Here is a 72,089-nt window from a genome sequence, read left to right as displayed (position 1 = left end):
ATGGCATTCACATAATTAGAAGATACTAGATGTTATAAGGTAATCAAATAGGATATATCCGAAGATAATTGAACATATGACGCACATATAAGATAAGATAAGATAAGAAAAGAAAAGAAATTCATTTACTATAGTGACATGTGTAAAAGCAATATATGATACATGTGAATTCAGATTAACTGTATTTACGTCCAGTCCAATGGACCTATAAGGCACCCAGACACCTTAAATTGGCAAATATTAGGTGAGTCTTCATTAGTTTATGACAAATTGTTTGCATTATTACTGCGCAAATGGAATGTTAGTTATTGTAAATATATATTATATTATTCTATACGAGTTTATATCTTGAGGAATAAATTCAGATCAATATTGGTCTTGCTTTCTTACGTTTCCAGGCCATTTGATTAGTATAAATATGGTATTAAATTGGCATTATAATTCGTTTTAATTGGCGTTAGTACGCCTTTTGGTTCGCGTTACAACGCCTTTATTCGCGTTAGTACGCCTTTTGATTTGCGTTATTACGCCTTTCATTTCGCGTTATAACGCCTTTATTTGCGTTATTACGCCTTTTGATTCGCGTTATTACGCCTTTATTCTCGTTATTACGCCTTTTGATTCGCGTTATTATGCCTTTTGATTCGCGTTATAACGCCTTTTTTCGCGTTGCTACGCCTTTATTTGCGTTGCTACGCTTTTTTCGCGTTATTACGCCTTTTGATTTGCGTAATTACGCCTTTTGATTCGCGTTATAACGCCTTTATTCGCGTTATTACGCCTTTTGATTCGCGTAATAACGCCTTTATTCGCGTAATAACGCCTTTGTATTTTTATTTTTTATTTCATTTGACACTATTAGGCTTTCGTACTCTCATAATTTCTCGTTTTTTTTTTTAATTGTTCATTTCTATCGTAATCCATCTGCTTTTTCCAAATAATTTCCGGTAGAACTAATAATCCTTGGGCTCAGGCATTATTTCAGTTAATACTTTTCTCTTTGAGCAAATAATATTTATTATTCCAATAAAAGCATGCACCATATCTGAACCCATCTCCGAAACTTGAGAAGTCTATAACCCTTTCACCTTGCTGACGGCCATAAAATGTCGTAAATATACACAAAAATATATCCACGAATATGGAAGGGATTATCCGCCAGTTCACCTATTATGCTTTATGACATTCCAATTTCCGTTTTTACTTATGCGATAGTGAATTGATGTTAGATTTTGGTTATTTTCAAGACTTAGTGTATTTCGTATTTTATAATTATAAGGGTATTTTAAATATATCTTTTTTATACGTTAATTTTATTTTTATACACGTGTTTCATTCTGAAAATTGGTATGATTTCTCATAATATATATTTAATACATTTTAATTCAAAATCACACATTAAAATCAACATTAGGTATTCAGTGTATGGACGCTACCGAATATGTGTTAATTCATTTGTAAAAAAAATGTTCAACATTTAATCAAAACAATAAAACATCATTTGCAGTATAAAATGCTGTTTAACATTGACTCATTCAAACAAAATCGTCTTCATAACAATGTTGACGTTATCAAAAAAAAAAACGAATCGGGGAACCAATTTTTGTAGTGCGTTTTCTTACGACAGATGTCGCTTCTTAATACTTACTGATCCCTTTCGATGCGGGCGTAAAAATCACCTCATGGAAAAGATCCGATCAAACATCGTGATGGTCAGAAACTCACATTGATTTTTTCATTATAAAAATTAGTCCCTAATCCTACCTGAAAATTGAGTTTTCATGCTAAAGAGGTGATTTTCCTAGCAGAATGAAATGTCTGACACATAAAATGTTCCTGTTATATAGGGGTATCCGACCATTTTTTGCAAAATGACTTCAAAGAGGATTACCCCCCCCCCCCCCATTTTATTGAAATTTTCTGCTGATCACAGGACTGGCCTACACTTTACATAAATGTAAATATCCAAGTCAAAAGTATCATAGAGACTCATGAAATATTTTATGTTCTTCAGAAAACAATGTAGTGTTACTTATACTTAAAATACCCCATTTTCATCCAATCACCTCATGTATAAATTGAATCATACGGTTTTCCCTGCATTTTTTCAGCCAATCGCTGGCCATGTTACGATGCGATACCCTGACCATATACCATGCCTTGAAAAAAGCTATTACTATCTCTATATACAACAACAACGAACATTTTCTCTCTTGCATAATGCGCAACATATCATTTTTATTCTTTAAATCAACTCATTTTTGAAGATCTTTCAGAAAAGGTTTGCATGTGGCATACTGTATGCGGCGGATTTTGAGATATTTTGCCTCAAACTTGGCCTTTTTACTATACGTTATATCTGGGGAAATATTTGGTAGTCATTTACCTCCACATGATAGGATTAGGTTCGGTAGTATCAGATTTGTGAACACAGGTCAGGGAGCGATTTTTTTTTCATTTTTACCAGTTATTCCCTTTTGATTAAAAGGGCCAATTCTAGCGCAAAAACCTAATTACACCCCCGCACAACAAAGTTGTAAGGGGGGTATACTGGAATCAGCTTGTCCGTCCGTCCGGCTGTCCGGCCGTCCGGCCGTCCGTCGGTTTTTTCTTGTCCGCCCAATAACTTAAGATTCCTTTGAGCCTTAGTCTTCATATTTGGCATGGAGGTTAGTCATGATTAGTAGATGACCCCTATTGATTTTGAGGTCACTAGGTCAAAGGTCAAGGTTACAGGGGACTTGACTTCAAAAAGCTTGTCCGCCCAATAACTTAAGATTCCTTTGACCTACAGTCGTCATATTTGGCATGCAGGTTAGTCATGATTAGAAAATGACCCCTTTTGATTTTGAGGTCACCAGGTCAAAGGTCAAGGTCATAGGGGCCTTGACTTCAAAAAGCTTGTCCGCCCAATGACTTAAGATTCCTTTGACCCACAATCTTCATATATCGCATGGAGGTAAGACGTGATTAGTAGATGACCCTTATTGATTTTGAGGTCACCAGGTCAAAGGTCAAGGTCACAGGGGCCTTGACTTCAAAAAGCTTGTCCGCCCAATTACTTAAGATTCCTTTGACCTACATTCTTCATATTTGGCATTGAGGTAAGTCGTGATTAGTAGATGACTCCTATTGATTTTGAGGTCACCAGGTCAAAGGTCAAGGTCACAGGGGCCTTGACTTTAAAAAACTTGTCCGCCCAATAACTTAAGATTCCTTTGACCCATAGTCTTCATATTTGGCGTTGAGGTTAGTCGTAATTAGAAGATGATCCCTGTTGATTTTTAGGTCACCAGGTCAAAGGTCAAGGTCACAGGGGCCTTGACTTCAAAAAGCTTGTCCGCCCAATAACTTAAGATTCCTTTGACCCACAGTCTTCATATTTGGGATGGAGCTTAGTCATGATTAGAAGATGACCCCTATTGACTTTGAGGTCACCAGATCAAAGGTCAAGGTCACAGGGGCCTTGACTTCAAAATCTTGTCCGCCCTACAACTTAAGATTCCTTTGACCCACAGTCTTCATATTTGGCATGGAGGTTAGTCATGACTAGAAGATAACCCTTATAGATTTTGAGGTCACCAGGTCAAAGGTCAAGGTCACAGGGGCCTTGACTTCAAAAAGCTTGTCCGCCCAATAACTTAAGATTCCTTTGACCCACAGTCTTCATATTTGGCATGGAGTTAAGTCGTGATTAGTAGATGACCCCTATTGATTTTGAGGTCACCAGGTAAAAGGTCAAGGTCACAGGGGCCTTGTCTTCAAAAAGCTTGTCGGCCAAATAACTTAAGATTCCTTTGACCCACAGTCTTCATATTTGGCATGGAGGTTAGTCATGATTAGAAAATGATCCCTTTTGATTTTGAGGTCACCAGGTCAAAGGTCAAGGTCACAGGGGCCTTGTCTTCAAAAAGCTTGTCGGCCAAATAACTTAAGATTCCTTTGACCCACAGTCTTCATATTTGGCATGGAGGTTAGTCATGATTAGAAAATGACCCCTTTTGATTTTGAGGTCACCAAATCAAAGGTCATGGTCATAGGGGCCTTGTCTTCAAAAAGCTTGTCAGCCAAATAACTTAAGATTCCTTTGACCCTTAGTCTTCATATTTGGCATTGAGGTTAGTCATGATTAGTAGATGACCCCTATTGACTTTGAGGCCACCAGGTCAAAGGTAAAGGTCACAGGGGCCTTGACTTCAAAAAGGTTGTCCGCTTAATAACTTAAGATTCCTTTGACCCACAGTCTTCATATTTGGCATGGAGGTTTGTCATGATTAGTAGATGACCCCTATTGATTTTGAGGTCACCAGGTCAAAGGTCAAGGTCACAGGGGCCTTAACTTCAAAACGCTTGCCCGCGCAATAACTTAAGATTCCTATGACCCACAGTCTTCATATTTGGAATGGAGGTTAGTCATGATTAGTAGATGACCCTTTTTGATTTTGAGGTCACTGGATCAAAGGTCAAGGTCATAGGGACTTTGACTTCAAAAAGTTTGTCCACCATTAACTTAAGATTCTTTTGACCCACAGTCTTCATATTTGGCATGGATGTTGATCATGACTATAAGGTGACCCCTATTGATTTTGAAGTCACTGGGTCAAAGGTCAAGGTCACAGGGACCTTGACAAAAAAAGCTTTTCTTCTCAATTGCTAAAGAATGTCCTGTCCGCAATGTATTGATTTTGACATTTTCGCATTTGAAGCATGTAGAATACATAACTTAAAAATGCATTAGCTTAGTAACCTCAGATTTGGCAGGGAGGATGTCTTTGTGCTCTAAATGGCCACTGTGGATTCTGACAAAGTGGTATGCGGGGGTATTCACGCCATGATAGTGGCAGTTCTAGTTAATTTTGAATAATTCTTCGAAACTCTTAGTGTGTTATGTTAACTTCTGTTTCGAATATGTAATACACAATGTCAGCATGGGACTAAAAATACCATGATTCTTGTAATATAAATATTGAAACACTGTAAGAATAAAATGTGTCAATTTTAGAAAGCAAATTCAAATAAAGGAAAAATATTTGAAAGCCAGCAAATTAAATATCTAATTATAGTTTACATGTTTACAGCCTTAGAACTGAAATGTAAATTGAATGTTCGCATATTTCAATAAGAACTCTAGTTACGTCAGCAAGTACAACATCTTAATATTGCATAATGATTACAACGTTTTAATAATAATGTCTTCACATTAATAACAATGGTTTCATAATAATAATAATAATGTCTTGCTATCAATAAGAATGTTTTCAAAATAATAAGAATGTCTTCAAAATAATAATAAGAATGACTTCATATTAATTACAATGTATTCATATTAATTAGAGTGGCGGATAATCCCTTCCATACTATTCCCCATCTTGAATTATGTCAAAAATACCGGCAAAGTAAAATTTAGGGGATTTCAATTGTTATACATACTAGGTTCTGTTGTGCGGCTTGTTCAAGAAACTTCTGCGCTTTTGTTCTATATCGCCTTGATCTGAAAAAAGAAATCGAAAGTTAAGTTGTGACAATGAAAAAAAAAAAAAATTCAACGAAGATGTCGACAAATAAAGAAGTTTTATAAACATTTACCAGACGATGTGGTCTTTTCCAAAATAGTTATTAAATCCATTATGCATCGGATATTGGTACTGACTGATTGGCAAATGTCCAAAATCAAAATCTTACACTTTATTTAAGTTTTTCCGGCTTTCCCTTTCCGTGCAAGGTGAACTCCATGTGGGAATGCGCAATAATTCACTGAAAGGCCGGCGGTGCATTGGAGAAAATCTTTACAGACGTTTATTTTCATTGGTTTAAAAGTGGAAAAATGACTAATAGTGATTCAGTTTAAACCAATCATTCGCGCGGTTAGAAAACCTTGACTATTTTTATATTATTGTCAAATTAGGAGCTAAATCGACATTTTCATGTTTCATAATTATGTAAGAAGCATAAATTTATTTAAAAAGATGTTTGAAAAAGAATTAATACGTAGAAATATAAAAATACACTCTTTATGTGAATTAATATTGAGAACTATTTTTTGCCTGAAATTATGTTATTAAATAGCGCTCATTTCCCGCGAAAATCACTGTTAAATAAGTAAAAATATTGCTGCAATGCAGCAATTGAGAAGCTCCGCGCAAAAAAACATTGCGCTCATTTCATATACCTTATCTAATCATTCCTTCGCACAAGTCATGTTCTATCGTATATTATTCCGGATATTTTGTATATCATTGTTTGCATAATTATACTTTTCGTGAGCACTGTCCATGAGAGCACGGATTTATATAAAGTGTTGTAATATAAATCCGTGATGAGAGAGGTGCCAGATATTAATTTAAAAAAATGCTTTCACTGATGCCTACCTCATAAAGAAATTATATCCTTTGATTACAAACAAGACAAGACTTGTTAATGTAACGTGACGTGATAGTAGTGTTTGAGTCAACTAGACGTCTACTGTAGTGTAGTTAATGCTTAATGAGGGTCCATCAGCCCTTTCGGGCACAAAATAAAGCTTTCGCTGTCGAGTACGGACCCCGGACATGTCACCAGTCATGCCCTTAAAGTGTTAATTTTGAAGCACAAATAACGTGGTGATAATTTACCTCCATACAATTTCCACGGAGTATTAGCCATTTGAGATATAAATTTTGACCCGAAACCGTCACTGTACGGCGGTCAATGAGTACCTATATGAACAGTAACCTGTGACAATATGAAAGGTTTGCCCTGAAAATGGCTTACAAGCCGTCTATCTGTACTAGGGGCTCACGCACCCTAGCACACCATCCTTGTCGTCTCAACCTACTTTCTAAGGCCACTCCCCTCGGCATTAGTCAGGACACCGGCAGCTGGTCCGTAGTTTTTGAGGAAGTAGCGATCCCGTTGTTACAGCCTACGGGGGGCTTCTATTTAGTTGAGTTGTGTTTGCTACCAGCCAAGCTGTAAATCTTCTGCCGGTGCCCTGTGCCTTCTCAGCGACATGCACGCTCCGAGGGGATGTGAGAAGGGTGACTGTAGTCAGTAATAAATATCATGGAGATAAATATAAGATGGAGAAGAACCAGTGACGTCACACAGTTAAAATCAGTATCGGCGGAATTGTGTTCCTGCAAGTTATCATATGTCGCGAGATTGTGCGTGATTTGATGCATCCTGGGTAAAAGTAGCCAAAATACCGCTATATTGAATTCCCGGTGGTACATCATCAAAAAAGACTTAATTTTTAACTAATATAAGAAGCAATAGTTATTTATTCTAAAACGTACAAAACACACTTTTCCACACAAATATTTCTCCGATGAAAATCCATGTCGGCAATGTAAGCAATAATCCATGTTTATATATCTGTGGTAATATAAGATGATAAAAATATCAAAAAAGTAAACAAAATGAACAAAGTCTGTGTTTTTTTATCATTATAATTGTAACAAATATACAGAAGGTAACAAAAGGGACTAATATAGTAATATTACATTCATTTTTTTCATGTAAAATTGAGAAAATAATGGTTTCTATTAATACATGGGATTTACGATAGATCTACAGTAGTTATTGGATATAAGATACTAGTTATATTTTGATCAAACCCCAGATAAATACTGAAAGAAGAACTCACACTTGAAGTAAAAAGAAAATAGGATAAATTTCAAAAAAAAAAAAAATCAGGAATTTTGTTTGTAATACACGTTATATGGTAAAACATTATTTACCAATATAATGGAAGACTGTTAGACCTACCTGAATTTTAGACAGGTATGAGGAAATTCAGTAACATCATCTTCGTGCGAGTCAAAGATAGAAAAGCTACTTGACATTGGTAACATATAAAGAGCTATTGTCGACTGTTATTATTTAATGTCACAGTATTCGGCAAATCAACATTCCACTCAAACCAACTTCAAACAACAAAAAAATCAACTTCTTGCAGAATTATTTCGAGAAATCAGGGTCGATTTAAGTAATCACGGTAAAGGATGTCAGAAGTGCAATAATTCAGGGCTGTAAAAGAATAAGAGCTATATCTACAGTACAGGAATGAACCTAAGGAAAAGACAATTTCCAAATTACTATGATAAAACAATTCGTAAAAAATGGCCTACTAAACTACTAAAATGTTTTGCGATAAATTTATAAGAATGTAATTTATTGTTGAATATGTTTGAACTTCATTTCCTGCTACATTCAGTTCGTTATCAATTACCATAGCGCGACACGAATGACCGTTCCGTTTAAACTAAAACTTTTGCTATAAAAAGATTTTCGGACTTTCACAATGTTTTAAGGTCATCTAGCTATTTATAGCTTTTGAATTCATGTACATACATAACCCACTGTGAACTACAAAATAAAAATTTTTTTTAATGTTGAAGATACAAATGTAAGAAATAAATTACCGAATTTTAGTTTATTTATTATTTTGTCTTTTATGGTTAAGGCGTGAAATTTATTCCCGTTCTCATTCATTAATATGACATACTGCGAATCACCGAAGGGAAAACCAATATATGACTTTACATATATTGAATCGGTAGGAGTTTTTGATTTGGAATTTATTTTTTGCTGTAAATCGAAGGGATTAATTGATAAAAATAGGGCTATGTGTAACCAAGTGCTATTTTTAAGGTTTTTGCTATTTTCCAAGAAAGGTAACTCTGACGGCCTTGTTTGATTTTAATCTTAACTTTTGTTTGATTATGTCCCCTTGACCACATTTGCAACCTGCTCATCCATAACGTTTCATTCCTAATGTTAGGGTCACTTGAGGTCATTCATTGTGTTAAAGAAGTTTTTGGTCATTGTGACAAGTAGATGTGTTGATTTTGCTTACTATAAAAGAATAAGATTATTAATAAGGATTTGGATTAAGGAATTGGTATTTGTATTTTTTATTCATTTGTTCTTAAAAGTTCTAATGTCAATTAAATGAAGACTTTTAGTAATTAAATACAGTTGTGGATTTGATAAAAGTTATATTGATAAATGAGTGGTAGAATTCAAGATGGCAGCATATGTTCTTATCTTATATAGTTATTCCTAGAAATCACAGTTTCTATTTGTTATGCACTGATGTTTGTAATTTACAGATATTGCAGTACAGAGCTTATATCACAGTGTGAGTGACAGAGGTGTAGTTAAAGAGTCTGATCCACAATTGGTATGCTATATTATATTTACATGTATATGTCATTGTTTATATATTTTTGGAGCTACATGTATATTTTTAAGTTGAGCATATATTGTATATTGTTTTATAAGTAAATGATTAAGTGGTCACTTGATGCAGGAACAATATGATGTAATATATTTAAAGATGTATTCTATGTGTACATGATTTATTTAAATGAGATATAATGAATGGACTATTCCTATAGACTGTTCTGTTGATAGCATATTAAAATATGTATATTTAAGGTTCTGTAATGTAAACAAATGTATAAAACTATATATTTCATGATAGTAGGGAATGTTGAATATTTATACTTTCAGGGGTTGATGTGATGTGATATGATATTGATGTGATGTGATGTGATATGATGTGATGTGATGTGATATGATGTATGATATATGCCGTTTGATGTTGAGATGTACTGTGTATCCTGTTGTGTTGGAATTATATATAGTTCCCACTACATATTAAATCGACAAACCAGTAACCCTCCGTTTTGTTCTTTATTTATACAAGGCAAAAAGACATCGGGGTCACACATGGACAAAAAGAAAAAGTCAACACAAAGAAGTTCTATAGTATGCTGCTGTCAGTTATGATAAGCCCCGCATCCTATGTATAATGCATGCATGCTCTGCCTCTCTGATACTTGTGGTTAGTTCTTATAATACATTTGTACAGTAAACATTAAAAGCTAGAAACTATCATTCGGGTCTGTGTTATCAAACAATCACTTTTAGGGCCTGGTTCTATTTAGAACATTACAAGTTCTACTAAGTATATTTGTATATCTATAGGTCTGGGGCATACATGTTTATCCTGACCTTAATTGATACTTAAGGTACGACTTTAGTGCCGTTAAAGAGGCTCTCGGCTATTTAAACATGACCCTTCATTCTGGTTCAGTTGAAGCTATTCAGTAATAGACTTAGATCTAAGGAATCAAGGGTTGACCAGTTAATCGAAACTGGATGGGAACAGTTTCTAAATATTACTGATCGGCTTAAAAGAATATAATTAGTACTAGTAACACATTTTGGCAATAAATGTTTAGTTTGGCGTATTTGAAAGTATTTATTAGGGCAGTAACGAAAAAAATGGGAGAAACGTCCTTTTGTCATTTTGCGCATTTTCCTTAAGGTATCCGACCCACTTTACTCAATTAAGGCAAGAAGATAAATATAGTTACTCTCTCATCAGCATGTGTCTAGTTTAATTTGTACGTTTGCAAATATTCATCACGGACTTCAGGGTTAAACAGTTCTCTAAACTTGGGAACAATTCCTGTCTGCTTCACTCAAAAAGTTAATAAGTTACATCTTAATTTACCTTCCTATATAAGAATAGTTTGATTAGTGACACTATTTCAATCATAGATAAGAAAACGGTAATAAGTTACACCTTAATTTACACTCCTATATAAGAATAGTTTGATTAGTGACACTATTTCAGTCATAGATAAGAAAAAGGTAATAAGTTACACCTTAATTTACACTCCTATATAAGAGACACCTTTTCAATCATAGATAAGTAAAAGGTAATAAGTTACACCTTTTCACTCATATTCAAGAATAATTTGATGAGTTAGACCATTTTAATCATGGACAAGGAAAGGTTAATAAGTAAGTATACTGTAACGAAAACTTGGAAAATGTTGTTTTTTTTGCGCGTTCGACCTTATTCAGTGGCACAGTACTAAAGATTGGCCAAACGTTCAAAACTTTTGAGGAACGATTTTTTCTCCGGTTATGATCCCGAGATGCTATATCTTTAAATACATAAAAGAAAGACAATTATTTATACATTTTCCGCAGTAAATTATTATTTCCAGGTAAGTGCCAACATATATGTTCATACGTGGGATTAAATAAGTGAACGAAACGCGAACATAGAGGAAAAGTTGCACATGTTTTGGGAAAAATGTTCAGTTTTGTGCACTCGTCAATATCCTTTGTATGTTTAAGGGCTTTTAAGGGTAAACGAAAAGGTGAAAAATAATCTAATTTAAGAGTTCACATTCCAGTTATCTTCAATTTTAACATATGGAAATGACAACCAGTTATTTTTCTCAGCATGAAAAGTTTCTGTTTTGCACACTTGAAAGCGGACGACAGTACGGCGTGAAGGGTTTATGAATTGCTCAAATCTTGATGGTAACATTTTTTTCACATAACATTTTCGATTTGCTTCAATTAAAGCTTTACTATGCCCATCCTTGAGTAAAATAATTCAATCACAGAAATTTATTGAAATCTATAAAAACAAGTTACTGAATATATGTCTAATTTGAATACAAGAATGAACTATATGTATGGGAAATTGCGTTCCCTATTACAGGTGAAGAAAAAATGTTCATTTCTTTAAATAACACTATATATTATATTCATATTGTGTTGAACTTTTAACATAACAGGGGCGTCCGTGGCCGAGTGGTTAAGGTCGTTGACTTCAATTCACTTGTCCCTCACCGCTTTGGGTTCGAATCCCGACAGGGACTTTCGATTCTTTCATGTGAGGAAGCTATCCAGCTAGCTTACGGAACGTCGGTGGTTCTACTAAGGTGCCCGTTCGTGCCTGAAATAATGCACGGAAGGGCACCTGAGATCTTCCTCCACCCGTAAAGCTGGAACGTCGCGATATGACCTATACTGTGTCGATGTGACGTAAAACCCAAAACAAACAAACAAAACAAATTAACATAACAGTAGTATAGCGGTCTCTTTTGCCTCACGTTCTGTGCATGCGTCGTGGATAAAAGTCACTTCAGGCGGTCATATTTATCAGAAGGTAAGCGGCGCAAAAAAATTGAAAACGTGAGCGGCAGCCCTCTTGGACTTTAATTTTAACGAATAACATCGAATATTTCATAATGTGAACTCTTTAACATGACATATTATATTACAATATATGAAACAGCCTTGATTGTAGTTGTCAAATGTCAGGCTTGATTAAATAGTTTCTCTGTATAATTTGTAAAACAAAATCTGATCACATTATTTTGTGGCTAGTTGTCGTTATATATAGTGGTCTAAAAGCCCAGACTGGAGTTCGAATTTGAGAGTCAACTAGAGTAGACGTTTGTACACTTGTAGTATTAAAATCTAAAAGTTCAAGTTTTGCATCTTTAATCCACTATATCACAATTGATACAAAAATGAATATTCTTTTTTTTTAAACTGAAACATTAAACAATGTATTTTACCTGAAAATGGTACTTTTGTTGACAATGTTCCCTGCTATACATCCAGAGATAAAATGACTTCAATCATAAATGTTATTGTACTTATTACGCATGTTCGTACCTGTTTTTACAAACGACATCATAAGTTATATTTAGATCAGGTCACGAGTGCATCGAACGTAATCATAGTCTCAGTGTCTAGCGTTTATTTATTAAAGAGCGGATGACGGACAATAAAAGTTAACCTCCTGCGTATGTTTATTAAAGAACAGACGGTTTAACAATAGCCTACTCAACTGTCAATGTTAATCCTTTCTAAGTCGCCGCAATGTCTGGTGTGTGCTTCTTTAGGGACATATACACAAACAATGGTCTATTGAAATGTCAAAGTTAATCCTTTTAAAGTCGCCACAATGGCTGGTGTGTGTACTTCACAACAGCTGGTGTCAAGTGCTGTGTTGCAGCTGTAAAAAAATGCCCTGTACTTCACTTCAGTGTTGTTATATTTTTCTGGCCCTTCGGTATCATTGATGCCAGCACTATTAAATGTTGAGAATTGAGTACCGCTTAAGCCGGTGCTAGGGGCGTGAGGGATGTTGCACGTATTCATTATCCCTCATGTACAGACTCAATCAAACCGAGTCTGCAATGCTCTTGTAATTTTGTTGTGATTAATGCTTCCGAGGGATTTCTTTGTTTCCAGATTTTTATACATGTACTTCACAACAGCAGGTGTCAAGTGCTGTGTGGCAGCTGTAAAAAGTTGCCCCGTTCTTCACTTCAGTGTTGTTATATTTTTCTGTTCCTTCGGGATCATTGATGCCAGCACTATTAAGTGTAGAGATTCGAGTACCGCTTTACTAATTGACTGTTGTCACATACTGTCTTTTGAGTTAAATACTTTTATTATTTCTAGCAAACTACAAGGAAATTAAGCTACAAACTGGTTTTTCTCGATTTGGACAATCTTTTTCGATATAATTTTCCTATTTTTTTACATCCAATGATAGAGTTTATAGAATCCTTTAAAATAAACCTTAGGTTCTCGATTCGATTTTAAGCTGTTCTCGCCCCTTTAGCCATTGTTAAACACATTTTTTAAAGTCCATAAAACGCTTAGGTTCATATACCTTTGGAAAGATCTCGGTCAGTAGAGTCAGGGTCTCACATTATTTGTAACTGAGATATTACAAATATACACGTAGTGCATTTTTTACAATGATACTAAGTTAAAGCGTTATTGCACTTATTTGCTTTGAAATATTCAAAGAATCTGGTGTCGTTATTTATAGTTCAATTTTATACACTTTAGTATCAAGGTATTCAAGATAACTTTCAGATGCTGTCGATACTAAAGTTCATACAGGAAGTAAACATCTCTCATGCGTAAAAATATATTTTTATATTGAAACCATCATAATTCACTCATTTATGAATCGATTTCACTGATATTTTATTCATAGGTCATGGAGTCGTGAGCGAAAAAATAACTTGCAATCAAATCCAAGAAGAAACTGTCCAATTAGGAGAGAACTTGATGTATTTAAGACAGTGAGACACAAACTATGGTCTGATACTCGACCAAGTAACATGGCTAGCTACAGATGCAAGTTCAGTATCGGTTATCAGAGATATGTACAAGTCAATGAATTGAAAGGCGAGCAGAGAGTATATATCAGAGAATTACTTAGGACCAAAAGCAGGCCACCCAAACACAATATCAAACATTACAGGTTCAAGTTAGGTCAGACAGTACGAGTATCGCACGTGAAAAGTGTGTTTGACAGGGAGTTCTCTCAGAAGGGTAAAACTAAAATATGCAACGGAGATGACTAAAATACGCAATGGACATTTTGGGCAACAGAGTAACGGGGGGAAATGTCTATTGATTTTTCTCAACACTCTAAACTATCATGCTTATATAACTTGAGTATTACGAGGAAAAATTGTATAAAAGCGATTCAAAGTAGCAATTTTGATGTCTTGAAAAAATAAACGCCAGCTAAACGAACATTTTAGACAAAACGGAGAGATGTACATGTATATTTTTTTGAAGATATTGAAAAGCTTCAATTTTGATATTTTGAAGAATTGGATGAAGACGAACATTGTGCATCGGTGATATTAATACTTTAACGAGCACAATGTAATCACAATAATAAATGCATTTTACTTTTTCTATTACATTTTTAAATCGAATACAGTTAATGACATTCCATCCTGTAAGAAATGATGAATTTAAAAGCATGTCTCATTTCATTTGATTTTCTGTTTTGTGGGTGGGGGTTTACGTTGCACAAAAACAGTGTAGGTCATTATGGCGACTCTTCAGCTTTACTGGTGGAGAAAGAACTCAGGTATCCCACTTTGCAAAATTGTTTCTGGTACAAACGGGCATCTGAGTGCAATAAATGACGTTTCGTAGGCTATTTTGATAGGACCGTAGATACACGTTCAAACACACTCATTTCTGAACATTACATCAAGTTCAAGTGTACATCTGTCATTATGTATGTTATGTAATAGAAAGAGCATCGAAACACGAGACTATCTGATTTGTATGAGGTGGCGTAGCCCCAATCGTCCACCCGAGTAATAATTATATTACCGAGTTTTTTGATGTTCTTTTTCTTTCATTAAATACACGTTCCCTGTTGTAACAATATAAAACCCTAGAAACCCCAGAAACCCGTTTGGTTACGGTATATTCAATATAACCGAAATACTTACGAATTAATAGTAATGCCTGTAGCTGTGAAATTTTTCGTTCATGTATTTAAAATACTAAAGAAAATAGCTCTATAAATGTTCAAAACGATATCCAGTTTTTCCGAAACAATTTACAAAGGCTTTTAATACACTATATCACACATCTTCGTATTAGGAGTACCACCCACCTTATCTCCAGAACAAACATATGAAAAAGAAGATCAACAAGGAATGGTAGCATTCAACGAACGTAACACCCACACAACCAAGCAACAAAGTGTCACAGCTAAGTTTTCAAGAAAAAAATACTTTCAGGCTTTCAAATGGCAAATAACAAGACAAAACAAAAGAAAAACAGAAAAAAGAGAAAAAGGAGATAAAAGTAGGGTTAAAAAAAGACAGGAAAAGAATGATTTCAGAGCTATAAAGCAGGAAAAGTAGGGTTCTCTTCCTAACTTATTTATGCAATCAAATGCACCAGATCAATATTTATCCATTGTATTTGTTTTTGAAACCAGTCACTCGTGTCTTAACAAGATAGTCGGGAAATGAACCTGAACTTTGAAGTTTTTTTATCAAATCAAAATATTTACAAAACTATTACCAATGAGTATGTCATGATAAAACAGGCTATTGGGAGTAAAAACTCAGGTAAAGATATGCACAGCCACTTTTCCAAGTTTGTATACAGTCTAGGAGTTGGAAGTGTTTTAAAACATAGTGTAAGCAATGGTTGTTGTATTAAATGATGTTAATATCTTACTAAATTCTTAAAGTTACTTTTACTGACCTGCCCTTCACTTAAGTTTTGTCTTGCAAGTATCATGAATTTGTTTGTTCGTTTCATTGGAAAGAAAGTTTGGGTCTAAAGAACAAAAACTATATGATCAGTTTTAAGTTTATTTCAATAGTCACGACAATAAACCTGCTGAAGTAGCTCGAGTGTGTCGTGGGCTGAGTCCTGTGAACGTTGTCGTTGCCGTGTTGATCTTTATTCCTGTCTTCTTTTGTTTACTTTTATCCCGCTTTCAATTTCTTTTCCATCGGAAATCTTCAATATATCGATAACATTAAAGCAGAGATCAATTGACCCATCATTTATACAGAAATTTATCAAGATATCTGCTTAAGCATACAATCAATACTGATAATAATAATATTAATAGAGCCAGGGTGTAACTCTTTTCCGACCTTCTTGATAATGTTAACCATGTGCTAGTTGCATGGAAAAGGTATTTATTTCCTATAATTTTGAATGTCCTGATCAAAAACGTAATCTTCTTATCAACAATAAAATGTAAAATGATAAAAATACAATTTCAGATCTATCTAGCAAAGGACATTGATTTTTTTCTTGTAGAATATTAAGTATATACACTAGACACACATAAACATAAAGTTGATGTCTAAATGTCCCATTATGTGTCCCGATTCATTCCCTATGTAGCCAGTGCTTTCAGTGCTTTGATCCGAGTTAAAGAGAAAACAAACGAAATCGTTTTCTTTGTATTGTGTAAGTGTGTGCGTGAAATCGTTTTCTTTGTATTGTGTAAGTGTGTGCGTGTGATTTTTGAAGCTAGTAATACTCAAGGTCTTGTTCGTTGTATAAAAGTGTTGCGGTGTTTTTTTCTGAACGTGTGTCAGATAAACCAAGGTGACCAATGAAATAGGACCCATCACACTGTCTTGATAATAGAAATTTTCTTAGCCTAGATATCTAGATATTTCAACCATAACAAAGTTAAAACATGATATTTATTAATTACACGGTCGCACTTAATTAAACATAGAATATTTGTAAAGTTTGTGTATGTCAGTTTCCATCTCCGTACGTTTAGCCAACTTCGGCATTGTAACTGTGTGAAAATACATGATTACACCAATATAATGCTTTAAATGTATTAAAATTGCTTTTGCAAAAACATATGTGCACAACAAGAAATTTAACAAACAAATCCATGATTTGCTCTTAAATTTATGCAATGTTGGTATATTCCACTTTCGCACTCTGTTGCTGCCGATACACAAACAATACTCCGTTTCGCTTTTTAGTCATCCCGAGACTCATCACGTGACCGTTGTTTATATGCAGATTTGCAAACTGAAAGGGGTTTAAACGCTTTTCCCACGAAATTGGATAAAATATATATTTCAAACGAATTGCCAAGCCAAAGAACACATATTAATGTTTCAATGATTCAGTTTAAATGTCCCTAACACGCAGGTAACAAAAAAGTATCGGTTCGTGAAATTTACTCTTTATTGTGACATTCGACCATAACTCAGTTGAAAAACCTTTAAAGGTCAAATTTAATGTTTTTTGTTTACGTAAAAAGAAGATTAAACTCGTTTGCAACATTATAACCCTCCGCTTTATACCATAAATAACCAGGTAAAAGTTCGCATAACGCACCGTTTATTACAAGCTTGTATGAATTACTTCCCTTTGTTGTGACGTCATTGTTGAAATTAGGAAAAATCGCCATATTGGAAATCATAACGAAACTGTAAACAATCACGGATAATTTAACTTTAAACACTGCTACTATTTAGTAAACTCATGGATTTCTCTGACGAATTGGAGCTTTATGAGGACGATGTCCATGAAATAAGACCGTATATGTTTGAACAAAGAATTGAAAAGCAGAGCAGAGCGAGTCATCTGACTCTGACTCTTTAGACCACAGTTCTGATGATTCTTACATCTGCAACGTAGATGATTGGTCAGTGTTTTTGTGTTTAAATTTTATTTTTTTTTAATTGTTGACAGTAATCTTACATTTTATCACACTATTTTACTGCAATTATTCAATAAGAATCTATCAATAACTACAAGTCCACGAATGTGCAAGAATTGTCGAACATAATGACAATCAAACATACCTACAGCTACATGGGCGGTAATGCACATGTATGCATAGATAATAATTTAAGTAAACTTAAATGTTAATTATTAATTAAGTACATGTTGACAAAAATAAAAATTGACTTGTAGGATAATCCGATTTTTTAAGACAAAAATGAATCCTTTTATCGGACGCCTGAATAATTTCACTCGCACCCATTTTATTCAGTAATTACTTTTTTTCAGGTGTGAATGTGGATGTTGTGTTAACATGCCTTCAGCCCATGAGAGGAAGTGCTGCCAATCGGCAAACATTGTTGATGGGAAGGCAGAAGCAGAAGGGGTACCCTGCATTACCCTTCATGAGGGGTTACAGGTAAATTGCCTGAACATTCATGTGTTTGAAATCTCCTATTACGAGTTTGTTCATGACCATTGGCCAAGAGAAGAAAATCAAGAAATTCATGAGTGAGTTAAATATTTCAGTTATAAGTATTTGTTTTTCAAAGAAGTTCAACTTCAGTCAATGAATTTAAGATTTTGAATTGACAAGCCCGAATTCCAGTTTTGAATTTATTCTACTATATATTTAACTACATTTTCTTAAAATTTTCACTGACCATGGACCACCTGGCCAGTGCTAAATTCGATGACTGCACCTTAATCTTAATTGTATTAACAGACTTTATTTATAAATTTCAAATGATATGTTAGTTTTAAAGTAAGTTCCCACAAATCACAGGAATATTTATCTCAATGATAATTTTTTAATTATGTTTTCAGGTTGTATCGATACCTTGCCTACGGGCGTTTTACCAGATGGGTCTACGGGTTACATCCAAAGAAGTGTAGGCGTGTTATTCCTGCATGTGCAGACAACGCCATAAGAACAAAGTTCCCTTCAGCGCAATACAGTAGTTTTCAATACCCACAATAGATGTTTCTTTAAATTGTATTGTACATTGTGGAAATAATTTTAAACTAGTTTATCATTTTAGTTATTGAATAAGTTATTTTCCCCTTCTAAAATCTTTGCAAAAATAGTCAAAATCGATTTTACACTGAAAGCAAACTGTTCAGCAATAAGCCAAGTAATGTGACCATGTCCATGTTTTATTGCAATTTATGAAATGCTGACCATCAGTCAATAAATACACATATGGTGAGTGGTATTCCCATTAAAAAATGTTAAAGTTTGCACCAATGACTCAAATTATAATCCAGCTGGTATCCAAAATTATCAAAAATTGAAACCTTTTACCAACTAATGCTCATCTTAAAACGCACAAAATATGACCTACTAAAATTGCCCACAATAGATACTTTTATACAATGCCAAGTCTTTTTTATACATAACGTATAACAATGTTTCACTCTCTACTTTCTGTAGTGGTCAGTATTTACTGGATAGTATTGACTGAATAGGGAAAATCCCAGGATCAAGGTAGTACATGCATGTGCCAAGCCTGTCAATTTTATTTTTATATATAATTATACATCTTACAAACAGGATCTTAAAAAGAACAAACTGTTGAAACTAAAATATCTATTGTCATTTCAAAAAAAGATGCAAACAAGTTGAAAGTAACATTCATGTTTTTCTGTACAAGACATATTGACAAGAGCTGTCTATGAGACATAGTGCTCAACTAGGGATAATACATGATAGTGGAATAAAAACGATTTCTAATTCCTAGTATAATAATGAAGGGTATTTGTAATTAAATTATAACTATAGATTGGAAAAAATTACAAATGCATTGAATAAGTCAAATGAAATAAAGAATTTAGTATGGATAATGCTGAGGAAAAAAGGAGCAAAATTTAAATTCCTATAAAGGGTATTGTAAAATTGTGGTTAAGTGTCACATTAAATGGTGGTGTGGTACAAAAAAAAATAAACAGAAATTCGAGTCGATTAACTTTCGTCTAAGTTATGTTTCTTCCTAAATTTTGGGTGGTTGTTAACTAACAAATACAAGTCTAGCGTTTTAAATTATTATCTTCAATGACACAATAAAAATTTCACTACAATATATTTGTTAACAAACAAAAGAGTACATGCCAATGTTTGTGTTTAAATGTATTGTTATTCAAATGAAAGGTCACATAATTGTACAGAAACTATGTAATGCAGCACTTTAAAAGTTTATCAGTTCAAAAGTTTATTAGAAATTTAGCATTCATACATTTCACATTTAAGGTCACCTTGACCAGAAAGTATCACACAAAAACAGCATCCCATTTAATGACAAAGATAGTTCGTAACTATGTCTGTGGGCTGTGGATCAATTTGTTTTCTCAGAGCAGCATAGGCATGCTAATTTTCATGAAATATTTGAAAATGTGTTTACAAGAAAAATATTTTCATGAAACCAAAAGGAAGTAATTACACACATTATCAATGACACTTACAACCAATATAAATAACAATAAAAGAGTTAAAATATACTAAAATAGCCCTTACTGCATTGTAATGCAGTAGAAATATAGTTACATATCCAATGAAACTTCATTAATTGCACATGACAAGTAAATAAGTACTTGAATTTGGAATATTTTTACTTTCTCTTAAAGCTAAGTACATTTTCTCAAGTTTTTTTAAAAAATATTTTGGCTCATCTTGAGGCATGTAGCTTTAATTTAGCGGTTAAATCTTGAAATGTGATTTTTCACTAAAGTTGATTTAGGTAAATTAAGTCTAATAGGAGAACTCTGTGCCAATGTTAATTGTCTTTCTTTGATTTCTTTTTTTTTTCACCGGCCAATCTGTCTGATGTGTTTCTCAAACGATGTACTTTTGCTTACATCATCAAAGCTGTAATGTATCCTGAAACAGAATTAAAACTATTATCTTCACATTGACTATAAATGATAAAAGAAGCTATATTTAGAGTTTAGAATTTATACTTTATCAAATGAAAAGTTGTAGAGATAATTGTACAAAAATAATATTATTCTTAAAATCAACTAATTCTGTAGTTTTATATTTTCTCTCCTTCGTGGATGCAGTTTATTCATGTCACATAGAAAAACTACGCTTCTACCCATCTGTGCTGACCAATTACCTGGCACATATCAAACCTGACGGTATTTTTAAGAAATTCATCATGTCAAGGGCTAAGCCTTTTCAAAAGTATCGATATACAAAGTATTAAAAGAAAGTGTGGCATTAGTTTGACAAATTAATGTACAATATAGATATATTTTGCGTCCAATGGCTACTTTGCATTTAACTTACCAAATGTCTGTTCAGTGTTTACATCCTTGACAACAGGCTCACCCTTTTGCTTTTTGGATACGATAGTGTGTACTGTTGCACTCCACTCTTGGTTGTCCGTGTATCCCTCCTAGCATTTTCATTAAAGTGGAGTGTACTAACTATAGTCCTAAGAAAATATATTTTGGATATTCATTTTCGCACAACCTATTCAGTTACAAAAAAAGAAACAGAAATAACAAGTCTTGAAGAGCAATTAACTTTGCCAACTCAAAAGCACTAAATCTTTTTTTTATAATGACGCAAATATCAGAAATCAAGATTTCTTAACTTATATTAATCACTTTCGAGTCCGCTTCCTGGAACAAACCAGCACTGGTGTCATATGTAGAAACATAGTCATGCCCCGAGTAAGGCTCGAACCCATGATGTCTTGGTTGAGTGGCAACACCTTAACCACTAGGCCACCGCTCCCCTTAACAAGTATTAAGTTAAAGTCACCAATTTCAAATAAAAATCTTGTCCCTAATTATCATTGATTGGAATCCCACCAGGGACTTTCAATTCTTTCATTTGACAATGCTTGCCTGTCAGCATATTTAAAGTATATGGTTTTATTGGGGTGCATATTGTTTACTTAAATTCCTGTTTGTTCCTTCAGTAAGGATAAGAAGTCACTATGACATGCAGAAAACAAAACAACAGACATAAACAAACCTTGATTCCATGTAGGTATGCATGTAATGTACAGATTTTGGAGCCCAACTGCACATTACTTTATGGAAGGCCTCTATATCTGAAGTTTGCTGCGCTGGAGACAGTTTCTGAATGTCTTTCAGTAGCAGCTTGTTCTCCACCACCTTGGCTAGTTCTGCATGAGGCTTGAACCCTAAGAATAAAAATAAAAGACAATGTAGACAAGTTTTTTTTTTCAAAATTTTCCATTGAACAACCTGGTGTCTAGTTTTTTTCTCAGTTGTGGTATATAAGTTGTGATGCATTATGCTTTAAAATTTCATTCAAATATAGTGAATCTTTCCAACATTTCAGCTAGTCTATGATGCTTTCATTACCGCTCTAAATCAGACTCAGTACTAATAGTTTACCAAGGAAGCCAACATAGGAGTAATTATATCAAAGTTTCCAGCTTCAACCATTATTATCATTAGGATATAAATAATTCAGCATGGAAATCAACTAAAATATTCAACTTCGTAATAAAGTGAATAAGTTCTATTAGAGTTATGCATACATGTGTATTACAGATCATATACATACATAAAACGTATATAATTATATTATTAGTTATAAAGATTTTTGACAGGTTATATGGCCCTATATAAACAGTTGTTTGAAAATATAACCTGAGTCGCTATGCTAGGGTTATATTGCAAACAACCGTTTTATATGGTCATTTAACCGGTCAGGAATATTAACATGTATAATGAACTTAAAATACAGCAGACCTCCTTTTTTGAGAAAAAAGCGAGATTTCTCAATAACTTGACAGCAGCCGTGTATATAAAACTATATAAACGTCATGATTATTCAATGAAATGTGACGTTACATCCATGCAGTATTATAATACCTGATATACAAACCTACCATCATAAATATTTGTATAATTTGCCACGGAATTATCTGAATCCAAAAATTACTGAAACATGGTCACTGAATGTACACATGTCTTTTGCTACTATTGCCAAACTATATTATTTTTTTTCATATTCAGTAATTGTAAAGTTAAACAAAATTTTGTCAAGGGTTACAACTTACCAAAGCTGGTGTCTGGCACTGAACATGGTACACTTGGGGCAATTGGAATGTCTGGGCATTGCTTGCAACTGTTGCCAAAGTTTCCAAATTTACACAGTCATCTGGCAGTTGTAATGGTGTTGCTGTTACAGGCCTACTGATATCAAACACTTCAGTCTGCTTCTGGATGTCAAGGCATGGAGCCTCTTCTGTCAGGGTGTGGTGGGGGTTCTTTGCCTATATTAGATCTAAATTAGAATAGTTTAATTTTATGAATATCTCACTCAGATAAGCCTTATGTTAAATGTCCAGTTTTATTGGTCATATAATGAAAACGCTGTATTTCTTATAAATTATGTGTGTTGATTTTCACAGAAGAACAAAAGTGGATACTATATTAATTTCCATATGTACATGTAATTGACACATACAAGGTACAATAGGCCTATAACATTCAATGCCGATACTCATTTTGCCAATTTCATTAATATATATGATACCCTTAACCCATAGATTTTCTTTCCGTTTTTGTTATGCATATTTTATAAGTCCTCGTTACTCTTAAGTGCTCGACCTTTATTACTAAAAAGTTTAGCTTCAGATATTTATTTTATTCTATTTACGTACATTATTTCACTGGTTAATTAATATAAACTACCTAAATTACTTTATACAATCGGTAAACCAAAGTTTAACCTAACCATAGATTTAAAGGCGTAAAATGAAAAAAACAAAAACATTACCTATAAAGACATGTCGCCAATAATGTCCTTAAAGAAATTAAATTGCTAATTGACGACCTATTATTTTTGAATTCACTGAATGTGACTAAATATACGTATTTTTTTCTATTTGACATACAGTATATATATATTACTTAGTGATGCAAGGGAGGCTAATGAAACATTATATGCAAATAAGGTCCATGGATAAATGTTATACCAATGTAAAGCTAATTATTAAAAGGTCCCCAGGGACTGTATTATAGAGACTCCTGTGCTTTTTATGAATGAATCGGTGTAATTGAGTCCAGCGCTTTGAAGTGTTGAAATTTGAGTACCGCTGAAGCCGGTGCGAGGGAAGTTGGACTTTAAACATTATCCCTCATGTACATATTCAATCAATCAGAGTCTGCAATTTTCATGCAATTTTGTGATTAGTAATAAAATACAATTCGCCGGTCTCTTATTAATCCGGACAAAATAGACAGGGAGAAACCGGAGACCGGAAGCGACAGGACCGGAGAATAGTATATCCCCACAAATTTAGTACCGCTACGCCTTTAAATAAATATTAAGTACTGATGAACTCAAGATCTCATATTACGTATATCAATTACCATCCGCGGTGACATAAGTTACCCAATTTTCTTCAATAAACAGTGTAGTAAAAATCTCTATCAGTTACTTAAGTGTTGTTATGTTAAGAGTTATACAATAATCTAATATCAGATGTATAAAAATAACTAAGCTCTGTACTTAACTCTTCTAGATATAACTCTAGTATTTTTATGAACTTGACTTGTTATGTTATTTTAATTTAACTTTAATTTAAAGATTTCAGCAGACAAATTAACGTACGTCTATTACCAAGAGTTTCTTAATTTAATCTTTTTTGTGACCAATAATCTGGTGCTTTTATACTAGGCAGTGGTTGAAATGAGAAAAAATTGGTAAAATGCCAAGTATTTGTAGAACCGACCCAGAACTGTTAGAGTGGTAACTACCCAAAATGGTCGATAACAAAAACTGGTAGAAATTATCTACCAAAATCTGGTAGAAAGCTAAAAAATTAACAAGACAAAATTGCTCTATTTCTAAAGAAACATCAAGACTCATAAAGTTTAACATTAAATATTACAATAAATATGGTACTGCTCTCTACCTTCAACGTTAAAATTTTAATACACATCATCAATATTTACAGTGAACGTAATCCCACAATGCAACGATAATCATGGTATATCAAGTGTTAAGTTTACAACTTTCTTCAAAAAAAAAAAAATAAGTTTTTTAAAGTGTTTTTACAAATGGAATTAAATATTCAGACTTGTCTTAAATGTTTTTGTTACATCCAGTTTTAGGATGACATAATTGGATTTAACAGACACTACGGAATAAACATACATATAAACACAAGGAAAAATAAGAACATTGATTTTGTGGAAAAGCTTCTTAAACAACATTAACAATGGATAAAATCTAGAAAGAAAACCACTATATCTTATATGCAGACTGGCTGGTCAATAATTATAACATCAGAATGTATATTTAATGTGTGGTACATTGCCAAATACTTCACATGTCCATTGAAATCTTTTTTTTTTTCTACTTTTTTTGTATTTCTTTCTTTTAATGTATTCGTAGTATGATGCTGAAGGGTCGAGGGCAGCCCAAACAGCAACATACAATGTTATTTCATGTATAATTATAAACTGTATTCAATGATGCAATGACAAGAAAAAATAATATAGGATGCATGTATATAGGAAAGTAAATAAATATTAAACAAAAACACTTGCCCACCTTGTTACATTAACCATTGATAGAAGTTTCTTTGCTAAAAGGAAAATATTCACATATAAACTTAATCTAAGGTGTCCTGAAAAATATTTTGACCAGTTTCCGTTCTTTTTCAAAATTGTATAATATATTTCTTTTTAAAGCTATATTTCTGTCTAAATTGTACTAAAATTGAAGAAAAACTTTGAGCCTAGGGAATGTCAAAGTTACATTTAAAAATCTGCTTTTAAAAAATGAATTGTTTGATTAATAGAAATATTTTATATAGTGGTATATTTTTGTACTTAGGATAGTTTTTCTTTCATTCATTTAGTATTGTACATTTTTGTCTTTCACATACTATTTTTACTTCATTGAGAAGCCTAGATGCATGAACACATGACCAAAAGAGATGCTCAATGCTTTCATTATCTACATTACAATATGGGATTGGGACCTTGTTTATTCTCAATTATGACTGATAAGTAAGTAGGTAAGGAGGACTGTTGTTGCTTATCTATAATATTTACATTGATTTGCATTTTTTAAAGATTTTTTATAAAACTTTTTTTTATTCCTATATAATGCAGTATATTCATACTCAAACAAAAAAGATTTTGTTACTTATATTTAGTCTAGATTGTTTTGTCTTTATAAAAATGTCATTAATACATGTAACACCGTTTTCGTACCCAGATTTGTAAAAAAAACAAAAGAAAAAAAACAACACTTTTATCACATATTACAATATTGTGATTTTAAAATAACGATAACGGTTCATTAAGACAATTATCTGAATCTGTTTTCCTCAGCGATAGAAAATATGAAAGATCTAGAACATTTTTCCAAAATTGGTTGTTACATGCCTTTGCCTTTTTTCTGCATAGTGTTTTCAACAAGTGAATAATTCAGTTCATCAAAATGAAGATGTGTCAGTGTCTGCCCTTGGCTGTTATAAAAAATTAACTTGCTAATCCATGTTAGTTTCGTTCCTCTGATAAATGCTTTTAAATTAATCTTTTGTGGACTGCCTTCACAATATTCCTTTACTATAATTGCTTTTTTTACTTTGGTCGGACCTTGCCATAAGAAATCAAATATGATTGCATTTTCTTCAACATTGTTAAGGTGCAGGCAGTTTAAGGATTTGTTGATTCAAAACTGGTATTAAGAGACTTTAAATGACAGTTATTTTTCCTATTGGGGTCAAATATCGGCGTTTCCAAAATTTTATTGAATTTTCTATTTTTGTTTATTTTCTCTTTGTAATTAACTTTAACTATTTTTTTGTAGATCTACATGAAAGTCACATGAATGCCAAAAAGTTTGAATTGTGATTGTTCCCAAAGAATTTTAAATTTTGTTTTTATTGAGTAGGTGGTATATTTTTTATCCTAGACATATGGTACATGATTTATCAAAGTTTATATTAAGTCCTGAATGTCTTGAAATATTTCGAGTTCATTGAGTGTTTCATTAAGAGACTGATCTGATACATCAAGTAAAAATCAAGTATCATCTGCATATTGAGATATGATATGTTCCATGCCACCAACATTGATAACTTTAATGATTTGGTTCTGCTTATGTTCAAACTACCTCTTTGTATAATAGATGATTCAATATAATTATTAAATACTTTTATCCATATTAATTGAATTAACATAGTTAAAAATATCTCAGTTTTTTTGTGTGTAAAGATTACATAGAAATGGAATCGAAAGGCTTCTCAAAATCAATAAGCAAAAGAAGACCAGATAAATTGCTTTCATCTAAGTAATACATGATATCATAAAGCTATCTAGTGTTTTCACCAATAAATCGTCCCTTTTAAAAGTCAGTTTGTTTTTTACAAATAAGTTTATCTAAAACAGTTTTTAGCCTATTTGCAATTGAAACCTGATGCAATTTTATACACTATATTGAATAGAGTTATATGTCTCCAATTTTTAGGAGATGACGTGGTCATTTTTCCTTTGGTATGCAGGTTATAATTCCCTGTCTCTTAAATATGGCCATAAGATCAGTATCGAAGGCATTATTGACATTATGGATCGTACAATAAAGTGTCCTTGTTTTTTCGAAAATACTTTGAAGAAGTTTAAAGAGAAACCATCACTGCCTGGAGTGTTATCATTGTAAAGTTAAACCTGCTTCCATAAATGTCAGTTTTCCTTCAATTTAACTTGTCTATAAATGATAAGGGGTAGGAATATTATCACTTTTCAAGTACTGTTTAAAATTAAATTTTCATTATCATGATTTTTTTAAAATTTTTCATAAAAGTCATACAATTCTTGTAATATTTCAGACTGGTCTTTTATAACTACACCATTTCCTTTTTCCAGTTTTGAAATAGTTTTATCTAGATAATTGTGCTTTTCAAGATTACCCGAAACAATAGAGGGTTTTTCTACTTCCTCAATTAATTAATTCTTTTATCTCAGTATTTGTCCTTTTAGTTTTTCTTCTCTTAAGGATTACAGTGTTGTTTTAAATGTAATAATTCATCTGAGTTTTAATTATTTAACTCATTCTCTAAGGACTGAATTTTATTTGTAATTTCAGAGTCTAACTTAGATTTTTTTTGCAAAACTTGCATATGATATTGACTCTCCTCGTTATTCCATTAAAAGTGTTGCTAAAACTAACTGATCATTTATAACAAATTGTATTTTATCATATTTACATTATTCATGTTCTCTAACAGGTAGACAATATTTTTGTTTTATATCATTATTTTTTGTTAATGGAGGCTATTTAATCAATAAAATTTAAAAGTGCATTGTTATGTTTACATTACACTTTTTCATGAGAAATATCTGAAAAAATTATATTATATTTTATGTTAATAAAAAAGTGATTTGATATTGGCCCTGTTTTTTGTCCGAGGGCTACACATAGACCGAGTTAAAACAAAATGGCTGCCATTTCCCAATTTCTTGCAGAAATCTATATAATTTTTTTGGCCCTGCTTTATTAGTCAATCAAATTACTTAAAATGCGGGCTTTATATCCAGTGCCGAAAATGTGATATAGATATTGGCACTGTTTTAAGACATCGTGTTATTGAACATGTAGTTTTTTAAAATAATTAGTGTTATAAAAGAATGACCTGATTTGTAATATTTGATATTAGCCCTGTTTTTTGTCGGAGGGCAGTTGTATTGGTCCAAGGCCGAGGGCCAATACGACTGACCAGAGGACAAATAACAGGGCCAATATCAAATCACTAATTTATTGACAATTTTATTAAATAACTACATGTACTTATAATACTTCACATTTAATCCTCGGATATTTCATCTTATTTTAAATCTAACATATTTTAATTATAACAAAGAACAACTGTAAAATTACATTTTATCAGTTTGTTTGGAAAACCTGTTTCAAAATATGAAATGACTAAAAAGTATAGACCATGATCAGACGACCCAGATCCTGACCCATGTAAAAAATCTAGTACACGTAAACTTATAACACAATCGGTTAAACACTACTAAATCATGAGGTGAATGTTTAGAAACTGAGAATATTTTGTTCCAATTACGCAACCTGTCGGCGTCTACACATAGACCGATTTAAAACAAAATGGCTGCCATTTCCTAGTTTCTTGCAGAAATCTTTATGATTTTTCGGCCCTGCTTTATCATTTAATTAGAAAACTTATAAATGCAGACTTAATATGACTTTCCGGCCCGGGGCCAAAAAGTGATATAGATATTGGCACTGCTTTAAGGCAGGCATCGTGTTATTGAATGTGGCAGGTGCTTTTTTAGGACTAATAACGTATAGTTATGTAATGACTTGATTTAATATCACATTTTTTAAATGTTAGGGACCAGGTCTTCAGTAACAAGGAAAAAATCTAATCTTGCTTGTTGGACTTGGTCACATCTTCTCTATGTATATCTTTTTACACTTGGAAAGAAATCTCTAAATGGATAAATAAGCAAACATTCAGTATTATGTTTTAATAAGCTTTCCCTAGCTTCTTTAATATTTATTCTTTTATAATTAACGTTATCAATTTCTGGATAAAAAAATCAGTTAAAATCGCAGCATATTATGTATTTATCATTATTTAGACCATCAATTGTTTCAAAACATTTTCTATAAAATCTGGATTGTCATTACTTGGTGCATACAGATTTTCAAAAGTTACCCTATTTTTTCAATTGTTACATTTTATGCAATAAAGTTACCTATATCATCATTATTTTTTTGTGGATTTCAAATTCCATTTTTTATTAAACTAAACAGCTACAACTCTAGCATTAGACTTAGAAAAACTAAATATACAATCCCCACTCCACTGAGCATATATAGCTTTTTCCTGCTTTTTTGTTAAATGTGAATCTTGTATGCAATAAATATGGTGTTTTTTTTAAAAAGTTTAATACATCAATGCGTTTCTTGTTATCATTCAGGCCACGACAATTAAGGGATAAGATACTTAGTTCATACAAATTACTAAAAAAAAGCAACTAACAATTTTTGCACTGTCGGCAAGTTGAGAAAAAGAACATAAGAGTTAATAATAAATGGTAAAAAATATCATGGACATGAAATATATATAAAGAATTTCTTTCAAAAACATTCCAAACAACAAAAAACTCAAAGTGCTTTTTTCAAGATTACATGTTGTTACGAGCCAGGCGTAACGAGAAAGAAAAGCCAGCAACAAACTTGTAACAATAACAAATTTATTATAGAAAAATTATTAAAAAAAAAAAAAAATAAAATAACAAATTATCTTTACAAATACCTGAAGTCCAAATAAAAATTACAAATGTCTAGTCTGATCCTGGAATGATCCTTTTTTAATAGCACAGTTAAATCCAAGTTAAATCCAAGAACACTTTAGAATAAATTCCCACAATAAAATCCACAAGAATAATTAATAATCCAAGCTCCAATAAATCACTTAATTTCCAAGTTGAATAATACTCCAAATATATTGATGACTTAAAAGATCACTGATGACTAAAAAGGTAACTGATGACTTAAAGATAAGATTAATGAAAAATGTCTCCTTATATATATTAACTAAGAAGTTTCCAGAAAGGTCTATTATGTTCTCAAGTAATCATAATCTAGCAACTTCAACATAGCAACTTCAACAATAAAGATCATTCCAGAAGTTTCTATCTAAATATAATGCATGAGTTTTCTACAACAGTTAAGAACCTTCTAGAACATACATGTAGTTTATGTTCTAAAAATAGAACAATGATAATATTGGAAATACCAACTGGTCAGATATAAATTATATACATGTAATATGTTGCATACATAACAATGTTCATTAAAATTCGCCTTTTGACTGGTTTTTCTGAACAATAATTCCTGAGATTTGAGCATTTCTGCTATTTCTTCATTTACAGACCTGGTTTGGGTTTCTAATTTTTCAATTTGATCTTTCAAAGCATTATTTTTAAATTCAAGATATTAATTTTTTTTAATGAACTTGTGTGATTTTTCATCAAATGTTGATTCTATTGACTCAGTCATCTGGTTTTTTTCCATTTTGTTCATAATGTTTGTTACTGTTTCTTGTGATTAAAGTTTCAAATGTCATTTTTTGTCAGCATACTTTTGAGCTCACCCCTTAGTTGTTCCATATAGACGCCCTAATTGTTGATGTATTACTAGTATACCTAATACTTCTCTACTACTCTCACTAACAACTTAATGGCTCCTTGCTTTTTTCACTCTAGCTGTTTCTTTAACTGTTTATTTGGTTAACATCTGTTAAGTAAACAAAGATGCTTAACCAGTTTTTAACAGTTACAGTTATATAACTGTTACTGAATTGTATCTAGGTAAACCTCTCAACGGGTCTTCTCAAAGTTTGTAATCGATTTCATCATAGACACAAGATTCAAAATTATCAATAAATCCAAGTTTGAAAAATCCAATTTCTCTTCACTATCTATGATTATGTCTTAAATGTTGAACGATCAGAATATAACCAGCAAACCAGCAAAATTACAGTAAACTCCGCTTATAACAAACTCATTGGGACATTCAAAATATATTCCTCATAACCGGAGTTCCTTGTAAGCATATAGCGAATTAGTTCCTTGTATCAGAAGTTTTTATAGCGAAAAGATTTACATATAACGAACTTATCATTGTCCTCCATTTTGAAAATCATTTGACTAAGAAAAAATAGTAGTTTATTCTTTTTAGACACAATACCCGAGAGCGTACTTTTTGGAATTTGAAAATCCTTTGCTATTTCAGTTTTAGCTTGACTCCTTTTCTCAATTCCTAATAAAATATCATATTTTCTTTCTAAACTTAGTGCCTTTTGTTTTCTTTCAATGATTAAGAATTAACGAAATTTTCGATTTTTTTTCCTTTTATATGTAAAATCTTCTATGACTTTTACTTATGAAAGATATAGATTTCTTTTCATTTCAATCAAGGGTACTTTGTAGTTTTCAATGGATTAGCATGCATGTGTGATTATGTTGATAACTGATTATTAATGACATGACCATAATTATTTTACTCGAGAACAACTATTAAAGAAAGGAAATAGAATAATAAAAAGAATAATCGTTTTAAAAGAAAAGAGTTTTAATCTGTGCCGTTGAAAATGCAAGATCTATATACGGATAGCTGATATTTTGGAGTTCGTTATAAAAGTGTAATTTTCTATACTTTTAACTAAATTGGGACTAAGAAATAAGTTCCTTATAAGCGATAATTCCTTATAACCGTGTTAGCTATAACAGTAAACTTTTATATTTAATAAAGAAGGGCAAAATTCGGGCCAAAATAAATTGTTCCTTATAACCGAAAGTTCGCTATAACCGTGTTCGCTATAAGTGAAGTTTACTGTATACTTATTTTACACAATAAATGTGCAGGTAATTTATCTTTAACATAACACAATATATTTGTTTATGTTTGCGGTGACCGCATATATGTTAAAATAAATAATTAACTTTCCATAAAACGTGTCACATAATATCGCGGTAATACACTATCCTTTGGATTAATAACGAAATCCGTAAATCATTCAGAAAACTTCATCAAAATCTGGAAACAAAGTGATCCCTTGGAAGCATTAATCACAACAAGATTATATGAAAATTGCAGACCCGGTTTGATTGAGTCTGAAGATGAGGGATAACGAATAAGTGCAACATCCCTCACGCCCGTAGCAACGACTCGAGCGGTTCTCAATTCTCAATACTTAATACTGCTGGCATCAATGATCACGAAGGACTAGGAAAAAAGAACAACACTAAAGTGAACTACTGGCAATATTTTACAGATGCCACACGGCATTTGTTACCGCTGTTGTTAAGTATAAAAATCCGGAAACAAAGTGATCCCCCCTGAAGCATTAATCATAACAAAATTACAAGAAAATTGCAGACTCGGTTTGATTGAGCCTGTATATGAGGGATAATGAATATGTGCAACATTCGTCACGTCCCTCCCGTCTTGATCGGTACTCTTCACAACACTAAATATTGCTTGCATTATTGATCCCGAAAGCCAATCTTTTGGAATTGAATGTTTCAGTTACCATATTATAACAGTATGTCAAGTTTAAAGAACGTTAACGTTATGTTTATATAACTCGTATGCCAAAATGCATAAATTTATATTCAAGCCGTGCCATACCTCTTTTAATTTGTCAGAAAATCGGCACAGATACGTGAAAACATGTGATCACGTGATATATGTTAATGTCCAGAACATGTGATCTTTTGCTTGGTAAAAATTTTGTTTCATCACAAAAGTTATAGTCACTTTGTTTCGGTAAATAATCTTTACGTGGTTCATATATCAGAATCATGACTCTTAGTTTCCGCCGCGGCTCGTTTCGTCTTGTCAAATGCATTATCCTTGAAAGAAATATAACTATATATTGATGAAGCTAATTATAGGTGCGTACTTAACAGCACATTTCAACTGGAACCGTGCATCAGTAAATAAGAAAGATTCTCAAAATCGATATCGTTTACACAAAGCAATACTTCAGCATATTAAAATGAAATAGCTGGTTGACACTTTACTATTTTATGATGAAGGCCGATGACCTGCCAAATAAATTTTCAGTGGTAGAAAATTGGAAGCGGATTCGGATATCTATTCGTGTAATAAATATAATCACCAAATAAACGTTTCCCTATGGTCAAGTAAGAAGAAGGAGACTGTGCTCAATTGAAAAGTGCGTTATATGTTAAGGTTAACTCTTAAAATTGGCAATTATGCTTTTCGCCCCATCACACTGCGTTGCAATCCGAACCATCGCCGTCTGCGTTGTATCTTTTTTGTCTTTTTTTTATAATTAGGCAATAACAATTTCCAAAATTTCCAAAATATGATTGTTTTTTGCAAGTAAGATTCATGCAACGCAATATCGGTGTAGTGAAAGGGTCGTTTGTTCGGCACATTTGAAAAGGTTTATAACAAAAAAATGGCAAAATTGTACAGAAGTATTTGCATGACTGGCAATGAATTACATCATATGCAAGTAAGATGGAAAGGTACATGATATGCAGGAATAATTATGTGAACTCCTGTCTCACTAGTTGCTTCCTTTAAAACACAAAATAAGTTCAGTTATAAACTTACCAACAATAGCAAAAGATTACTAGACGCTCATTTATTCAACTGCTTCTGCGACAAATACTCAATCGGCGCTGCGATGGATCCACCTCTTCTGCGAAAGCTATGGCAAGTGTGACTACAATTATCAAACGCTCAGAGTAATTTTGAAAAAGCAAGTCAGTGTGATTTTCTTTCAGCATGTTTTAAAAAATTAAATGATTTCGTGATAAGTAAAAAAAAGAATAATTCCTTGATTAGAAAATATTAACTCCTCAATTTTATGAATAGAGGAACTTCTTAATTCCTCTTCAATGCAGCCGCCACACTGTCCCGAAATTGACACCAGATGGGTATACGAATATCGAAATTTGAATTTCGAGCAAAGATTGCCACGAAATTGCTCGACAGCCATACACAGCCGAAGCAAGTACGATTCCTACACAAGGTCAAACGATGGCATCCGTTCCACACACGAATTTACCTCAAGGATTCAATTTCTTTTCCAAATAGTTTACCAACAGAACATGCAAAGGTACACGACGTTGTGTTATGAATACGATTCGTTCGAACGTGGGCACGAAGGCGTCACGTGACCTCCAGGTGGTATAAAGCTTTCGGTCAACCACGACAAAATAACAAAATACAGTTGATGATAGTATTGGGAAAACAACTACGTTAAACATTCACTCATTGAATATCATCATGCCACAATAGGTGGACCTGTAAAAGCAGCACATCTTGTGTATCAAAAGTAGCAATGTTGCTGCCTTCCTATTTTCTTTGTTGACTCATCATCAAATTATGCCATTCTTGGGGAAATAAACAGAAAATAATTGTTTATTAATTGCAATTGATTGAAGTTTTTGAAGTTTATGTAGAGATGTACTGACAGACGTCGATGATGGTCTGAGGCTAGCCTTTTATTTGCCGCCATGATACATATGCACAGTTAGAGTCATTAAAATTTGCTTTTTTCGTCCACATCGTGATACGTTACGACCTTAGCAGAAAATTCGCATTGGATTGCATCGTAATCATCTTAATGTTGAACATCTAAGGATCTTATTATTACGGTCGTTTCAACAATTACCACAGTTTATTAGGTCACCGTTTAACCCCTTACCTAGTGCATTTTTTAACCGTGTCACCCCTTGTAATGTAAAACCTTCCTAGTGACACGTTTGCGATATCCTTCAATTGCGATATCCTTAAATTGCGCGAAGTTGTGCCTATGTAACAGATATATAAGTTTGAGTATATTCGTGTAAAATTCTGCCCTGTTTATCAAATAATACTTCGTTCAAAAAGATAAGTTACCAGGTTAGATATTAAAAGCATTATATCACACTGTCCTGTGCTGGCTTAAGAAAATAGAAATTGATAAGAATGCTGTTAACATTACGTGAGATCTGTTTGCCTTATATTTTATTAACGACGTAATTTTTTAAGTAAAGCATGAAGGGTTACGATGATCAACAATAACTTATTATATAACCCTCATTTTCGAAAAAATAATTAAAGCGCATGTGCAAAATCAATAGCTTCGACTTTGCACACGTCACATACTAAATTGTACAAACTACATTTGGAAGGCGTCTACAAACAAGGTAAGTTTTATCTTTATATTTCCGAACGGTAAACAATTTAATTGTACACAAAAATAAAATGTAAAATATCATTTCCCTTCTTAAGGTGATTCCGCTTTGTCAGCCATGTTTGTTTTCATTATGTGGATCCAAAGTAAAAGTAAGCCAAAATTCATATAACAACAGAGCGATGAGCCACTCGAAAGTACACATTCAGGTCTATGTTTTAAGGACTTTTATAAACAAAATTAAAAATGATAACGATAAGAATATTTTCCTTGAATGTACTTAATTTCTGAAGATCAAATACAATCTGTTGCAAAGTTTTATGCACATTTCATGGCAAAATCAAGTTTAAAGTCAGACAAATGCTTTTTATGCAGCAAATACAAAACAAAACTTGCAATAACTTATATTTAAGGAAAGAAGTTTATCCGCCTTTAAAAAACATGGCCTGCATGTCATGTGTAATAAAATAGCATCAGAGAAATAAACATCTTTTCTATTTCATGTGTACATGACAGACAGACACACTTTACTGTTTAATTGTAAATTTTAAAATTTGAATGTGTTTTCATTTTACATTGTAGTTCATAAGGCTATGAATTGTGATTGTCTTCTTGCACTACTTTTTACAAACAATAATGGAGACCATGTGCTTAGAAGGACATGAGATACCCCTTTTTTTGGAATTAAGTTTTCCAATTTTTGTATTTGCTGCTACAAATAGCATTTGTCTGCACTAAAACTGTCTTTAAACTTGGTTGAAACTTTGCAACAGATTGTTCTTGGTCGAATTTTTCACAAATACAATCTTGTTTTTGTCCTTAAAACAGTCCTTAAAGCATAGATCCGGGAGTGTCATTGCAAATGGTTTATCATTTTACATTGTTAGCTTTGTTGTTAAATGAATTTTGGCATAAATCACTTTGGACCTACTCAGTAAAAACAAACATGGCTGACAAAGCTGAATCACCATAAGTTACAAAATTTGCAACTTATTTTTAAAATGTACTTTATAGTTTCAAAATAAGCAATTATTCCCTCGATTGGCACTATAATTATTGTAAAATTATCATTTTGAAGTCGGTCTATATTATCTTGGTCGTATACTTAAGGTCATTTCCTGTTCACACTTGCTCTTAACCCTTCTTGGTTCGAATCCCACCAGGTAATATTACATAAACACAACTACTCCTCATCCCCCCAACAAGGGGAAGGGTTGGAAATTTAGTTTTGGAGTTTTTGTAAGAATAAAAACCGGGTTTTTATTCTTTTTTGTTGCATTATTAACTACAAATTGACCATTTTAAATATAATGCCCTAAACTTATTCATCTTTCGAGGCTTTGTTAAAACTAAATCAGAAAAAATGTTTCGCATAAGCATTAATATGATGTATATTAATAGATAAATATTTTTCTCAATATTTGCATTAAAGCAAGATTGAGTTTTATTAATTTTGGAAAATAAGTGTCCTTATGTCTATTTTAAGTCAAATTCACTTTTTCATTCTATAAATTTGATAGGCAAATATGAGATTGGTGAAAGGAACAAGGATATCAAATGTCAAGCAGATGTCTCCTTATAGGGTAAGAACATGCACATATTTTTATTAAAGTGCTCTTCAAACTTTGCAAATCGTTTTACGACATCGTTTGTTTTTATAAGTGTCAATATACTTCTTATCTATTTGATAATTTCTCTAGAAATAAAAGCCATGAATTACATTCTCAAACACCAAAGACAATGAAAAGAAAATTCAGCTAAAAATCTGCGATTTCCTCATCTACGAGACAAATAATGTTCACATTAGTGATATCACGGGAAACAAAACTACGCAGCTTTTAAACGGTGACATAATAACGGTCTAAAACATTTACCCGATCGTATTAATAAAATACTAAAATTTTCAACGTTATTTTTTCTTTATGACAAGGTACAGTGAAAGTTGAGAAAACCGGACGGCTTTCGGACTGAGGATATTGTCCGGTTTTCTCAGCGGTCCGGTATTCTCAATGTCCCCTTCAGCTGTTCAGGATCTTATATTATAACCGAGCAATGACCTACTAAGGATGCTGTATATTTGCATTTCAAGATCATGTGAACGTATATTGCTAAATAAAGAGATGATAAGAATACAAAAAAATATGTTTTAATTGTTTTAGTCCCATTATTGCATATAAAGACATAAAATTGTACATATATATGAACAGCAGTAACCTCATAACGATCAAGTCCTAGTACATCCGCATATGTTTACATTTGGGTAATGGGTAATGATTTAACGAATATAGTTTACTTTGTTTGTTAATAATAATAACATATTGGTCAGATTTTTAAAGTAGGTTTCGGCAAAGCTTCGCTGTCTTTAATTAATTTAACTTTGTCACTTGTAGACAGCTCTCGTCGAATTATTGTCGGCCATGGAATAAAACTAAGCGCCGATAAATTTCGTTTCCGGTGCGAAACACAATAGAAAAATACTCTATATTTTATTCATACTGATTTACAATTTATTTACAGTTTTTGTGCTAGGGCCGTATATTACCCGTATCAGATCGAACAATTAATTCTTTAGTACAATTTCAAATCAAAGTGTTAAATATTATTAGAAAAAACAAAGGTAATATTCAGAATCTATTTTAAACTCTCTTTTCCCATCTTTGACAAAATATATCTTACTGCATTTTTTTAAACTCAGTTTAGCTTAAACCGATATAGCCTGTTTTAACAGATTGATCAATGTGACACCCTAGGTTTATTCATGAAAGGTTTAGGTAAATGGATAATAGGGGTTGAATAGATCTTGTTAAGATTTGTTATTTGATGCATTCACAATAAACTGCAAATAGGCACATGAGTCATAAAAGAGGGATGATCATTAAATTTTCCAAATTTAACCAATGATTCAACAATATTATTTGAATTTTATATAGGAAACATTACATTATTGCGTTATATATCATCTTAAAATAAATTACAAACCTTCTCAATTGTTTGTGACAGGTCTATTTTTTTCTGATACACCTGTTCAAAGAAAGAAATCTGTTATAAGGTATATCTTTTGCACGTGCACAGGTCTGTTTTGTCAGATATATCCGGTCATGATTATCACGTTAAACAAGAAGTATCGTATAAAACTACTCGGCCAAGGTAAACTGCTTTTACTTGCATATGTCTTATATGATGATTGCTGTTATCTAAGCAAATTTACAGTTGACGAAGGGCTATGTTAGACTTGGAAAATGAAAAATAAAACATAAAATTAATAATGCATCAAATGTTTCTGTTTTTCTATATCTATTGTACATGTGCTTGCTACGTTTCTTCCAGCCGAATTGCATTGGTCATTTTAAAATAAAAATCTGAAATCTCAGAATCTGATTGGCCATTGTAAAATTTGTAAAATACATTAAAGGATTTTATTGACATGGTGTACGCGTCTAATAAGCCAGAATTACTTTCCTAATCAGATAGGCAGCAGTGAAAGCATATTTTTAATTAAATATTTGACCCCTCTCTCATGGGCAGTGCATATGATAAGAATAATTATGCAAAATTGATTTACAAAACATCCAGAATAATGTGCAGTAGTACTTAATCTGAATAGAACACGACCTGAGCGTAGGAATGAATTGGTAAGGTATCGTTGCTGTAATGAGCGCATTTTTACGTGGAGCTTCTCCATTGATGCATTGCAGCAAAATTTGTACTTGAAAGTGACTGTATTGCCCTGTTCCTAATGAATTTATCATACTGCACGTTTGTATCATCGTGTTTTATTGGATTATAAACATGTAAATTTATGAAAAAAATCACTATTTCCTCCCTGAAATGAAGTATGCTTTATCATAAATTCGTCATAAATATTCCTGGAAGCTCAGATTATTTACAAAACAACCGTGTATATAGGGCAATATATTCTGACAAAAATCTTTATAACTAGTAATAAAACGGCTTTCCATGTTAAAAGTTTATTTTTGTACTACATCCATTTTATTACAAATTAGCGTACAAACAAGTCCCTCAAGACAAATCTGATAAATGTGTTTCATGTCGTCGTCATATATATAATTGCCTGCTGTCTAACTACGATCATATTTTCTTTAGAATGGTAATTTACTAGACTTTATTGCCAAATATTGTTAGCAAGGAACCACCGCCTATGGTTTACAGTGTATATATAATTTTAATGTTATTGCGCTTACAAGCACGTAATTGTTTAGATATCGCTATTGTTTAGTACGGTTTTTATTTTTTTATTTTTATTTTTATTACACTTAGCTTTTATTCTTTTTTTCTTTTAAATATCATTTCCATATAACTTATACGTTAACTATTTATTCCATTCAATAACTATTTATTCAGAATATCTTTTCACATATAGATGTACAAAATAACAGTTCATACATCGACACTCCAAGATCTCTCAAATAACGTATAATCAAGCGAAACAGAACAAATCGTAGTGTATTAACACTATGTTTAATTTGTTTACTGGGTAATGTAATCATTAGAATAAATCATTATTATTCAACCAATATATTAACCACAGCATTTATACATCGTCTCAAAATAACATAAAGTTTAAATAACCAATATGTACAAATATCAGCTAGCTTAAATACATATAAATTAACCGATTACAACACAAGCAATGAAACCAAAAAAAAAAACAACACTGAATTCAGATCATTTTATCCTACTATAATTCAATTCGTTCAAATTCATAAAAAGCCACAAAATTCTCTACACTACACAGAGAGGGCATTTTCGAAAAAAGACCTGTATGGTCATAAACCATTTGTCAATTAAATGTCAAAACACCAAAGTTGAAATAAAATCACAAAGTACATTGTACCAGACTTTTTCATTATATTAACAATAAAAGTAAACAGGAAATAAAAGACGGTGATATTTTTGTTGTTTTTTTTTATATAAATACGAATTATATTTTCATTGAGTGGTATGAAATATAATAACGAGATATCGCCGATATAACTCGCTTTTTGAGAAAGACGACCAATTGCATAGTAAATTGTGTTGAGTCGTTTGTTTGCTCTACTGATGTTGAACACAAAATGCATTTCTTTTGTTATTGTCATTTTAGTTCAAATATCCCATTCGACTTTACACCCCTTTTTTAAATACGGCTTTATTTGTTTAATGTTAAACGGGTTGTTGAAATTTCATTTTAAACTAGTATCTATATATATAGTATCTGTTACATGTACAATTAGGTGGATAAACATCAACTTCCTAGTAGAGAAATAACTCGAGATGTGTCTTCTCGTGAACAAAACATACATGTCTACATTAAGTAAAATTTTAGCGATGTCATTTTGAGGTATTGCATATCGAAATGATGAGAAAAATCTTCTAAGTGGCATAACATTTTTCGATATTTAAAAAAGCATATTCTTTAAAAAGAAACGCATTTTTTTAGAAACTGCGGTTACTGTTTTCATCCTTGTTTTGGTCGTAGGCTCTTCATCGGAAGTGTGGAGGGCTCCCATTTATACAGACCAGCAACATTTGAAAAAGTCACTTTGTATTGTTGCACACGGATACAAGCGAAAATATTTAAAGAAAAAAGGGCATTAATTTGCAAAAATATACTAAACGGGTTATCTTCTTTTTTGAAACTGCGTCATAAAATATATTAAATAAGTTTAAAGTAAAGCTTATATAGTAAGAGAGAAATAGAGTCATTTGTGAGAATTTGAATAACGTGCTTCCAATGATAATGTCTACAATTAAAACAAAAGATGCGTATTTTATGTTATCCTTATCATTGTGATATTATGACATTTTTCTTCGTTTGAATATTTGATACAGGTAACTTACGTCAACAAATATATATTATGAAAACTGACATATTAACTCAGTCTGTCGATCAATTATTTATAAAAAATTGGTCCCATATACATTTTAGGATAATCTAAACTAGCCTTTATATTATTTTCTGTTATTTCTTGTATTATGAAAATCAATGTTGTTATAAGTGTTTTAAATCTTTCATTCAACATTAGTCTTATTACGTTTTGGGATATCTATATATCTTTATATTACACCTAATGCAATTGACTGCAGTTGAGATTGATATAATTTTCATGTTTCCATGTTCATGTTGTTTTTTTTTGTTTTTGTTTCTTTTTCTGTTTTTTTTTTTTATTTTTTGGGAAGAAAGAATATTAATTTATACATGTAGTATATATATTTATTAAATTTTTATAACAACTTCCAATTTTCCAGCTTTTACAAAAAAACTTAATTAATCTTGTGCTTGTTTCTGTGTTTGTTTAATTGTACTAATGTTCTAATCAGTACATGACCCGTTTTGAAGTTGTTTTAGTTGCAAAATATGTGATTTAATACTAAAACAATTTCAAAACGGGTCATAAAAGATACTTATGGTAAGTAAAATTATGTTATAATAGTTTATTATAGCTATGTATACCTATTCCTAAATAATAAGTCTTATAACATATCATATATATCATACATGTATTTGATATGTTAAATGTACTAACTTGTACAAGTATTGTATGCAAATGTTCTTAAAGTTTTTAAATAAATAAAAAAAAATTCAATGGAACTTAAAAAAAAAAAGAAATAATAAAAAAAATGAAATAAAAATATGTGATTTAATTGACTTCCTATAATAAACACGTGTTGACCAAATAAATACCAAAGTTTTTATTTATTTTTTTGTGTTTTGTATATGCCTAAGGCCCTAATTTGAAATAAGTAATTTCGCTTTCATGGACAGTCCGAGTTTATTGCACACTACTTCAGACATCAAATTTAACATAATCATTACTTCTTGTATATCATGTCAAACGCAAGTAAGATATACTTGAAGTCTTGATTCGGGTGTGAAATATATGTGGAGTGCGGTGTAAATAAGCTCCATGTGGTGCAGCTATTTGTGAAAAATAATCGTTATTACAAATTTATTTTTAGCATTTCATATAAACAATTGTCATAAGAATATGTGATGTGAATACGTCTATATGCCTGTCTAACTTGCCTTAAACTCAATCTATCGATCAAAATAATAACTAACAAGTTTGCCGAACAGTATGAACGATTGTATCTTACTCAAGGTTCGAAACAAACATAAAAAGAAAGAAAAAAGATTTCTTCAATTTCAGATTAATGAAAAGAATCCCAGCCTTGCAAATACTTGAATAATATGCAGACTGCAGAATATCAAAAACTTGAAATAACCATGTACACTAAAATGAACTAAAATCGAGAAAATCAGAATCAGTAAAAAAAGCAGCATTCTTGTAGGTCCTGTTTGTAAATGATAACACGTGCATGTCAGTTTGAAACAGACAGTCATGTGTATATCTTTGTTGTGTTAAAACCATTTGCTTTATGTGTATACAGATGTTTATGTATATCATCGACACTTTTGACATTTCTGACATTACTTACTTAAGATTTCCAGCAAAGTTACTATACTTACTATTTGCAGAAATTGATGCACCAGAACCAGGGCAAATTTTGACCCAAAGGCTTTATGTTAGAATAATCTTGAAACAAGTTCACAAAAAAATATTTCAAGTCGAATGTTTAAGCTCTAGTTTTCTCCTTTTCAATAACATTTCTTTTAGTTTAAGAATACCCATGACCCCAAGGGCGAAACACATTTTGTCCTTAGGGCCATAAATTAAACAATCTTTGTAGAGGTCCATAAATAGCTAAATATCTTAGTTCTAGGAGAAGGGGTAATTTTGACACTATGACTAAAATGCTAAAATGTGCACACCTCTGGTAGAAGACCTATGGATGATATCATATACTAAATATCAAAGCTGTGGGCTTAGATGGTGTTTAAGAAAATGTTGACGTCGCACAGCCCATACCTCACGACAACGGACAACGGACGGAGGGATCACGTAAATGCATCAATCACTTATTTGACATTAATATCTGAAGGTTCAGGATAAATTCTTTTTTTTCATGTGTCTTTCGATTTTCTGAAGTTTACCGGATTGTAAACGTTATTGGTGACCTCGTTACTTATTTCAAAATTGGCAGTGTAAAAATAAAAGACCTTAACAATTAGAAAAAAAAGGCTTTGATAAAAAAGTTCGTTTCCTAAACACCTTTATATTAGTTTTAAAAGAGACACGTTCACCACTTCAGCATTGGGTGAAAAAGGCAAGATTTTAGCATTGAATCATTCTAGAGAATTGTCAGGAATATACCGGAAAGCAGTATTAAGTGTGGTGCTTCAATCATTTTTTAGTCTCACTCATTTAAGAATGGCTATGTGATTATTATATTTCAGTTTGTAATTTTAAAATGACCAATGAAATGACCAGTCAACCTGATTTTTCACAACTTTGATTGGGCTTCTCATTTCTACAAGCAATTGAGTCATGAATTATATCAGATATATTTTCTTTAAATTGTTCCACTTTATTTTCTTTAGCCAGTTCCATTGTGTACTTCAGTTTTTGACAGTAAATAAAGCTGTACTGAAAAAAACTTTTGATGATGGTGGATTTGCAGTGGATTTGCTTTCACAACCGTTCTGCTAGGCACTGTGCCGTTATTTACCTGTCATATCGATTTTGTTGTATGTTGTATTAATCCTCTCATTTCATGGATAATTTACATGTCCAGTTGTGTCTTAATCTTAGCCCACGTAAAGGAAAGTACAACTGTATTAAATTAAATCACCAAGTCGAGAGTTAGCTCACCTCCGGCGCACCCGAACTTATGCACAGGTTGAACTTCGATGAAAAGCGTCTTTTTTTACTTCTTTCGTGCGGCCTCTAGATAAACATGCAACCAGTTTAAAATCAAGGCAATTGAGGAATTTATTTACTCAATTTTCGTTATTTACTTCACAAAGCGAGTTGTTACAAGTTAATTTTATGTTAACCCTGCAACAGTTGTCGGATTGTTGAGAGAACATTCAGCGTTCATTGTAGCAAACGGAGCAAAAGGAAACTTGAGCAATATTTGTTAGTAGTATAGGCGTCACTTTAACGTCAAGACTGCGCATGCGCGACGCCATATTGGATTCAATTTTTAAAATGACATCATCGCTCTATTTTTAGAATGTGATCATCCGTCTAATTTTAGAAATTTATTTTTAATCTCCCGGACTCTTATACTCGATCTAAAGGCTTGAATAGCGGACATTTAGGTCAGGTCCTCGGCCCTAGATGGAGAGATAATTACCATCATTACAGATAAAAGAAATGTTTGTAAATAGATACGTGCTCAACATTTTAATTTATAAATTAAAAAACAAATAGTTTTTTTTTAATATGTTCAAATAATATTTATACATTTGTAAAATATAAATTGTTTACTTACCTACATCTAGTAAGGAAATGACTGTAATAGCGTAACGTCCTTGTAGACTGCGCATGAGCCGATCTATTTTTAGTCGCGGTATTTCACAATCACAAGGAGCTATTTCATCAGCCCAACGAGTCAATGAAAGAAAAAGGCATTAAGCACAGTCGCCGCTCAGTCTAGATTCACAATACCTAGCGGAACTATGTTGAACAAAAACCCTTTATCCTTCGTTACGTAATATAGCTTTTTATTATTGACCAACACAAAAGATAAAAAGAATTTATAATCCTTTTAAACGCAGCGACCGTCAAGTAAAAACTCATCAACCAAAAATTGCTACACATGCATTAACATATTTTATATGTATTGAAAAACAATTCATATATTGTACCCCCTTAATGAGGTTCCTTTTAAGTTCATGCTACCGTTAACTGATTGCATATTTTAAAAGCGGTTGCTCTTAGCAACTGGTTAAATTTTGAGATTTTTATGAACACTTCAGATTCCTATTTTTTTATACGTAAATAAATTTTGAATGAAATTTATAATACACTTATGTATAAGAAAGTTGTAAACTGATTTTGAATGAAATTTATGATACAATTAAACTATAAACCGGTTTTTCATCGTTTGGGCAACCGTTTACGCTCAAAATTTTTGAGATAAAGTCGTTATAAGATAGAAGAGCCAAAAGCTTTCGTTTTGACCAGGGGTTCTCGATGCGATTTTCAGCCGTTTTTTGAGTTATGACCCAAGATCGATTTTAAACCCAAAATTGCAAAAGTCAATAAAAACGTTTTTACCAATCGATCTGCCTCGTCGCGCTGATTAAGAACATATATAGTTTTATGGGTCTATCTTTTACCGTTTTCGTGGAAGTGACGTCACGGAAATTTCAAAAATCGATTTCCTCGTTATTTCTTTACCGAATATACTCATGATTGGAAAGCATTTTACCACACCATCTGTTACCTGACGCTATTCAAAAAGCCATTGGACCCGAACTGAAATCACTGAAGCGTAAAAACGTGTTTTTGTTCCACGCCTGGACCAAACTTAGGCGTGTTTGGTATCAAATGAAATGTTTTCAGCCGCTCTTTATGAATACGGACTAAAATCGAAATAAAAATCACTAGTGCACAAACGCTCTTTTTCTATTTAACATTTTCACTGAAAATACTGTACTAAAAATATAAACTCAACTTACTACATAATGATGTTTACTCTATGACGTACAATCAAGGAAATGGCTAAAGTCATAACTACGAGGCATTTTATGAATGCGCTGAACTAAATTTATAAATGACATTGTCCAATCTAACAGCAGTTTCTCTTTTCTTACGGACTTAATGTACATAATCAGACAGATAGATTATTTGACCAATCAGGAGAGACCTCTGTTGTATATCACAGATATATAACGATCACCTATGTCATTAGAGTTCTGACACTCGACGAGCAAACATGGCAAACAATTCAAGATGCAAGTACAGTCTTGGAAACCGAAGATATGTGCAAGTGAATGAATGGAAAGGCGAGCTTAGAGTTGACATTAGAAAATGGCAGGACGACAAACCCACAAAAAGTGTATCTGGTTAACATTAATGCGATGGAAAAACTTAACAGAAACGGTATAATACGTTGACTAGACACTTCAAAACAGACTGACCTATAACACTCATCTTGGAGGTAACGTGTTCTGTAATGTTGGTGAAGGCAGTTCATGTGTGAACATCAAACAGTTTTGGAAACCTGAAAATGACGTAGTACCGACCAGGAAGGGGATATGTTTGAGACCAACCGCTTACATTCGGTTGAAAGAGTTAATGCCAGAGATTGGCAGAAATCTACCAGAATTAAACGCAGTAAACCCTGTTATCTAAAAAGCGACCACATGAATCCTACAATGTTCGGAGTGTAACCACAATGATTGTCAAAATCACGTGACTGTTAATAATACATAGTGCTAGTTCCAAAATATATTGAAAACGTCATTCTAAAAATAGCAACCAATCAGAAATCGGACCCGTGTATATAAACTTTCGCATAACGAACACGTTTATCATAAGCATGGAAGACATTTACAGAACAGTGGTCAAAAAAGCTTGGATTACTCTGATAAACACTGTAACCAAGAAACAAGCTTCCAATATAATGGACCATCTCGTAGAAAACGACATTTTGAATATTAGTGCGAGGGAATGGGTCGAACGCTAAAAATCAAAGGTGAAGATTAATACAAAATTGTTTGAACTAATATCTAAAAGGTCTTCAAGCGTTCGAATTGCTCGTTGATGCACTGTTGCAAAATCAACTGAATCGTATTGTCGACAAACTTTTGTGTAACCTAGTGAACAGCAAAAGGCACACCAAAGAGTGACAGACAGTACCGCTACAACCTCCCTGAATACCAATCAAGGTGATATAACAGAATGTAAAATTTGTATGAGCAAAACAAATCAGCGGCATTTATAGGTGCGGACATACCTTGTACATTTTGCGGGGATCGATTTTTGAATGAAAGGACATGTTGTGCTTGTAAACAGAGAGTGACTCGTGTACAACGTTTTTACATTTAGCATATAGCTATTCTTTATTTGTATATAAACTGTATAATGTATAAAATGTCTAAATACAGATGTTTTGTAAGAATGCATAACTGTGTACATGTATGTAAAAAAAATGAAAATGTCAAACTGGGAACAGTATTTGTCTTCTTTGTATATTATTTTAAAGAGCCATGCTAGTTACTCCGGTCCAGAAAAAAACTTTATCAGTATGTAAAATCCGAGGGCATTTGGTAAGTTAAGTGACTCCAGTCATTGTCCGTACGGCGCGTCTTACGCTCCGGTTTACTGGAATCTATGTTCCGTTTAAATTCCGTTTTGCAATTTCAATCGCATGGGCCACGGGGCTAATCAAATTAACTAAGGGACGCTGGACATGATTTAGCTCCACTTCCGCTAATTTTAGCTTTTCCTCGGTGGCTTTGAGTTTTGCTTCTAGTGTTTCGACTCTTCTACGCGAATGGCCGCTACTTACGATGTAATGACCCTTGTGATTAGGTGTTACGTAACTGTCCCTCAAATCTTTAAAATGTTGATACTATCTTTCTGGATCATCTTTATAAGGGACCCATTTCTGCTGTTTATGATCGTAGACTTCTATGGAGCCCATTGTATTTTTGTAAACTTAAGACTGGTGATCCTTCTTACGCATTTTCTTCCTCATCGTTTTTATCGATCTCATCATTAGAAATGTTAATGTCATGACTAGGCCATAGAACCTCAAATAGAACTTTTCTTAGTTTAATGGCTTGTCGAAAACATTCCTTAAAACTCATATCGTGTTGATGTCTAAGTTTCCTGGCGGACTGGAAAATCGCTCTTGTGTCATAACTTGAAAACGGCTGAAAATCGAAAAAGTTTAGTAGTGTATTTGGATTTTTTAAATAAGTTTTGAATAATCACTGTATAATCGTCATAGAATAGGACGAGCTGTTTAAGCCAATATTCAGCGGCGAGGGTATCTGTTAACTTTATCCCTACTGATCCTAGTGATTCGAAGTGCTCTTGAAGATTGAAAATAAAATTTTACCCTATCTGACGCCTGTATTTGATTAGAAAACAAAACCAAGGAAATTCATCCTAAACGCGTCATTCTTGATTTTATATTTTGATACATATTTAAAATTACAATAAATATTTTTCCCATTTATTCCCATTTTGATTGGGGTTTACCGTAAACCTATTCTCAAAACTTAAACAAAAGCAGCAGAAAAAAAACAAATACAGAATAATTTATGTTTTTTTTTTCTCTTGAATTTCTATGAAATCATGTAACGTGAAAATATGGTCTGAGCAGCTGTAGTTTTTTCTAAAGCCAGCCTGGTTTTCATTAAGAAAGTTATTTGATTTTTAATATAAATTTGTTCCATTCTTTAATACAGAAGTAAATAATATTCAACGTGTACTTAAAATTATTTAGGCGATAGCATTCCAGTTTCTCCGAATCGCCCTAATGTTAATACATGTATATTGGTATAATATATCCTTCTTACCAGGTGTTAGGGATAAAATCCAGTATCTAAAATTACATTGAAAAATTGTGTGTAAATAGGCAACAAAAGGTTTTGAGTATATTTTTTATTAATTTTAAATATTATCGGAAGTCATGCTGCCTATTCATTATTAAGATTTTAAATATATTTTGAAATTTCGTTTGCGCAAATTTCCTAATTTAAAAAGTAGTACGCGTTAAAATTGCTTACATATTCGCTCCAGTTGAATTCATTATTATCAGGGTCCGAGCTTTTTATATTTTTGAAACAAGCACGGTTGGTCACTCATACTCTTTTGATTTATGATTAAGGCCGTTTAAATATCTCCAATATTGTTTTAATTTTTGGTGCTCATATTTAAGGGTTTTTTTGTTGTTTTTTGGGGGGCATTTTTTATTTTCGTTCATATAATAATTCATAGTTCTTTTAAACTGTTAACTGGCAATTTGTAATCTTGTTTTATTTTCATTATTTCTATGATTAAGATAATTTGTTTTAGCTTCATGGTTGTCTCTTCGGACCTAATGACATTTTGGTCCGAACCATGTTTTTTTTTTTGTTTTTTTCATTATTATTTTAGATTTAAGTTTTATTTCGTTTTTGTAAGGAAAGTTCTGCCGATTTGGAAAAAAAACATTCTGTATCTGTTGAGTCACGTTTTCTACAGTATTTAAAGATTGCGGATATGTGTGCTCAATTGCTACTTAATAGAGTCTTTGTCATTTAAACATGTTTGCTTTAAATTTTTCAGAGATTTGAATGGTTCTATTATCCAATGTACGCTTCTACGTGTGTTAAACAATTTAAACGAAAGTTTTAAAGCACTGTGTCTGTCTCAAAATAGGCTATGAGTTTCATTTGAATATTTGGTTAATATTTGTAACAAAATATCAAAATATAATAGTTATTATAAGTACTTATAATATGTTACTGATTTAATAGATTCTTTCAAAAATTAAGCTAGATTAATTTTTGTCAGGAAAAATTAGTTCAATAATTTTACACAGAGAAGGTCGATTATAATAATATCATTTTTATCCCTTCCTTAACTTTGTCAACATACCAAATGAATATTAAGCCCAGATGGAATTAGTCTACAAGATTTTACCACGTTGAGTTCTATTTTGCTCAAATCTGCCTTCATGAACTCTAAGTGTATGTTCAGCTATAATTCTTATTATTGTGATGTAAAATCTAAGATCCTTGAAAGGTACTACTTTAAAATAGTTTCGTATGTATATAATTCTTAACAATTTTTTATAAAATTCTGAAACACAACTGTTTTTGCTACAGATGAGTGAAACAGTTGCATAAAATTATCACATTTTTGTTTGAATAAGTTTAAAATAAGATACAATCTACTAAAATATTTTCAAAATATTATTAAGATAAATCATATTTATATCCAGGTTTTGTTTAACAAAATAAAATCGCTTTTGCAACAAAAAGAAATACATAGTTTATATATTTTCTGTAACATTGTATTGTCATTATTTATCAATTTGCACCTTTTTTTTTTCGCTATTCTAACGAAACTGTGGAAGGCGGCCAACGTCAACATAGATACTGACATTGCTTGTGTGACTCTTACATTTAAATGATTTACAAAATTGTGTATGTGTTCAATGTATTTTGAATTAAATAGATCTAAATTGTATTGAAAAATATGACGCATATGATTTGAAAAATATTTGTTAATACAATTTGAGCATCCAACTTTATGAAGCTAAAGTGTTTTTGCAGCTTTTTTAATCTTTTCACATGTGATAGGTGTATTCAATACTTTACAGCTGCAGTCATTACAGAAAAAATAAAGCTCATTACACAAAAAATATATTCGTCATTGTTCTTACTTAGGTTTCTTTAATAGACTCATCATAAAGGTCCATTTTTTTAAAATGGCCCAAAAAACTGTTTGTGTTTACAAAATCATCAGCGTCAGAATATCTGTTGGAGATTAAAGTTATCTTTTTCCTTCGGATTAAACCGTTAACAATGTTCATTGATTATTTACCCAATTCTCGATAGAACATTTAATTCGTAGATTGTTATACACCTCATGTTTTTCTACACAATTCAGTAAAGAAATAGTTTGAGTTACATATTTCAAAATATTGACTTTTATAATGGTGATTGGCTAATAAATTAAAACGAAAAATATTTTGGATAAAATATCAAACTATCTAAATTATAAAAAGACTGCCCAACTCTTTTTAAAGATAAACTCTATCAATACATTCTAAAGTCAAAAACAATTTTGACAAAATGTAATGTATCTTTGCACTCAAGTAGGCTGCGTGGTCCGCATATTGTTTAACGTTCTTCTTAAAAAGGTGTATTTAAATATTGTGACCGTCAATAAATTAACGCAGAAACACTTACAGTTCAAGATCATCCGCAAATATAAGTTGGAGGAGCAAATTTTTAATGGATTTTTACAATATATGGGGACAATTAATTCAAATTAACTCATGAAATCACAAACTTGTTGAAAGTATCCTTTATAAAAATATTCCTGATTACAAGAATATACTGTTATAAATAATAAAGTTAACAAAAATTGAATCTCGAAATTGCAAAACAAATACAAAAAAGAGAAACGTTTGAATTTTAATCTGACCTCAGTTAAGTGATATAACACAAACTTCGGGTTTGTGTTGTGTATATATGCACTGCTTTAATCCTTGGATATACACTCTTAGTCAGAATTTCTTTTACATTTTACAGTTAGCCATTGCTCTTGCTATGTTTGTGCTCTTGTCATTGTACTTGCTGAAAAAAACCTGGAATGCAAATGAGGTAAGCTTTTTTTTCGTTTGTGTTTTACGTCAAATCACAGTATAAGTTCGGAATAATGTTAGAGTCATCGATGTTTTACTTTATAATCCGGACGGCGACAACAAGACCGTGCAATGACGACAATACGACAATGCAATGGCGACTGTGTGATAATGCGATGACGACAGTACAATAATGCGACAATGCGATAGTTGATGGTGACAATACTATAATGCGATGGGACAGTGCCATAAAGCAATGACGACAGTGATATAATGCTATGGCGAAAATACGATAGTGCGACAATACTATCGTGTTGTCGCCATTGCGGTATCGTACTGTCGTAATCGCGTTGTCGTACTGTCATCATCAAGTTATCGCAATGTCGCATTATCGCATTGTCGTCATGTTATTGACGACTATCGTCTTCCGATACACATGCGCACATCCTATATCTGATTGGGCGGTTCTTAACCCTTTCCCCCATGAGCATATTGTGAAAAATGGCCGTTTTCACTGAAAAGCCTCCTGTTACAAGTTCAAACTGCTATGAAACTATGAAAAATGCTTCAATACTTATCAAACTTGGCACAAATGTTGACTGGACCACTGCCTTTGTAACGACATGCTCAGTCTTAAATTTCCTGTTACCATGGCAACGAGGGGACATCTCAAAATTGCCAAAATCACTATTTTGCCTCGATTTTTTCCATCAAAATTTATTTCAAAGTGCTGCAACTTCTAAAGGGATTGAGATAGTCAAAGGCTTTTCAGCGTTAGTTACACGTTACATTATGATCGACCTGGGGTCATTTTTAGCCTTTCACAAGTCCAAAATTTTCTTGGCGATGAGGGCGACTCCGCCCCCCTTCAAACCCCCCTAACAGAAGGGGGCACATCCCCCTTCTGGCAACCCCCTGATGTATCTTTTGGATGGGTGGGCGGCGCAGAAAAACTGCTCATATTTTAGCAACATTTCTCAAACGAAAAAATGTGTTTGCGGCCTAAATAGGACATTTTTTCACTATTTGAGGCCTAAAAGGGGGGGGGGGAACGAAAGTGCGTTGTTTCGCGTATATATGTGGTAAAGGGTTAAGTTCATACGAATAAGCTGACCGTATAGAAAAAAGAAAAATAATTTCACATTTGTAAATAGATTTTTTCTTCTTTTTTATATTTTCTAAACTTTACACTTGTCTAAATAAAATAATAAATTAATAAAAAGTAACATTTTATATCAAAAGATAGGGGAAATACTTATATAAAAAAACACGGAAAAAGACAAATTGTGTGAAGCTTTAACAAATGTTGGACACATTTCAGATAAAAAGGATGTGATGTTGACATTCTGACATTCAAAATATGCAAACAATATTTAAATTGGTCAGTAGTACATAGCGGAAATTCGTGTTTTTGTGTTGGTTTTTTACCTTATAAATACAGGATTCATTATTATTTTGTGTTGCGGTATAATTATATACACTTTTCTCTTTTTCACATTACGAATGAAAGACTTGCCCTTACATTTTGCATATTTGCTGAAGATTTGCAGTTCTATTTATATTTTAGTTGCTCAGCAGTGGTTAAATTGGTTTGCGAGATGTAGAACATGTTATATTTACAAATATTACAATATACATAAGAAATTCACGGCAAAATAACATATTTCTCTAGATTATTAAATGGTCAGCGGTTTTCACTGTAAGTGTAACTGGTCAACAAATTATTCTATGTAAATAACCTTTTACCTCTTACAGATGTGTTTTGACGCTTTTTACCCCCCCCCCCCCACACACACACCTTCTTTGAGGCCTCAAATAGTGAAAAAAATACCTGATTCATTCCCGAAACACTTGTATACGTTGATAATTGTTGATCACTTTTGTTCGGCGCCACCCCTATCGAAAAGATACATTGAGGTGCCAGAGGGGGACGTTCCTCTATTGTATTCTATACCGTCAGCTTATTCGTCAGCAGTTTAGAACCGCACAAATAGATACACGATGTGTGCATTTGTACCGGAAAGCGAAAGTCGATAATGCAATAACGTGGTGGCGCCAATACGATAGTGCGTTAACGGGATGACAAAAGTGCGATGTCATGATGGGGACAGTACGATACCGCGATGGCGACAACGCGATATTATTATCGCACTATCGCATTATTGCCATCGCATTAACGCACTATCGTCATCATGTTATCCCATTGTCGCCATCACACTATCTCATTGTTGCACTATCGCATTGTCGTCATCGCACCATATTATTGTCGGCATCGCACTTAAGGACTGTCGCATTGTCGTCCTCTAGATAATAAAATATAACCACAATGGCCCTAACGGTATTCCGTATGTAAGTCATATGGCGACATTCCTATTTTACTGGTAGAGGAAGGCCTCAGGTACCCCTATGTGCATTATTTCAGACAAGAACAGGCACCTGAGAAAAGCCACCGACGTGCCGAAAGCCAGTTGTATCTATATCACAATGTCATGTAAAAAATCCAATGTCAAAGACTAAATTTCAAGTTTTCAACCCATTTCATTAAAGTAGATGAATAAGAGACTAGCAATGTCGCTTGCCAAGGCATCCCTTCGAATGAAGTGGTTGCTAATGACAAGTTCGCTATAATATAGAGTACTTATTTTCAAGTCAAACATGGTAAAATACAAATTTTGTATTTTTAAAATTTGGTATTTTCTTTTTATTATTTCTATGTTTTGGAGGTAGTATGTAACTTACTACATGAAGAGTAAGGTAATCTATCTATTTATCTTCGACAAAGCATCTTCGCATATGCCATTTCATTTCATAAAGGTTTCCGTTATTTCTCTTTAAGGTTCAAATACAGTTGACATCAATGGGACCAATTATTACAAGTAAGGAAAGGTTTCGCATTCTTAATTTGTCATTCATTTCATTTCAGTTATTGATGAGACAAAGAAAAGAAAGGTTTCGCATTCTCTGGTACAACCCAACTGAACATTTAACAGTACGTCATACGGATGCGTTTAATTGTGGATTTGAAAAGTGCAAATACAATAACTGTATTATGACTGTAAAAACATCAGATGCAAATATCAGTCAGGCTATCATTTTTGATGGTCGTAGAATGCCAGAGAATGTAAACTTCACTCGTCCAAATGGCCAGATATGGATTTTTGCAGCTCACGAAGCTCCTATTTCATACGGCGACACAGGGACATGGTGGTATAGTAATAAAGACTACTCCTTCAACTGGACGATGACTTATGACAAAGATAATTCTGACATATATTTGCCATACGGAGAAATACTGAAACACAAAACAGAAGTTATAAGGGACTACGAATCAATTTCACAAAAGAAAAACAAAACTCTCTTAATAATAGTTTCTCATTGTAGTGTCAGGTCTAAACGTCAGGAATATGTAAATAAGTTAAAGGAATATGTTGACGTTGAAGTCTTGGGAAACTGTGGGGAAAAGTGGACATGTGGTACTAACCTCAAACACGACGAAGACTGCTTTAAACTTTTAAATACAACATTTAAGTTTTACTTAGCCTTCGAAAATGCGTTTTGTCATCAATATATAACAGAGAAATTTTACGATAATTTCAATTATGATCTAATTATGTTGGTACGTGGTGGAAGCCCTGGCGAAACGAAACAAATATTTCCCAAGGGAACATTTGTATCCACCGATGAATTCGAATCCGTTCAAGATCTTGCACACTTTCTTAAACATATCAGTGTTGAAACGTATGCCTCATATTTAAAGCGGAAAAGTCAATATTACTCAGCTGGGTATTTGTATGTATATCAAAGAGCTATGTGCAACCTATGTGAAAGGATGAATAATCAGAGCAAATATGCAAAAGAAATCACAGATATAAAGGAATGGGCATATGGCCCTAAACCTTGCATGGATCCAAATGACGTGACAGATGTGCGATGAATGAACGTTAAACAGCAGTTTAAATTTGTATACATAAGTGTGTTTTTATGATTTATTTTTATGACGACAATAAGGAATCACCCATAGTTTGTGTGAAAGGATAATTGTTCAACAATGATCAAGCAAGTATGCAAAAACTATCACAAATGTAAATAAATGAATGAGCATTTATTCTTTTCCATGTATTAATCAAAATTACATGTAAGTTCGCAAAGAACTATTTTTAATGTCTATTGAATATGTTTTTAATGCATTCATTTTCTAGCAACCTTTAATTTTAAAATAAATAATGAATATACGCGTGTTTGAAGTGTAAGTCACAAAATTGATAGGTAGATTTAATGTTGCTGAAAAACTTTTTGCGTAAATGTTGCAATTTATCAAAATTTGTAGAGAACTTATAACAACCTCATCTAAACACATCTGCGGATGTGCAACATTTTCCCAGTTCATGCAAAATGTGAATTCTAATTTGGCCGGTGCTAGCAGACGTGAAAGGTGTCTTGCTTGTTCATGAATAAATCAATCAAGCCGAGCCTGCAACATTTTCAAATTTGTCGTAGTGGGCGATCTTAAGGATTTAATTTTTCTTTTGTTCATTTCCCAGATTTTGTTATGTTTAAAATGAATGAACATAATTTTCTCGTTAAGTAGGATACTTTTTCCTTTCACTAAAATTTCCTTTAGTGTTCCTCATAGGCCGGTCTAAGGACCTCTTCTATTTTCAAACGTTGTCTTTGGTTTGTTGGTTTGGTTTCCTGTTTCCAAACGTGTTAATCAAATTAATTATTCACAATTCTTTAGAATTGAAGCAGGCACAGCCCCACATTATCTTGGTAAGCATTTTATTCCCAATAAGGATATCCACAGTTACAACATTTTTTATATTGAAAAAGGGTATTTTACAGTCTAACAGGTCAGACGTTTCTTAGAATATACCTTGTTTGTGTTGTAAACGAGTAATCATCTTCAATTACCTGTGTTTCACAGCCCCATAAAATTAGGATTGCAGTGTAAAGTCAAGTTTTTATAATACTTTTAATCAAGACTTTGATTTTACATAACCCAATGCTAGGGGGGTGTAGCCGGTAACTAGTACTTTCCAAAACCGTCCATGAACAAACTTTATCAAATCGAGCTTGCAACATTGTCAATTTTGCCGTGCTGTGCTTGCTTTAGGGATTTTTTTTCTATTTTGGTATAGTGTGTATAGTTTTATGCTTTCCATATGTCTGAATTATTTTCAGTCTCGAACGTTAGTTTGTCACTGATTGCATGTATTTGGTTTGGACTTAAAGTAAATGTCATAAAGCGATACCTTCTTAATTGGTGGAGGAAAACCTCAGGTACGGCTCTGTAAATTACAGGCTCGAACGGCACCTGGGTAGAACTGCCGACGTTCAGTTGTCTGGCTGGATATGTGCATAACAGTGATATTCAATAAAAATTTGTTAGTCTTGTCATTTTCAATAAATGCATTATCTGTGATGTTCTATTATTATTTCACCACCAAGACATTTAATATATTTTAGTATGTGCTTTAAATCTACGATATTCTTTAAGGACAATATTGGAACTAGAAAGGATGAATCCTCTTTTTGTGTTATCCAGGTGCTGGTATATTGTTTTATCTTTCATGTACATTTGAACACTATACCATAAACAAACTTGATACAAAATGATAAATTGTTCAAACAGAGTATCGACAAAAGATTAAATAAGAGTCGATCTCAAAATTCCAATCAATTTACATGATCTCATGATAAAAATATAGAACAAATTAAAGGAGCTACTCATAACATGAAAACAATGATCAACAAAGAAAGATGGCATGCAATGAAAGCATCCCAAGCCTTAAAAACCTGAAAAGATGTTAAAGACATACATTCAGAATTTAAAAGAAAATCGATATTTAGAGCGATTTTAAGTCCGATCATGATATATTGTGCCTGAAAAGCTTCTCCAAATTAAGGTAATTTTGCCCAATGAAAAGGATTATTTTAAGTGTTGCTAGTGAAATCTCAAATAATGCACTGGAGTAATGGGTACGAAATTACATCAAGACGTAGGTAAAAATCGAAGGAAATACTGTAAGTCCTCTCATGCAATAAACCTTCAGTGGATTATCTTAAATAATAAAAGAAACGGCAACAGCCATCCATATGGCAAATAAGTCGAAAATAATAGGGACGGCATATGCCGTCCCTATGGCAGTGAAAGGGTTAACATTGTTACCTTTAAGCTATTTGTAGACATTTAAATACACATGACATCATGGATCATTATTGTCTTATGTAGTAAAATGATAATTTTACAAAGTTAATGTTTTTAACATCTCTGTGACCCATAGATTGATACATTCCATAATACCTTCAATATTTATCAGTTTATTGTTAGCTCACCTGTCACAAAGTGACAGGGTGAGCTTTTGTGATCGCTTTTCGTCCGGCGTCCGTCCGTCCGTCGTCCGTCCGGCCGTAAACTTTTACTTTAAATGACATCTCCTCATAAACCACTAAGCCAATTTCATCCAAACTTCACAGGAATGTTCCTTTGGTGGTCACCTTTAAAAGTTGTTCAAAGAATTTAATTCCGTGCAGAACTCTGGTTGCCATGGCAACCGAAAGAAAAAACTTTAAATATCTTCTTTTAAAAAACCATAAGAGCTAGAGCTTAGATATTTGGCATGAAACATCTTCTAGTGAGTGTCTACCAAGTTTGTTCAAATAAAAGCCCTTGGGTCAAAATTGGCCCCGCCCCGGGGGGTCATTGATTTTCCCTATATGCATATAGTAAAAACTTAAAAAACCTTCTTTTAAAGAACCCAAAGAGCTAGAGCTAAGATATTTAGCATGAAACATGTTCTAATGGGTGTCTACCAAGTTTGTTCAAATGAAAGCCCTGGGGTGAAAATTGGCCCCGCCCCTGGGGGTCATTGATTTTCCCTATATGCATATAGTAAAAACTTAAAAAATCTTCTTTTAAAGTACTCAAAGAGCTATGGCCAAGATATTTAGCATGAAACATGTTCTAATGGGTGTCTACCAAGTTTGTTCAAATAAAAGCCCTGGGGTCAAAATTGGCACTGCCCCGGGGGTCATTGATTTTCCTTATATGTGTATAGCAAAAACTTAAAAAATCTTCTTTGAAAAAACCCAAATAGCTAGAGTTAAGATATTAAGCATGAAACATCTTTTAGTGAGTGTCTACAAAGTTTGTTCAAATAAAAGACCTGGGGTCAAAACTGGCCCGGCCCCAGGGGTGTCATTGTTTTTAACTATATGTGTAAAGTAAAAAACTTAATAAAAATGTTCTTTTAAAAAGCCCAATGAGCTAGAGCTTAGATGTTTAGCATGAAACATCTTCTTATGAGTGTCTACCAAGTTTGTGCAAATAAAAGCCCTTGGGTTAAATTGCCCTGCAACGTTGGGGGGGGGGGGGGGGGGGGGGGGGTTGGGGGCCTATATACAGGTGAGCTCTTGTTTTTTGTTTTTCAATAGTTTTCTATTTTCCTATTATTAATATATAAATTTTTTATATCTATATATTGACTTCCACAAATTTAAGTGTTGAGGATCATAGAGGGCATCTTAGGTGATTTAAAAAAAATGTTTTAGACAATACTATTCAAATTTTAGCAATGAAACACAAGAAACTTAACATGATAAAATTCAATACAACCAACATGTGAAATTTCTCTTAGTATCCTCTATAACGGCCAGTGTTTGCTGGCATGTACATATTAATAATATTTTGGCAAGAAATAAAGTAAACTAATACATTATATTTTGATTTTGCATTTTTTAGCTCACCTGTCACAAAGTGACAGGGTGAGCTTTTGTGATCGCTTTTCGTCCATCGTCCGTCGTCTGTCCGTAAACTTTTACCGTAAATGACATTTCCTCATAAACCACTAAGCCAATTTCATCCAAACTTCACAGGAATGTTGCTTTGGTGGTCACCTTAAAAAATAGTTCAAAGAATTTAATTCCATGCAGAACTCTGGTTGCCATGGCAACCGAAAGAAAAAACTTTAAATATCTTCTTTTAAAAAACCCAAAGAGCTAGAGCTTAGATATTTGGCATGAAATACATTTTCTAGTGTGTGTCTACAAAGTTTGTTCAAATAAAAGCCCTGGGGTCAAAATTGGCCCCGCCCCGGGGGTCAATGATTATCCTTATATGTGTATAGCAAAAACTTAAAATCTTCTTTGAAAAACCCCAAATAGGTAGAGTTTAGATATTAAGCATGAAACATCTTCTAGTTAGTGTCTACAATTTTTTTTTCAAATAAGAACCCTGCGGTCAAAACTGGCCCCGCCCCAGGGGTGTCATTGTTTTTAACTACATGTGTATAGTAAAAACTTAAAAATCTTCTTTTAAAAAACCCAATGAGCTAGAGCTTAGATGTTTAGCATGAAACATCTTCTTATGGGTGTCTACCAAGTTTGTTCAAATGAAAACCCTTGGGTTAAAATTGGCCCTGCCGGTGGGGGGGGGGGAGAAAGAGGTCATTGTTTTTCATTATATGTGTGTAGTAAAAATTTATGAAACTCATGAAACATCTTCTAATGGGTGTTCCAAGTTTGTTCAAATAAAAGCCCTTGGGTTTAAACTGGCTCCGCTTCAGGGGCCTATATACAGGTGAGCGACCTCAGGGCCATCATTGCCCTCTTGTTTCTTAAAATAACTTATTTACAACTTCATTCAAAACAAGAAATGACATCATTGCTTCTTATTACATTTTTTTCATTTGATTTCATAATTATATACTTCATAAGTCAGAATACATAATTTCTGAATCACTTATATCATTTTAACCAGGAATCTAGAAAACAATGTTGAACTGCTATTCCAATTGTATTGTGTGCCTCTTTAAGTATTACTTCTGAACAAAAAATATGTAACATTCTACTAAAATAGCACAATCTGATGTATATTTATAATGATCTTAACAATATTGGCCATACTTTATATTATAATGTAAATATTTTTAAAATATAGAAAATACATAAAGATATCATTTTGATTTAGAATTATAATATTTATTAAAGCGACTCCACTGAGGTTAAAAAGCTGAAGAACAAAATATTTGAATTTTCGTACATAAATGAGCTGGGGCACTTTAAACTGAAATATATGCAAAGACCTAAGTCAAGAAATATACTTCGAAATACATGTAAATTGAAAATCGTATTTTTATGCTTTTCTTAGCTCGATTTGTGTGAAAAGTGTTTTAACGCTTTTCATTTTTGGTCATATTTTTACAATTTGAATAATTTTCTGGAAGAAAGAAGTGCGCGAATGATCTGAAATTTTGCACAATGATTAGTAGTCTAAACCTACATCAAATGGAACTTTCATCCGGAAAAATATTTTCAGTTCCATCATTTCAAAAAAACCTCAGTGGAGTCCCTTTAAATCTATGTAATATGTTAGAAGATTAAAGTTCAATTTGACAGAATTTCTTAGTGTTTTTGTTTGTTTTTAGCTCACCTGTCACAAAGTGACATGGTGAGCTTTTGTGATCACTTTTCGTCCGGCGTCTTCCTGTCCGGCTTCCTTGCGTAAACACATTAACCGCTAATACAAATTTCATCCAAACTTCACAAGAACGTTCCTTTGGTAGTCAACTTTCAAAATTGTTCAAAGAATTAAATTTCCAGCAGAACTCTGTTTTCCATAAAGGAATGCTATGGCAACTGAAAGAAAAAACTTAAAATATCTTCCTTTAGAAAACCGTAAGAACTAGAACTCAAATATTTGGCATGAAACATCATCCAGTCAGTGTCTACCAAGTTTGTTCAAATAGATGCCCGGGGGTCGAAAATTGGCCCCATCCGGGGGGGGGGGGGGGGGTCATTGATTTTCCTTATTTGTATATAGTAAAAACTTAAAAAATCTTCTTTTAAAGAAACCCAAATAGCTAGAGCTTTGCTATTAATCATGAAACATTTTCTTGTGGGGGTCTACAATTTTCTTGTTATTCCCCGCCGATGGAATCAGGAGGGGGATATAGTTTTGGCGTTGTACGTCTGTCCGTCCATCCATCCGTCCGTCCGAATTTCGTTTCCGGAGAAGTTCTCTGCAACTACTGGCTGGAATTCAACAAAACTTTATGGGAATCATCAATATCAAGAGGAGATGCGCATATCGTAGGCTTGTTCCGGTCAGACCCTTTAACTCAGAGTTATGGCTCTTGATTAGTTATGTAGTATGCATATAGAGTAAAAATCGTTTCCGGAGTAGTTCTCTGCAACTACCGGCTGGAATTCAACGAAACTTTATGGGAATCATCAATATCAAGAGAGGATGCGCATATCGTCAGCTTGTTATTGTCAGACACTTTAACTCAGAGTTATGGCCCTTGATTAGTTATGCAGTATGCATATAGAGTAAAAATCGTTTCCGCACAACTTCTCTGCAACTACTGGCTGGAATTCAACAAAACTTTATGGGAATCATCAATACCAAGAGGAGATGCGCATATCGTTGGCTTGTTCGGGTCAGACACTTTAACTCGGAGTTATGGCCCTTGATTAGTAATGCAATATGCATATGGAGTAAAAATCGTTTCCGCACTACTTCTCTGCAACTACTGGCTGGAATTCAACAAAACTTTATGGGAATCATCAATACCAAGAGGAGATGCGCATATCGTCGGCTTGTTCGGGTCAGACACTTTAACTCAGAGTTATGGCCCTTGATTAGTAATGCAATATGCATATGGAGTAAAAATCGTTTCCGCACTACTTCTCTGCAACTACTGGCTGGAATTCAACGAAACTTTATGGGAATCATCAATACCAAGAGAAGATGCGCATATCGTCGGCTTGTTCGGGTCAGACACTTTAACTCAGAGTTATGGCCCTTGATTAGTAATGCAATATGCATATGGAGTAAAAATCGTTTCCGGAGTAGTTCTCTGCAACTACTGGCTGGAATTCAACGAAACTTTATGATAACCTTCAATACCAAGAGAAGATGCGCATATCGTCGGCTTGTGTCGGTCAGACACTTTAACTCAGAGCTATGGCCCTTGATTAGTTATGCAGTATCCATATAGAAAAATATTTGTTTCCTCGCTACTTCTCTGCTACTACTGGCTGGAATTCAATGAAACTTTATGGGATACTAAGAGGAGATATGCATATAGTCGCCTTGTTCCAGTCAGATACTTATAACTCAGATTTATGGCCCTTGATTAGTTATGTTGTATGCATACATCTCATTGGCATTTCCAGATTTTACTATTTAACACAAAGTTATGGCTCTGTTATTGCCCTGAATATTTATCAAGTTCAAAGAATATTATTGTTTATGCCATGATTAATATATAAATAAAGCCTTATGTCTTCAGTTGTTATGTTAAAGGGACTCAGCTAAGGTTTTTTGACATGACGGGACTGTAAATAATATTTTGAGACTATTACTCCATTTGATGTAGATCTATACTAATAACTTATGTGCAAAATTTCAGATCATTAGCTCGCTCCGTTTTTCTTGGATAATTATTATAATAGTGATAAATGACCCAAAATTGAAAAGCGTTTAAACGCTTTTCACTCAAATCGGACTGAGAATAGCACAAACATATGACTTTAAGTGTATTTCTGGTGTATTTCTTAGTTATATGTGCTCATGTTTAAAGTGCTCATGTTTATCTATGTGAAAAATTAAAATGTTATGTTTTTAAGCTTATAAACCTCAGTGGAGTTCCTTTAATAATAACCAGTACTCGGCGGGGGATATAAATATATCAAAGAATTTGCTTGTTGGTCATTGTTTTTCCCTTTATATATATATTGTAAAAACATAAAAAAAACTTCTTTTAAAAAAACTTATATTTAATTTGGTTACTTGATCACTTTCATTCTGTAAATAATGCAAAATCAAAAATGCAGAAATTACCAAACTGGTTAATGTGTCAAACAGTTAACTAAATAATAAAAATACAGGTGATTGCTGACCTCTCGGGGCTCAACCCCAGTCTTCAGTTAAGTCAAACCAGTATCAAACCAAAACGGAAAAAAGTTAAAGGAATTAATTAAATGTCAGTAAGAAGAAAAATAGCTCCATGTACAACTGGAACCACAGTTCTAGTGTCGACAAATATTGTCATAAGATAAACCAATTTCATTAACTTAAAAGACACATGAGAAGTACTGCAGGTTAGAGATGAAATTAGTTTTGTGTTAATGACGAATGCATGTTTCTTCTAAAAGTAATTAATCAAACTGATTTTAACTTTTATATTATTTAATTTTATGCATGTTACAAAAAACGTTGATGAAAATCATGATTTTTGAGTGCAAAACCTGATGTCTTTCACTAGCTATTATTATTTAGCAGAGTAAACAATAAAGTACTCAGAATTTCTGTAAAAATGCTCTCCAAGCTCTCTCGAAAACTCACCAAGATACAATATCTCACTAACTAGCCTTATTAATTAACCCTCAACGGTTAAGATAAAAAAAAATTCCAACTTGCTCAAAATAGGATACCCTGGACTTAAATGATATGTTCGTCCACCTAATTATATTGTTCACTGGTTATATTGAATGGTAAACTTTTAACATTATGTACATGGAAATTGTACCTGTTTGCTCTTTACTTTGACTAAAAAAACTATCAATGTTGATTAAATATTCAATTTTGAACTGATTATATTATTTTAAAGCCAGTCACGGCTATACATAATTGTAAAAGAAAAAAAAACACAAACAAACTCACAAAAAAAACTCAAACAAAAAAAAAAACAACATATAGATCTACTGTTACATTTTTGAATAGTATCATATTTATAGTGCTCATGAAGATTTAGATAAAATATGTAAAAATATTGTTCACTCTAGGGGAAGACCTGTCAGGGTGGCTTATTTAGTGCGCAAACTGGAGTAAACCCTAGGGGTTAGGCAGGGCCTCTTGATGGCTTAAATACTATTAATTACTTTGATGGGATTGCTTGACATAAAGTAATACTTTCTCTTTTCCAGTTTATATACATGATGGGATGGCTCGTCAAAGAATAGAAGATTTCCCGGTTTATGTCATCAACACACAATAAACGCTTTGTTAAGCAGTTAATTTGTTTAATGAATAATGATTTGAACACAGCTGCATCATAAATTTCAGCAAGTTATCCTGTCACATAGCATATATCAACTTTCAGACCTCTAGTAGAAATTCACAAACTTGTGTAGGCTATACTTATTAATAAATGAGCTCTGACAAGCTTCCTCTAAATAAAACACTACAGTCCGACCCCGGTTATTAGACAACCCTTTATTCGAATACCCGGCATTATCCGAAGTAGATCGGCGGTCCCGTTTTTATCTCTATATAAATCTATATAAATACGAGCGTATTATTCGAAATGCATTATCCGAATACCTCCTATTTTTCGAAGTAAAATTTCGGTCCCGATTATACAATTATGACAGAATTTCACACCTATTATTCGAAGTCAGCCTAATTATTATTCGAAGTCAGACTAATTGGCGCAGATCCACTCGCTGACTGGTCGACTTGTGAAAAACATCAATAGTCATGCATGTATTTAGACAATCGTGATAATAGCTCTTTTTGTGTTCCTTAATCAACTTTAATTACCGAAAATGAAAAGCAATGCACCGTGTCCGATTTTGTTACTGTTGTTGCTTGAAGATGACAGCAATATCTTTCGTGCATACCGTGTATGTAAATTTGTTAAAACATCCAAAACGCTACATAAGAGCCTTTTTCCTAATCGAAAATACCAGAGTTTAGCTGTAAGGGGGCAATACACAGTTTTCAAGGCTTCTCGGCAAACAACTGACTGCGCCACAATCAAAACCTCACACACAAGTCTGTAATCACACACCTGAAATAAATGCATTTCATATTTAACATATATATATGTATCTCACAGCAAACAATTAAAAATACATGTCCACCTTCTAGTTTTCTGGCACACAGCTATGTTTTTCATTGTTTTGGTCGCGAAAATCAACGACAAAATAAGCGGATCATCCCTATTCGCAAAATACAACAATATATTAACGTCAAAAACTTAAATCACAAGCTATAGTGTTTCTTCCTTCTTAAACAATGCACAATCTGAAAATAACATCCAAACGGGGTGCCATCCACCTACTTTTTTCACTATTCTAAGTCTTCTGCATACCCTTTAAATTGAAGAGCTGATTCACCGGCTAGCTCCAGAAACCACACGTTCGCATCCGACAGGTACTCTCTCATAAAAACAAGGGTCAACGCCACTAAATTCAATTTTACTAAATAACTGAAACACAATACTAGTCATTGAAACTTGAAATATAGTAACTATAAACATTTAGAACCTCAAATATCCACTTCAATTTCAAAACTTCTAAGTCTTCTGCATACCCTTTAAATTGAAGAGCTGATTCACCGGCTAGCTCCAGAAACCACACGTTCGCATCCGACAGGTACTCACTCATAAAAACAAGGGTCAACGCCACTAAATTCAATTTTACTAAATAACTGAAACACAATACTAGTCATTGAAACTTGAAATATAGTAACTATAAACATTTAGAACCTCAAATATCAACTTCAATTTCAAAACTGTCTCTTATTTGTGAATTCAACCCTGGCCAATTCGAAACTAAACAGCCGAAACTGTGTACTGCCTCCTAAATACCGTAGTGACAACACGGCCATTATCAAGGTTTGCGCGAAACGAAACGATACATAATGTAGAATAAAATGCAAGTATTTATGTCTTCAATGTCAATACAATAATTATTACGCATTTTCTTTAATATTTATTTTTCTCAATTGATTACAGGAAGAAAATGTGTTGTAAACGGTAGTTTTGCTACGATTCGTCAAAGTGGAGTAGTTTTCGTCTATCACAATATTCGGATTTCGATTATTCGAACCCATCGATTATTCGAAGTAAATATTCAGTCCCAGGCACTTCGAATAAACGGGGTTGGACTGTAGTTAAAAACAATGACACCCCTGGGTCAGGGCCAGTTTTGACCCCCAGGCTTTAATTTGAACAAACTTTGTAGATATTTACTTAAAGATGTTTCATGCTTAATATCTAAACTCTAGCTATTTGGGTTTTTTCAAAGAAGATTTTTAAGTTTTTGCTATACACATATAAGGAAAATTAATGACCCCCTGGGCGGGGCCAGTTTTGACCCCAGGGCTTTTATTTGAACATACTTGGTAGACACCCATTAGAACATGTTTCATGCTAAATATCTTAGCTCTAGCTCTTAGAGTTCTTTAAAAGAAGATTTTTTAAATTTTTACTATATGCATATAGGGAAAATCTATGACCCCCTGGGGCGGGGTCAATTTTGACCCCAGGGCTTTTATTTGAACAAACTTGGTAGACATTCACTAGAAGATGTTTCATGCCAAATGTCTAAGCTCTAGCTCTTACGGTTCTTTAAAAGAAGATTTTTGAAGTTTTTACTATATGCATATAGGGAAAATCAATGACCCCTGGGGCGGGGCCAATTTTGACCCCAGGGCTTTTATTTGAACAAACTTGGTAGACACTCACTAGAAGATGTTTCATGCCAAATATCTTAGCTCTAACTCTTTGGGTTCTTTAAAAGAAGATTTTTTAAGTTTTTACTATATGCATATAGGGAAAATCAATGACCCCCTGGGGCGGGGCCAATTTTGACCCCAGGGCTTTTATTTGAACAAACTTGGAAGACACTCACTAGAAGATGTTTCATGCCAAATATCTAAGGTCTAGCTCTTAGGGTTGTTTAAAAGAAGATATTTAAAGATTTTTCTTTCGGTTGCCATGGCAACCAGAGTTCTGCATGGAATTAAATTCTTTGAACAATTTTCAAAGGTGACCACCAAAGGAACATTCCTGTGAAGTTTGGATGAAATTGGCTCAGTGGTTTATGAGGAGATGTCATTTAAAGCAAAAGTTTACGGACGGACGACGGACGCCGGACGGACGGACGGCACCGGACGAAAAGCGATCACAAAAGCTCACCCTGTCACTTTGTGACAGGTGAGCTAAAAATAGAAAAAATGACGCAATTTCTAAAAATAGCAACAATGATGCAATTTCTAAAAATAGAAAAAATGATGCAATTTCTAACAAGAGGGCCATGATGGCCCTGAGGTTGCTCACCTGTATATAGGCCCCACCCCCAACCCCCAAACGTTGCAGGGCCAATTTAACCCAAGGGCTTTTGTTTGCACAAACTTGGTAGACACCCATAAGAAGATGTTTCATGCTAAACATCTAAGCTCTAGCTCATTGGGCTTTTTAAAAGAAGATTTTTTTAAAGTTTTTACTATACACATATAGTTAAAAACAATGACACCCCTGGGGCCAGGCCAGTTTTGACCCCAGGGCTTTTATTTGAAAAAACTTTGTAGACACTTACTAGAAGATGTTTCATGCTTAATATCTAAACTCTAGCTATTCGGGTTTTTACAAAGATTTTAAGTTTTTGCTATACACATATAAAGAAAATCAATAACCCCCGGGGCGGGGCCAATTTCAACCCCTGGTCTTTTATTTGAACAAACTTTGTAGACACTCACTAAAAGATGTTTCATGCTTAATATCTTAACTCTAGCTATTTGGGTTTTTTCAAAGAAGATTTTTTTAAAGTTTTTGCTATACACATATAAGGAAAATCAATGACCCCCGGGGCGGTGCCAATTTTGACCCCAGCGCTTTTATTTGAACAAACTTGGTAGACACCTATTAGAACATGTTTGATGCTGAATATCTTAGCCATAGCTCTTTGAGTTCTTTAAAAGAAGATTTTTTAAGTTTTTACTATATGCATATAGGGAAAATCAATGACCCCCCGGGGCGGGGCCAATTTTGACCCCAGGGCTTTTATTTGAACAAACTTGGTAGGCACTTATTAGAACATGTTTCATGCTAAATATCTTAGCTTTTACTCTTTTGGTTCTTTAAAAGAAGATTTTTTAAGTTTTTACTATATGCACATAGGGAAAATCAATGACCCGGGGCCAATTTTGACCCCAGGGCTTTTATTTGAACAAACTTGGTAGACACCTATTAGAACATGTTTGATGCTCAATATCTTAGCCATAGCTCTTTGAGTTCTTTAAAAGAAGATTTTCTAAGTTTTTACTATATGCATATAGGGAAAATCAATGACCCCCCGGGGTGGGGCCAATTTTGACCCTAGGGCTTTTATTTGAACAAATTTGGTAGACACCCATTAGAACATGTTTCATGCTAAATATCTTAGCTCTAGCTCTTTGGGTTAAAAGAAGATTTTCTAAGTTTTTACTATATGCATATAGGGAAAATCAATGACCCCCTGGGCAGACCTGGGGTAATCATTAATCGTAATCATCGATTTTTTAATTGATTACATGATTACAGTGTAATCATCATGTAATTGATTACCTTGCTCAAAATTGATTACATTAATTGTAATTAATCAATTACAGCTTAAATTCAGTCTGTAATTATGATTACAATTTGATTGATATTGATTACTTTCAGATTTTACATGAAACTATTGAAATTCAAATGATTTATTTCACATGTTACAGTTTAACTAAGGTAGTAAAACATCAAGTGAGATGTTTCAAGACATCACTCACAATGAAGAAATAAGTTTTAATCCATACAGTTAACCTGGAATTCTAACTGAAAGATAGACATCATTGTTTGGCTGGTATTCTAACCAAAATGTCAAATCATTGGATTTATGATGTCTTTGAATTTCCTAAAGAAACATCTGGTAATGTGACACCACAGTGCAAATTGTGCCCTAAGAAGATAAATGGAAACACTAAGTCACATTCAAATTTCATTACCCACATAAAGGTATGTTAAATTTTGTTTCACATATTTTGGTTAAACCATGTTTTAAAAAGTTTCAAACAATGTAGATAACTTCTTTACTTTGTATATTCTAGAGTTTATGTCAGATGCATATTACCATATTTTAATTATATGCAACAGTTATTTTGTAAGGTGATAGACAATGTGTCTATATTATAATGGATACTGTTGTACCATTGAAGTGTTTGTAAAAAAACTGATAATTTCTTTGTAAAGTCTATTGTCTCTTTGAATTCCCATATAAAAATTTATTGTTTTCACACCTGTTTTAACACCTGTATACAGTATACTGTACAATTGACACTTTTAAAAATTTCTGTTGCAGAGAGTTCATTATGAAACCTACACCAAGAAGACTGAGGACCATCCCTGCATCATTGGCCCCTGTAGAGCATTTGTTTAGTGTTGCGGGCAAAATTTTCCGTCCTGATAGATGCAGTCTGACTGATAGACGGTTTCATGAACTTGTGATGCTAAAGTGCAATGCTTAAATATGATAAAGTGATGTGACAGTAACTAAAAGTGTGTTAAAATGATGACTGTTGATGAGCTGGAAATCCTTTGTGTATATAATGTATATAATGTATATATTAAATAGCATTAAGAAACTTTTGTTTATAGTTATACATGGAATGTAATCAATTATCAATCAATTACTTTCTCAAAGTAATTGTAATTTAATTGATTACAGAGGCAAGTCTGAGTAATCAATTGTAATCAATTACAATAAAATCTGAAAGTAATTGTAATTAAATCAATTACTGATCAATGTAATCATGCCCAGGTCTGCCCCTGGGGCGGGGCCAATTTTGACCCTAAGGCTTTTATTTGAACAAACTTGGTAGACAATCATTAGAAGATGTTTCATGCCAAATATCTAAGCTCTAGCTCTTACGGTTCTTTAAAAGAAGATATTTAAAGATTTTTCTTTCGGTTGCCATGGCAACCAGAGTTCTGCATGAAATGGAATTCTTTGAACAATCTTGATAGAGCTTCATACAAAGAGTATTCCTGCCAAGTTTCATTAACATTGGCCTTGCGGTATCATAGAAGATGTCCTTAGAATATTTAAAATGTGGACGGACGACAGACGACGGACGCCATTTGGTTGGCCATCCTAAAAGCTCACCTGCACTTTGTGCAAGGTGAGCTAAAAAGTTATGATCCAGGTACAAGTTTGCGGACGGCAACGGCAACCGCAACGGCAACGCCGACCTGACTATAACAATACCTCTACTTTTTTTTTCAAAAAAAAAAAAAAAGTTGAGCTAAAAATGAATTACATGTTTTAATGTAATAAAGCATAATAAGTGAACTGGCGGATATCCCCTTCCACATTTTAATGATATTTCCAGTTCAAATAATGTTTTCTTTTCATACAATACTGAAATAATATCTCACATACACTACTGTAGCGCTACAGATTTGATCCACATCAGTTACTAAATATTTTTACAAAACGGCGCCAATCCGTAAGCAGCGTAATGACGTCATCGTTAGCATACAATTCATTCATAAACGCAGTAGACTGACGTCATTTCAAACATACAAGAAATTGCCTCCGTGGTCGAGGGGTTAGAGTCGATGACTTCTAATCCAGTTACCTCTCTGGCGTGGGTTCAATCCCCTGGAGATGCTTTGGCCAGTTTAAACCCCAGGGCTTTTATTTGAGCAAACTTGGAAGACACCCATTAGAAGATGTTTCATGATATTAAGTTTTTACTACACACATATAATGAAAAACAATGACCTCCGCCCCCCCCCCCCCTTTGACAGGGCCAATTTAAACCCAAGGGCTATTATTTGGACAAACTTGGTAGACACCAACAAAAAGATGTTTCCTGCTTAAAATCTAACCTCTAGCTCATTGGGTTTTTTAAAAGAGAATTTTTTTTAAGTTTTTACTATACACATATAGTTAAAAACAATGACACCTCTGGGGTGGGGCCAGTTTTAACCCCAGGGCTTTTATTTGAACAAACTTTGTAGACACTTACTAGAAGATGTTTCATGCTTAATATCTAAACTCTAGCTATTTGGGTTTTTTCAAAGAAGAGTTTTAAGTTTTTGCCATACACATATAAGGAAAATCAATGACCCCTGGGGCGGGGCCAATTTTGACCCCAGGGCTTTTATTTGAACAAACTTTGTAGACACCCATTAGAACATGTTTCATGCTAAATATCTTAGCTCTAGCTCTTTGGGTTCTTTAAAAGAAGATTTTTTAAGTTTTTAATATATGCATATAGGGAAAATCAATGACCCCCTGGGGCGGGGCCAATTTTGACCCCAGGACTTTTATTTGAACAAACTTTGTAGACACTGACTAGAAGATGTTTCATGCTTAATATCTAAACTCTAGCTACATGGGTTTTTTCAAAGAAGATTTTTTAAGTTTTTGCTATACACATATAAGGAAAATCAATGACCCTAGGGGTGGGGCCAATTTTGACCCCAGGGCTTTTATTTGAACAAACTTTGTAGACACCCATTAGAACATGTTTCATGCTAAATTTCTTAGTTCTAGCTCTTTGGGTTCTTTAAAAGAAGATTATTTAAGTTTTACTATATGCATATAGGGAAA

At 33.1% G+C, this 72,089-nt stretch overlaps 2 protein-coding genes across 2 annotated transcripts; one reads left to right on the top strand and one right to left on the bottom strand.

Moving 5' to 3' along the window:
- Nucleotides 1-21,163: 21,163 nt before the first annotated feature.
- Nucleotides 21,164-24,240, bottom strand: LOC132746684 (uncharacterized). The gene is made up of 4 exons (XM_060735904.1): nucleotides 24,226-24,240; nucleotides 22,908-23,123; nucleotides 21,819-22,020; nucleotides 21,164-21,291 (listed from the first exon to the last, which is right to left on the bottom strand). Exons 1-4 carry the CDS (start codon nucleotides 24,238-24,240, stop codon nucleotides 21,170-21,172), a joined length of 555 nt encoding a protein of 184 aa, XP_060591887.1. The 3' UTR covers nucleotides 21,164-21,169.
- Nucleotides 24,241-35,483: 11,243 nt separating this feature from the next.
- On the top strand, nucleotides 35,484-58,675 carry LOC132746683 (glycoprotein 3-alpha-L-fucosyltransferase A-like). The gene is made up of 4 exons (XM_060735903.1): nucleotides 35,484-35,574; nucleotides 37,082-37,144; nucleotides 51,673-51,744; nucleotides 54,649-58,675. The coding sequence occupies exons 2-4, from the start codon at nucleotides 37,088-37,090 to the stop codon at nucleotides 55,657-55,659; spliced, it is 1,140 nt and encodes a 379-aa protein (XP_060591886.1). The 5' UTR covers nucleotides 35,484-35,574; nucleotides 37,082-37,087; the 3' UTR covers nucleotides 55,660-58,675.
- The last annotated feature ends 13,414 nt before the right edge of the window (nucleotides 58,676-72,089 follow it).

This window comes from Ruditapes philippinarum, unplaced genomic scaffold (assembly GCF_026571515.1).
Source record: "Ruditapes philippinarum isolate M1 unplaced genomic scaffold, ASM2657151v2 ctg3594_1_1_1_1, whole genome shotgun sequence".
NCBI classification, from domain to species: domain Eukaryota; kingdom Metazoa; phylum Mollusca; class Bivalvia; order Venerida; family Veneridae; genus Ruditapes; species Ruditapes philippinarum.
The sequence above is the reverse complement of the archived record's forward strand: the minus strand, read 5'-3'. Positions and strand labels throughout refer to the sequence as shown.

What these genes read in the sequence shown, in the direction of transcription:
- LOC132746684 (XM_060735904.1), bottom strand. An exon ending in AGTGCCAGACACCAGCTTTG is followed by an intron (nt 22,021 to 22,907) that starts GTAAGTTGTAAC and finishes TTTTTATTCTTA; the next exon opens with GGGTTCAAGCCTCATGCAGA. An exon ending in TGTCTGTTGTTTTGTTTTCT is followed by an intron (nt 21,292 to 21,818) that starts GCATGTCATAGT and finishes TTAGGACTATAG; the next exon opens with TTAGTACACTCCACTTTAAT.
- LOC132746683 (XM_060735903.1), top strand. Translation starts at nt 37,088, where the DNA reads ATGAGATTGGTGAAAGGAACAAGGATATCAAATGTCAAGCAGATGTCT. An exon ending in AGCAGATGTCTCCTTATAGG is followed by an intron (nt 37,145 to 51,672) that starts GTAAGAACATGC and finishes TACATTTTACAG; the next exon opens with TTAGCCATTGCTCTTGCTAT. An exon ending in AAACCTGGAATGCAAATGAG is followed by an intron (nt 51,745 to 54,648) that starts GTAAGCTTTTTT and finishes ATTTCATTTCAG; the next exon opens with TTATTGATGAGACAAAGAAA.